The sequence below is a fragment of the Leucopleurus acutus genome (genome assembly GCF_964270905.1).
Source record: "Leucopleurus acutus genome assembly, chromosome: 20".
Taxonomy (NCBI): domain Eukaryota; kingdom Metazoa; phylum Chordata; class Mammalia; order Artiodactyla; family Delphinidae; genus Leucopleurus; species Leucopleurus acutus.
In genome coordinates, this window is record NC_139162.1 from 53,798,603 (window position 1) to 53,857,903 (window position 59,301).

The 59,301-nt window shown below is 40.7% G+C and overlaps 1 protein-coding gene and 1 long non-coding RNA gene across 2 annotated transcripts; both read left to right on the forward strand.

Moving 5' to 3' along the window:
• The first annotated feature begins 15,818 nt into the window (after positions 1 to 15,818).
• On the forward strand, positions 15,819 to 30,557 carry ZNF613 (zinc finger protein 613). The gene is made up of 6 exons (XM_082862089.1): positions 15,819 to 15,899; positions 16,365 to 16,477; positions 18,006 to 18,206; positions 20,826 to 20,952; positions 21,232 to 21,324; positions 28,147 to 30,557. The coding sequence occupies exons 3-6, from the start codon at positions 18,186 to 18,188 to the stop codon at positions 29,874 to 29,876; spliced, it is 1,971 nt and encodes a 656-aa protein (XP_082718215.1). The 5' UTR covers positions 15,819 to 15,899; positions 16,365 to 16,477; positions 18,006 to 18,185; the 3' UTR covers positions 29,877 to 30,557.
• Positions 30,558 to 31,938: 1,381 nt separating this feature from the next.
• Positions 31,939 to 38,622, forward strand: LOC309976483. The gene is made up of 4 exons (XR_014326995.1): positions 31,939 to 32,177; positions 37,489 to 37,616; positions 37,884 to 37,979; positions 38,281 to 38,622. It is a non-coding gene; the product is annotated as an uncharacterized lncRNA (long non-coding RNA).
• Positions 38,623 to 59,301: the final 20,679 nt, after the last annotated feature.

The window sequence follows — 59,301 nt, forward strand, 5'->3', positions numbered from 1 at the left end:
TTGTGGTCATCCATTTACAATGCTTGGTGTCAGTTTATTTATCTCTTGTAAAAATAAAATACAGTGTGTGTGTGTGTGTGTGAGTTGTGGAGAAAAAAAAGAAATTCAGTTTGGGTTTTTAAAAATATCTTCTATGTTTCTACTTAACTTTTAAAATTTATGGATTACAGTTATAACTCTTTTAATGTCCTTGTCTACTAATGCTAACATTTGTGTCAACTCTGATAGATTTTTCTCCTCAGTTTAGATCATAGTTTCCTGTTTTTTGTAGGCTTGGTAATCTTTATTGGATTCTAGAAATTTTGAATTTTGTGGGTTCTGGCTATGCGGTATGTAATTTGTGGAGGTATACTGGCAAAAGAATCAGTGAAACCATCAAAACTTAAATATCATTTACATGCAGAATTTAGTAACATTTGCGTTCATCAAGAATATGTGTAATTTGCACATGATGGTGATAAGAAGGAAAAATTAGCATATTTTTTCAGCTTAGTTGCCATCAAACATAGTGAACTCTAAAATGTACAAAACTGTGGATAATTACACTGTCAAAAATATGGTTTGGAGTTAAAGTTTTTCATAAGAGTATCTTCTGATGGTTCAACTACAATGACAAAAATATTCTGCAGTAGTTACTCAGATTGTATGAATTTATATATTATATGTACACTTATTTATTTTTCAGATAAACATGTTGATATCACACTGTAAAAAAAATAGCCAATGGCCAATGATTTAATCAATCATGCCTATGTAACAAAGCCTCCAAATGAATGGGATTTGGAGAGCTTCTGGTTTGGTGATCATGTGGAGGTTCAGGAAGAGTCACATTTTAGGCAGAGCATGGAAGCTCTGCACCCTTTCCCCATACTTTGTCCTATGCCTCTCTTGTATCTGGCTGTTCCTGAGTTATACCCTTTTATAATAGACCAATAATCCGGTAAGTAAAATGCTTCTGTGGGTTCTGTGAGCCTCTCTAGCAAATTATTGAATCTGTGGAGGGAGTCATCGGAACCTCCAATTTGTAGCCTGTTGGTGAGGAGCACAGGGGACAATCTGGACTTGCTATCCTCTGAAGTGGAGAGGAGGACAGCCATATAAGACTGAACCCTTAACCTATGGAATCTTATGCTATCTCTGGGTAGATAGGTCAGAATTGATTTGAATTGTAGGACAGCCAGGGTCTAAGAATTTCTTAGTGGCATAGGGAAACCCCCTCCCTCTCTGCAGCACATCAGAATTGGTAACCAGAAAAATAGCAGGTGAGACTTTTGTCCACCTTTTGTATCATTTAGGATACAAATGCACTTTTGTATCATTTAGGATCTGGTGTTTCAGAATTGTCCCTCCAGGTTACGTATTTTCTATTTCTATATATTTCTATAAATATGTTCCTATATATATGTTATAAAATTTAAGATATGTAAAATATACAAAAATTCCTTTTGTATATGTAAAATATACAAAAATTCCTTAAAGAAACCTAAATAAAATAATGTAATTGTAAAAAAAAAAAAATTAATGTTGCAGCCTCAGCCCCATTCACACCTTGATGTAGTTTATAATAGAAAAAGCAGCAGTAAAATTAAAAATGTTGTTAACTTCCAATAAATAAATATGTCAAGCCATCAACTGTATGCTGTATTTTAACTTCAGAGTTATTAATACGTGGGGAAAATTTTCCATCTTAGAATCGATGAAAGAAAGTTTCACTCAAGAGAGACTCAAAAATTTCCAGGCCCACTTACTAATACCAGCATACAGTGGGGCATGGTAGAGGAGATGAGATATTCAGTGTTAAGATTTTTTTTTTTTTTTTTGGCTGAGTTGGGTCTTTGTTGCTGCATGCAGGCTTTCTCTAGTTGGGGCGAGCGGGGGCCGTTGAGGTGCGCAGGCTTCTCATTACAGTGGTTCTCTTGTTGCGGAGCATGGGCTCTAGGCGCGCAGGCTTCAGTAGTTGTGGCACATGGGCTCAGTAGTTGTGGCTTGTGGGCTCTAGAGCTCAGGTTCAGGAGTTGTGGCACACAGGCTTAGTTGCTCCACAGCATGTGGGATCTTCCCGGCCCAGGGCTTGAACCCATGTCCCTTGCATTGGCAGGTGGATTCTTAACCACTGCACCACGAGGGAAGCCCTTAAGAGTTTTTACTAAAATAATGAACCATGTAGTTCAGTTACAATTTATGTAGCATTGTAATGATACAAAGACTCAGTGCAGATATTTTATGGTAAAGTTTTATGACATTTAAGCACATGGACTAGGAAGTCACAACTGTTAGGCTAACACACGCAATTCCCAAATACAAACAATCATTTTATAATAAAAATAGGTACAAAACACTTACATATTCTCACATGGTTCTGATATAACTTTTGCTTTGTTTTCTGACTACTGTATTTATTTACATATTTAATACTTTCTATAGTGCTGTTTATTATGTCACAGTTACAGAAAATTAATTCCCTCATAAAATGATAGCCATGAAAGCATGATTCCAAGATTCTTTAAAGCAAAGACTTTTCCCCTGAATGTCAATTCCCTGATACCAATGTAGCTGAATTTCATACCAACAACATCCCCACGATTAAAACATATGCAGAAGTTCCTATTTATTCTCTCTGGGCTACATTCAATTGACATTCATCGGGAAAGGTATTTCCTCCTGTCTGGCATTCTATGCAGTACCGCTCTCTGATAAGTAATAAGTTGTGATTCTGAAAAGAAAGCAGGTCCACATTTGCTGCAGTCTTAAGGTTTCACTCCTATGTAAACTCTGGAGTTTAAGGAGCTATTTCCTTTCAATGACAACTTCTGGATATCGTTTGGATATTTCTTCACAATTTCTCTCTATGAGTTTTCTGATGTAAAATGAGGCTGAACTTGTGGGAGAAAGTTTTCCAACACTCACTGCATCCATAAGGTTTCTCACCCGTGTGAGTTCTTTGATGTATAATAAGATGTGACCTCTGGGCAAAAGATTTCTGACATTCGCTGCATTCGTGAGGTTTTTCTCCTGTATGTGTTTTCTGATGTAAAACAAGGCTAAACTTGATAGGGAAAGTTTTCCCACATTCACTGCATCCATAAGGTTTCTCTCCTGTATGGATTCTCTTATGAATGATGAGGCTAAACTTGTGACAGAAAGCTTTCCCACATTCATGGCATTCATAAGGTTTCTCTCCTGAGTGAATTCTCTGATGAATAAGGAGATATGACTTCCGGCTGAAGGCTTTGTGGCATTCACTGCACTCATAAGGTTTCTCTCCGGTGTGAGACCTCTGATGAATAGTGAGATGTGACTTTTGGGTGAAAGCTTTCTGACACTGACTGCATTCATAGGGTTTCTCACCTGTATGAGTTCTTTGGTGTAGGATGAGACTAAATTTGATGGAGAATGTTTTTCCACATTCACTGCATCCGTAGGGCTTCTCTCCTGTGTGAGTTCTCAAGTGAGTATTGAGGAGTGACTTTACACTAAAGCCTTTTCCACAGTCACTGCAATTATATGGTTTCTCTCCTGTGTGAGTTCTCTGATGTCTAATGAGCTCAGATCTCTGGATGAAGGCTTTCCCACATTCACTGCATCCATAAGGTTTTTCCCCTGTATGTGTTTTTTGATGTAAAATGAGGCTAAACTTAAGGGGAAATGTTTTCCCACACTCACTGCAACTATAAGGTTTCTCTCCTGTGTGAGATCGCTGATGAATAATGAGCTGTGACTTATTGCTGAAGCTTTTCTGACATTCTTCACATCTGTAGGGTTTCTCTTCTGTGTGAGTTCTTTGATGTAAAGTGAGTTGTGACTTATCGCTGAAGCCTTTCTGACATACATGACACTCAAACCATTTCTCTCTTGTGTGAGTTCTCTGATGTTTATTAAGGCATGACTTATCAGTAAAGGCTTTCCCGCATTTGTTGCACTCATAGGGTTTCTCTCCTGTATGGGTTCTCTGGTGTAAAATGAGATGGGACTTCCACCTGAAGGCTTTCTGACATCTACTGCATCCAAAGGATTTCTCTCCTGTGTGTGTTCTTTGATGCTTAATGAGGTCCGACTTCTGAGAAAAGGCTTTCCCACAGTCACTGCAGTTATAGTGTTTCTTTGCTGTTTGAGTTTTCCAATATTTAATAAGCTGTGACTTATGGCTGAAAACTTTCATATGTTGATTATATTCATTGTATTTTTGTCCAGTATGAATTTTCTCATGCTTAGTGTAAAGAAATAATTTGTCATATTGAATAAATTCAACTTCATTTCTTGCATAGCCTTTATTCTGAGTAATACACTCTAGATTAGGTTTCAGATGTTTCCCAAGTATGTCAAGTGTATGAGATCTTTGTGCTAAGGGGATATCAAGGTTTAAGCTCAGAGAAGATATTTTTCCAAATACATTATCTTTGTGGTAACTCTCCATAGTTTCCAGGTTGCCATGGTTTCCTTTGTGCCAGTCTCTATGATTATCAACTTGCCATGTGTCTTCTAGAAACAGATCAATGAATCCATAATGACCATGTAATAGAAGGAGTAGAATCTCAGCAAAGGCCAAAGAGAGAAGAGGAAAGGAGACTGTGGGTATATACCTAAAGTCTGTGACATTTATAAGTGAAAGGAGATAAGAAAATGAAAAAAAAAAAAGAAGGAATAAACTACAAGAGGCATGAGAGATACACAGAATGGGAAGAAGGGAGAATTTATGAATGCTTGAGTACATAAGAAAAGAGAGCTATAACCATGGATTAGGGAGGTAGAGACAAGGAGAAGGCAGGTAAACTGAGGATAACAAGGAGAAAGATTATTTAGGAGAGCAAGTTCCAAGATGGACTAGAGAGGGATCTGATCAAAATATCTAAAATAAGGAAATGTGCTTTTTAAAACCAGGCAAAAGAGACCTAATACGGAGAGATTAGAAAGTGGAGTCATGGCGTTTTCACTGCCGAGGGCCTGGGTTCGATCTCTGGTCAGGGAACCAAGATCCCATAAGCTGCACAGTGCAGCCAAAAAGAAAAAAGAAAAAAAGTGGAGTCAATATTAATGTATATGGGAGCTCACACCAGCTGTTCTGAGTCACATTCAAAGCTTAAAAATTTCAAGATTTCTCCAGACATTTCAGAGGTACCTCCCTCTTTCTGGCCAACTAGGATTTTAATTTCCTTTTATCCCACAGGGCTATTTTTTCACTCACCTGGGTGAATCTGACTCTGGCTTTCTTCCTCTATTATCCATGTGTTTCTTGTTCCAACCGGTAGAATGCATCTGTTTTGGTAACTTGATACCCTACTCAAGGGGAATTACAGAGGACCCATGGACCCAAATACAAGCCCTCTGTAAACTGGGAAAGGTTACATTTAAGGGGCTGAACAAATTGCACCTCAGCCAAGTAAAGGACTTTTGCTTCGGAAGTGAGAGAAAAATACTGTTAGAGGCCACAGGGTACTGAAATCTATGATGTATGAAACTCAATTCTAAAAAAGTAAGGCAGTTGTAAGCTTCCACCCCTTTCATCCCTGAGAAAGAAAAGGCAATCCATTGCCTACATTACCCAGGGAACGCTCTTCTTACCCACTGATACCAAGTTGATATAATTTTCCAACATCACATCTTGATACAGGTTCTTCTGAACATGGTCCAGTAGCTGCCACTCCTCCCAGGTGAAAACCACAGCCACATCCTTGAATGATAGTGAGCCCTGTAATAGAACATTCCTATTCATCCTAAAGGGATCATCATTTGTTCATACTAGGAAGATAAATAGGAAATTCTTATTACTTTTCCCATGGTAAGCTATTTGACTTCTATGTAACTAGTTTTGCATTATACTTTGTAGGAAAACCAATTTTTTTACTTAAAATATCCTATCTTTGTGCTTCCATCCAATCATTCACTGACTCACATGTTCATCCATTCATAAAAAAAGGAGTAGAATAGAGAACATGCTTAAGTCCTTTAATCTAGGAACCCACACAACCTGTGTGTATGCACCTATATGTCAGACAATATATCAAGCATTCCTTTGTAAATAAGTCTCACTTCTACCCTGAAGGAACACACTAGCTTGCAAAGAGAGAGATGTAAGTGCACAAGAGAACAATAGATTTATACATGTCATGTAAGTATATATAAATATATACCATGTGGGCATCAATGGGGAGGAGAAAAATTGTAAAGGGTAAACTTCACAGAGGTGAATCTGGAACTAATTCTTATGAGATCAAGTCTATGTTTTACGGCGAATTGCAGAGGGAAGAGGTGGCATGGCATTCCAGAAAGAAGTAATATGAATGATAGCACAGTGAAACCATGAGCATTCAAAACACTGAAAATACGTTTCCTCCTAAGTTGTGAAATTAAATGACTGAATTTAGAGCAGGTGGTGTACTCAAAACATTTTTCACTTATTATTATTTGTTAGTTATATACTGATAATGGAGAGACTTCCAAATAAGTGGTTAAGTGTATATATGTTAAAAGAAAGTATATAAACTCTAACATTAATTATGACAATGTGTATATTTAGGTACTGTGTAGTAAAGCAGACCTGGGTTGCCCAAACCCTGTACATTCCAAAGAAAGGCCTGTACTTGATTTGCTCCTGGGAGATAACTTTGAGCCCCTGAAATATCCAGCCTGTTGAATGTTTTTATATTCCTGAGGTCTTGGGCTACACTATATCAGTGTTCTTTGTTTTTTGTGTTTTGATATATAGTTGATTTACAGTGTTGTGTCAGTTTCAGGTGTACAGCAAAGTAAGTCAGTTAAAAATATATATGTAGGGCTTCCCTTGTGGCACAGTGGTTGAGAGTCCGCCTGCCGATGCAGGGGACATGGGTTCGTGCCCCGGTCCGGGAAGATCCCACATGCCGCGGAGCAGCTGGGCCCGTGAGCCATGGCCGCTGAGCCTGCACGTCCAGAGCCTGTGCTCCGCAACGGGAGAGGCCACAACAGTGAGAGGCCCGCATACAGCAAAAAACAAAACAAAACAAAACAAAACAAAACAAAAATATATATGTATGTGTGTACATATATACATATATATATTCTTTTTTAGATCCTTTTCCATTATAGGTTATTACAAGATATTGAATATAGTTCTCTGTGGTATACAGTAGGTCCTTGTTGGTTATCTATTTTCTATATAGTAGTGTGTATATTTTAACCCCAAACTCCTAATTTATCCCTGCCCCCCCTTTTCCCCTTTGGTAACCCTAAATTTGTTTTCTATGTCTGTGAGTCTTTCTGTTTTGTAAGTAAGTTCATTTGTATCATTTTTAAAAAATTCCAAACCTGGAAGCTCCTGCCTCTGCGTATCTTTTGCCTTTGCTGATTTTAATTTGCATCTTTTCACTTTAATAATCCATAACTGTGAGTATAACTGCTTTCTTGAGTCCAGTGAGTTCTTCTAGAGAATCATTGAGCTTGAGGGTGAGCCAGGGACCTCAACTCAAATTCATATGAATTCACATTTACATATGTAACTAATGACATGGGAAGTCAGAATAATACACATAAACGTTTTCGGATTATTTATCTTGGTGGTAGAGAAAAAGGACTGATGGAGGACATAAGGGTTTAGCTCTATAAACTTCTAGACTATTTGAAACTTTGACACTGAGAATATTTTAAGCTTCACTAATATTGGATATTTTTAAAAGAAAGAGGTTAAGTATTAACTATGAACTGAGAGTTTACACTACATTTTTGGGTGTGAAGAGATCATGATGGGAATATTCTAAGACTTTGCTAGTAAAGGTAACTTGGAACTGTTTGTTAATTAATATAGACTGGGATTTCTTAACCTTGGCACTATTGACATTTAGGGGTTGGATAATTCTCTGTTATGGAGACTTTTTTTTTTTTTTTTTGTGGAGGCTTTGTGCATTGTAGGATGTTTAGCAGTGTACCTGGCCTCTATCTACTAGATCCCATTAATATCCCTCCCCAGTCATGACAATCAAAAATGTCTCCAGATATTCTCAAATGTGCCCTGGGGGGACAAAATCATCCCCAGATGGGAACCACTGATTTAAATAAAAAACTGAATTTTGAGGACTGTTAGTGGAAGACCATTTGATAATCACAGAATCCATCCATTCTTCTTGATAATCTAGGTTTCACCCCAGGCCACCAGGAGGCCATGGATTTGGGCTACTCTGTTTTGAAACCCTGAAGCACTCTGATCACTCTGATTTTGGCTTTGGCAGGACATCACTGGCTTCTCTGAGGACTGCTGAGAAATAGCCAAATGAAACTTACCACTTTATCAGTGGCTTGCACTGAAGGCACTGAGCACTATATTATCAAAATAATAACCCACCAAAGAAATTTCTTCCTACTTAAGGGACATGAACTATTTCACTTTCCTAGAAGAGATTTCTCCTTAAGGCAAAACAAATCACCAACAATTTTTTTCATTATGACCATGTGGTAAATTATAATTCCCAAAGAAGACCACAATAGTTTATCTCCCATTCCAAAAAACCTTCTGCAAACCTTCTTCCACTCCCCATCAAGAGGTGGACCCTATTCCCTTCCCCTTGAATCTAGCTGGTCTTAGTGACTTGCTCTTAACCAATAGAGTGTAACAAAATGAAAATGCTAACTTCCAAGGGTAAGGCAGAAAAGGCAGTGTAGCTTCAGTCTGTTTCTCGCAGGATACAGCATCATACTGTGAGAAGTCCAAGCTACATGGAGAGGCCATGCATAAGTGCTCTGGTCAAAAACCTCAGCTAAGCCTAGCTTTTGAGTCAAGTGATCCTGGAAAACAGACATGGGAATGAAGAAGCCTCCAGATGATTCCAGTCTCCAACTATTTGAGTCTTCCCAGCTGAAGTTCCAGACACCATGGTGTGTAAGACAAGCTGTTCAGTAAAGGATTAGCACAGAAAGGCTGCATTGTCCATATCCTGCACATGCCAAAGAAAGGTCTGGCTCTTGCCAGTTTATGGGAAGTAACCTCTAAGCCCTTGAAATATCTTTGTTTACACAGGAGTATTGGGCCACACCAAATAGTCTATTGCTATCAATGTGATATGGTGGAGGCTTTGGGCCACACTGTAGCAACTTGACTTCTGAAAGGGCTGGACACTAAGGTCAGCCATTGCCTATGTAATCAACCTCATATAAAAAGCCTAGACACTAATTAGCAATACCCAATATGTGTTGTTACAAATCATTGCTGGGAAAATAAAACAATGTCCACATGACTCCATCTGAGAGGGAATAACTGGAAGCTTCTGCCTGGTGTCTCCTGGACCTGGCCTTGTGCACCTTCCTCTTTTGCTGATTTTAATCTGTATCCTTTTGTTGTAATAATCCATAACTGTGATTATAACTGCATTGCTGAGTACTGTTGAGTTCTTCTTGTAAATCACTGAACCTGAGGATGGTCTTTGTAACCCAAAAACATAAAGCCATCACCATAGGGTCCTGTCTCACTTTCTGACCCACTGAATCCATGAGGATGATCAAAATAAACGTTTACCACTAGACTTTGGGGTGGCTTGTTAGGCAGCAATAGATAACTGGAACAGGGGATACTAGAGACAAGTTTTTGCTCAATTTTATTAAATATTTAGAGCTCACAGGCTATAATCTATGTGTTAACTTTAAACAATTTGTATAAACATATGACTTACATATTCTCATTGCGTCCTTACTGTGAAGTTGATCTTTTGTCTCAGTCCTTTTTCCTGAATTCTGACACTTATCTTTTCATGCTGATCTGGTATAGTGTAGTCTTCGTAAATATTGAATAAACATATATTTTAAATATATGTATTTAACCTCCTAAAATCCACTAGAAAGCCAAATGGAAAATAAATATACAAAAAAACCCAACTCACCTGGGACTTGGACATTTTCTGGAGCCCTTAGGAACAACCAGCAACTCTAATATCTGCTCTATTGTTGATTCTGGTTTCTTCCCTGAAGCTCCAGTACAGAGTCTCTGGTGAAGGATGTAATGTTGATCTTGGTACCTTCAGTTCCTTCCTTCATTGGAACTACATCATCCCAGGAAGCCAAGACCTGGGGGATTACAGAAATTCACTGCTGTAATAAACTATAACTGGGAGCATAATATTTTTCTGAGTTGTGTGCGTCCTTATTCGTATGTGTGTATGTATTTTAGATATACACACATATAAAAATCTAAAATTTAATTATGTTTTCTTCAGGTGGTTGGTTAATGTGATAAAGAAAAAAGTAACATGTATTATTTGATGGTTTATTTTACAACAAACATTAACTATTTTATAATAAAGAAACATCAACAACAAAGCTATCTTCATTAAATTATGTAATTGTGCTAAAATTATTCAAAACTAGATCTACATTTAGAGAAGGACCATTATATAAAGAAATTTTAAAAAAGAAGAAAAATTTAAGAGCCTAAAATCCAGAGAAATGGTATATATATACTGGAATACTGCTTGCTAAAACGTGTCTTTGGTACTTACTATGTGCTAGGTACTCTAACTATATGAGTAGTTAGTACTGAGTTTTTTTTTAAACAAATGGGAAAAGAATCACAGGTTGAGAAATGCCCAAGTTCACATAGTAAGTGGCAGAATATGGAGAAAAACCTAGGTCTGCCGAAATCCAAAGTCCCTATTCTTTTCTCTGAGTTAAACTTAACTGCAGCTGACTGCTTACCTGGAAAACCTACAAGAATCACTTTAAACACATTAGTAATAATAAGAGTTCAGTAAGGAAATGAAAAAAATTTTTTTAATCATCTACTTTTATACCTATAAAATAAAAGTAATTCAAAGTTCAAGGAAGCAACTTGCCTGGTGGTCCAGCGGTTAAGACTCCGCGCTCCCAATGCAGGGGGACCGGGTTCAATCTCTTGTCAGGGAACTAGATCCTGCATGCCGCAACTTAAAAAGATCCCGCATGCCAAAATAAAGATCCCGCACGCCGCAGCTAAGACCTGGCACAGCCAAGTAAATAAATAAATATTAAAAAAAAAAAGTTAAAGGGAAAGAGAAGCTATTTGTAACGGCAGCAAATATAGATAAGATCTAGGAATAAACTTAACGAGCAATGTCCAGATCTATATGAATATTTTAAAGTCATGTCTATCCAAATTATTGCAAAGGTTTAATATAACTTCAGTCAACATTGCAACGAGATCCACATTATAGAATACTGTGCAGCTATCAATAAGACTTTGTACCAAAAGTCAGTAATCTGGAACAATTTTATCGTATAAGGTTAACTTTCTTTTTTGAAGGTTAAGTTTCTTTAAAAAGACAAGTTATAAGCCATTTATGCAGTGTTATCACATCTTTGTAATAAAATAAGTAACAGAAAAGTTTGGAAAAGGAAACATATCAAAATTTTAACAACGTGTATTTCTGGCTATCAAGATTTTGGATGTGGGAATGTCCTCTCATGCATCAGAAGGTCCAAAAAGGGAGGATCCCAGAGAAATATGCGGTAAATTTGAAAACCAGAGGGCCAGATACCACATCTTTCGTAAAAGCATTTTACCTTAGATTTTATTTAGATCTTGGTCATTACAAAGCACCGTGGAGACAGTGAGAGGAGGAGGTGATTTAGAGCAGCAGTCCCCAACCTTTTTGGCACGAGGGACCGGTTTCCTGGAAGACAATTTTTCCATGGAAGGGGGTGTGGTTCAGGCGGTAATGTGAGCGATGGGGAGCGGCCCATGAAGCTTCGCTTGCTTGCCCGCCGCTCATCTCCTGCTGTGCGGCCCCGGGGGTTGGAGACGCTTGATTTAGGGGACAGAGGATGTTTGAAAGCAGGTTTTGAAGAAGGCACTAATGTAGTCTATGAGAAGTCAATGGGCTTTAAAACCCCCAAAGCCCTCTAAAATGCAGAGACTGCTCAAGCTGCAACTCCCGTAAATCTCTCAGTTAACAATGCCTAACTACATCATACCCAAAATATGGGCCACATGGCTACTTCATAGTTCATGACTTCTAACAGATTATCATTAGCCTATCCAGACCCAAACACCCAGATCCCCATGACTCTCAGTGACCACTGGAGACCCTCAAAGACAAGACACAAAGCTGCCCCAAGCACTAACCTCCCCACAAGGCCACCCCATTCACTGGCCTTGGGGTGATTTGGGGAAGGATACCCCAATAACCGACCCCCTCCCCTAAGTACATCACAAACACTCACTAAGCAAAGGACATCAAACACGTTGAACTGCCAACCAAGTATGTCTCAATCACTGACCTCCCTTCATGGACACTCCCATTAGTGAACCTTCCCAAAGACGTCCCAATCACTGACTTATGTACCAAGGATTCCCCAGTCACTGACCCTCCTGGGATGCTCCAATCGCTGACATCCCTCTAAGGCTGTCCTAAGAACTGATCTTCCCCCAGAAGACCTTTTCAGGCTCTGACACACCCTCAAAGACACCCCAATCCTGACTTCCTTCAAGGGATACCCGATCACTGACCAGTCATTCACCCCCAATCAACCTTTCCCCGAAAGATGCCCCAATCACAGACTTGTCCCCTAAGTGCATCCTAATCACTAGCCCACACCCTAAATCATGCCAAACACTGATTTGCCTCCAAGACAGCCCAGTGACTGACCTCTCCTATAAATGCTAACCCCAAGACATCCCAATCTTTCTGCATGCTACTCCAATACCCTGAGCATCCCCAGGGCTGCCCCATTTCCTACCATCCTACTCCCCCAATAACGGAATGCATCCCCTGCCCTACAAGGTCTTGCTCCTCCCACAGACTCCCCGTATCCCTCCCCTACCTCCGCAAAGCTCAACCTGATTCTGCTCCCAGAACGCGAAACTGAGACCCCTTAAGAGATCCTTCGTGCGCCAGCTGGGTGGGTACAAATAGGGTCAGTCCATTACTTTCTTCAGATTCACAAACCCGGCTGTTCCACCTCGCAGGTCAAGTTTATCCTCTGTAGCACCCGGATCTGCAGGCTGCCAACCATCACTCCGGGGCGTCCTTCCACCGGCCAAGAGGCCGTTTAACTTTCGCCTCTTTTAGACAAAGACACTATGACAGAGTATGGCGGCGCCCTGTTAGCTGATTTATGTGGGACCCGCCATCTTGGAAAACCAGCCGTACAACCACTTTTCCTGCCCCACAAAACCTGCCTGCGTTATGTCAATCGCTAGAGTCGCAAAGGGTAATACGCATGCTCTAGCCCATCTCCACCGGATTCAGGTCTCTTCCCGGTAAGGTGCCCCAAGCCCAAAGATGTCTGCCTCCGCTTTGCAACTGGTACCTTACGAAGCTACATAACATCAGAGCGGGCACAGTCATGCTGAAAAAGGTGCTCAAATCCGTAAGGGAAAAGGAGTCTTCCTTTAGGGAGTTGGGAGCAGGTTGAGCGACTTGCAGGAATGCTTCTGAAGAAAGGTTTAGGGTCTGGAGAAGCCAAGGTGGTAGAGGAAGGTAACATGCCTCACTGTGGGCACAGAGTAAACAAATTTAGTTGAAGGAAAAGATCTTCTTCAGCCAAAATTGGTGGTGGAAGTTTGGTGACACCTCCAGAGTGAAAGGTGAGAGGGCTGTAGAGAGGGTGGAGCTAATAGTGAGGGAGGGGTTATGTTTCTGACTGAGGTGGAAGGTGGTGAAATTTCTGGTGGAAGACCAGAAATTGTTGGTAGAAATTTCTGTGCAGGCTTTCTGTCAATTCAAATGTTTTCATATATTTTTTCTCATGAAGAAATTAATAGAATTGGAATTGTTGAGTCAAAGAGAAGGACAATTTTTAATTGGATAGATTTTTCCAGATTGTTGTCCAAACATGTTTTGTTAGTGAATACACTTTACTGGCTGCTATCCAGCTTCTTCCAAGAACTCCAACTGAAAAGTAATAGCTAGTTTTTATTAAGTGTATACACATTTTTTTTGAATAGGGGACATATTCATGCATAATAATTGCATTATCTTGCTTAACATTCTGAAAGCCATTGATGGTGGACATAAATATTACCCTCATTTTATATATGGGGAAAAGGGCTAATTCTATCAGAGTGCCTATTTTCTAACCACCTCATCAACCTTTTAATTTTGCCCAACCTAAAGGCGACTAAAAATATTATTTTATTTTTATTTTATTAATTGTTTATTTACTGGTATTATTTTTTCTGTTTTAGGTTGGTTATCTTTTTCTTAATCATATTGTGGATATTTATAACTATCAATTCAACTTCCATTCTCCCCATGTCTAAGCAACCACTAATTTACTTTCTGTCTCTATAGATTTACCTATTCTGGACATAAGTTCAGTCATGTAATATTTAGTCTCTGTAACTGGCTTCTTTCACTTAGCATAATGCTTTCAAGGTTCATCCATGTTGTAGCATGTTTCTGTACTTCATTCCTTTTTATATCTGAATAATATTCTGTTGTATGGATGCAGCACATTTTATTTTTCCCTTCATCGGTTGATGGATATTTGAGTTGTTTCCACTTTTGGCTATTATAAATAATGCTGCTGTAAACATTTGTGTACAAGTTTCTGTGTGGACATGTGCTTTTATTTCTCTTGGATATAAACCTGGAGTGAAATTGCTGGATCATATGGTAAATATGTTTACTGTTTGGGGAACTGTAAGACTGTTTTCCAAAGTAGCTGCACAAAATACCAACTAAAGGAAAACTGTTTCTTCTACCCTAGGGTACTTCTCACAACAAAAGTTTGGTGGAGTTCATCCTACCAACTCCATTTTAAATGAGGTTTCTGTTTATTAATTTGCACGTGATGATAATGGAGTTTTCATTTGGGGGTACCGTCCGTGGTGTCCTGCAGGATGCTTCAAACACCTCTCCCTACAAACAGAAACAACCCTTTTCACACAAGCATTTCCTTTTTCCCATTCTTCCAATAGAGTTATATCTTAGTTATGGTTGGATCAGATTTAGTGCTTACATTATGATGACTATGTAAATACTACATAGAGTTCAGCCACTAGTATACTATGATTACTTTTCCTTTCTTGTACAACTTTTTTTTCTCCCTGGAGTTGTCTTATTTACTCCTTACAGAATTTCTGGCCTTTTGGTTCTCAGAAAGCTCTGCACTTGTTATTGGCTCCACAGCTGGTAGAAGGGAAGCGGGGTGTCACGTGTGAAAAACTCACCCCACCCCTGGATTCCCTCTTCCCATTGGCTCATGACTACACTCCTCCCCTTCACTGGGCGGTAACCATGTTCCACCCCCAAATGTATGCTAGGTTTCTGCCAGTTGCTCTTTTTTTTTTTTTTACTTTCTTTGACGGCGTTATGCTGTCCCCGTTACCGCGAGTGCTTCTCCAGACTCTTTTCTGTCCTCAAAGTCATCTTATCACCGTCCACACTGAGCCAGAAGCGTCCTCGGGGTATTTGCCTTTCGTCTTATATGTTTTCTCCTTTTCCTTTGGCTGTTTGTTGGTTTTTGTACGGACACCTAACTTCTAAGATGGCTGTGCCCACTGTGTCGTTTCCCAATCTTCGTGCAAAGTGGGTTACTTTTCCCCCCAGCCCGCTGAGGCGGACGTATCCTACCCCGTTTCCCTTGTGTGGGCTCGAGTTTCTGAAAATCCGTGCAGTTTGCGGCGCAGGGTTTAAGTGGGGGTACTTTGGATGGCTTTTATCCGTTCCGTGCCTTCCATGGCTACTTGGACCAAAACTGCCACTTCGCTTTCTGTACGGAGAGTCCTGAAAGGTGGCGGCCCCGGGATCCGTGGCGAGATGGGCGCAGACATTATCTCCGTGCCTGCTCCGTACAAACGCTGCGTGGCCCTCGTCGGCCGCCGTAGTCCGGCGCGGAGGCTGGGCGAAGGCGCAACAGTACAGGAATTCACGGAAGTGCGGATTCTAGGAGGTAGCGGTGGGATCAGGAGAAAATCGGGACCGTGTGTGGATCTCTGCGTGGAATAGGATGAGGGAAACGAGGTGTCTGTGGGCGTCTGGGTGGGGTGGAGCCGTGGGGTCCGTAGAGGGAGAGGAAGCAAGTGGGAGTCGGTGACTGGGGTATTTATGATTGGGGTGACGGAGTCAGTCCTGAAGGATTCTGGTGTTAGTGATTACAGGCCAGTCGAAATCTAGGATTGAAAGTCCGTAATCAGAGTTTTGTGTCTGTCTGCAGTGCTCTGTGATTGAGGACTGCGGTAGGGAATGATTTTTGTCAATGAAAGCGGTGTCTGGTTTGGAGTCGGGATTTAGTAGCGGGCTAAATGACAGGAGTGGGGGGTCTCATGGTCAGCGAACCTGGGCATCTAGTCCAGGTTTCGGGATTATTCCGAGTATATGTGACCAGTGGTTGCCGTGGGTGGTCCAGGTGTGTCAGTCGTTGAGAAGTTTGTGAGACCTGAAGCTGGTCGGTGGGTGGGTGTTTTCAAACGTGACTTTCTCCGTCAGTTCCTCAAGTCCAAGGCCTCGTTTGCCAATCATCTTTGGCTTTCCACATCTTCTCTCGACCCCGTAGAAATGAAAGCGTTGTTGGAGATCGAGGATTAAGCACACGTAAAGTGGTAAGGTTTCTACTAAAGATGAGGAGTTTGCCCTTCCTGCAAGTTTACTGCGTGTGTGCATACACACACTTGTAAATATTTCCTTTCAGAATTGTTCTAGCACAAGTAAAATAACATCTCTATTACCCCAATTCTGTTCTCCAACGATAACGTTTGTTAAATTTTCCATATAGTTCCTTTTAGTCTTCGTTTTTCTATGCTTGATTTTCACAATTCCAATAAACTGCCGAAATTTTAGTATAATTTGCCTCATCATTTAATTTCCTATCATAAACATTACTAATAAATATATCATAAATTTTTTTTCTGTAAGAGTTGTTTTTTAAGAATTTCTACAGATACCAAGAGAAAAACCTGTTCCATTAATGACTGGAATCACTCAATATGTGCATTCATTTAGATAGAATTTAAATGCTTAAATATTCATTTATCACTTCTGAGAACAGGTTATGATTCTGCATTTACATAAGGGTGTGGTTCCCTGTCCCTCATCTCCACCATGATTTTTAACTTTTTTGCCATTGTGAATGGTGTCTTTCTACTTTCGATCTTTTTATTCACTTTTAATTTACTATTACACAGAAGAGTAATTACATTGAAAAGATTTGTTTCTGCTCACCCTACTGATCTCATTATTACAAGCTTTTCCACCTCCCATGATTTTATTATGAAAAATTTCAAACATATAGCAAGGTTTAAAGAACTATACACTTGAGTTCCTGCCTGCTTGCCACGTGGATTTTATCATCATGATTTTATTGAGTTTCCTTTATCGTGTATGTATCCGTATATCACTCCTCTAATCATCATCAATCCAATCCACCTTTTTACATTTTTGAGGGTATGTTTTATTGTAAGTTGCAGATATTTATACATTTCCTGTAAATATTTTAGTAAGCATATAATTAGAGTTCTACTCATAGCTTTTTTCTAATAACAGCTTTTTTTATTCATACACCGTACAATTCATCCACTTAAACATACAATTCAGTGGTTTTTTATTGTAATCACATTCCTTGAACTCGTTTTATATAATGCATGTTTTTATACTTTTACTAGATGTGTATATATCCACAAATAGTAATCTTTGTTGTATATGCTTTAATTTTTTCTCTTGGTTTTCCTTTGTTTGTTTCTTTCACATAATGACGATTAGTGAAGATGGTTCAATGACTTTAAACAGGTCCCTGAGCACACATGGTTTCCAAGGAATAGCTGTCCAGGTCCTCACCTTTTATATGTTCTCTTTCCAAAAACTGGTCTGTGATAATTCCCCTGCTGCGGGAGCATCGTGTTGTGCTGGTTCTCCTTTCCCATCTCCCCTTTCACAGTCACCCCACTTCCCCTTCACAGAAGGAAGAAATAGTACCCACACATTCACAATCTTCTATTTTATTGCTCCAGGGTGTAATAGCCTCTGGGACCCCAAATAAAGGAACAGATGGCTTTGAAATCAGGTGAGTGACAGTGGCAGTGACAACATCTGGGCCCAGAGGAAATTTATACTCAAAGTGAATTTATTTTCTAGCTCACAGGTCGTGGTTCCTGGAGCAAGATACATCACGTGATGTGAGAAGGTTTCACGACCTAGATATCATCATTTGTGGGGACATCACTGCCTGGAGACTAAGATTTCTAACCAGAAATTTAGGGCAGTTCAAGAAGAGGCTCAGGAGACATCCTAGCTTTGGCTGTTTCCCAATAACAGATGAAAATGATCAAGGACCAGGTGATTTTTGGTTTGTCTTATTCTTTCCTTCATTCTGTGATTGATTTCTGGGGGGACTTTAAAATGCAATTGAATTCAATAGAAATAACAAATTGGAAAACTAGAATTTGTGCAGAAATAAATTTAGATTTAAATTCAACATCAAGGCAAAGTAGCATCAGAAATATATTGTTTGTGGGACCTACACTAAATGACTAATGTTGGAATATCTTCTGTGATTGGACTATCCAGTGGGTTACATGCACTGTCGACTCATGTCTAATAGCTCTGACGGTCATCACAGCCAGAGACTCCTGATGATGGGATAGGCATTGACTCTGAGGAGAAAGCTGACCAGTTCCTCAGAGGATGTCACTGTATATTTCATGGCACTCAGGTCTTGGGACTTTTCAAATGGTTCGTCCTAGAGGTGATATGGCAGACAGTGTCCTTCCTTAACTACAACCTTCTCATAAATGAAAAGCTGGTTCTCCAGAGACCCCTTTGGAAATAGACCAAGAAAACTCAGCGGGCACAGTGCTTCATGGGACCATAGCAAGGTGACCCATGGACCCAACCTTGTAGTGGTCAGGGTTAGCTTGGGAGTAAAACCTAGGTGACATAAGAAAATGGAAGGGTTGCATGACTTTCCAAGGTCCCGTATGAACAGGTGATCGAACAGGTGTTTGAGTACAGATTTGGCAGGAGGGAGTTGAAAGTATCTGTGTCTGGTAAAGTTGTTGCGATCTCAGGGTTTGCTTTAGAACTTCCTGTTGTTAAACATAGAAAACAAACTTATGGTTACCAAAGAGGAAAGGGGCAAGGGGAGATAAACTAGGAATTTGGGATTAACAGATACACACTACTATATATAAAATACATGAACAATAAAGACCCGCTCTGTAGCACAGGGAACTATATTCAATATCTTATAATAACATATAATGGAAAAGAATCTGCAGAAGAATAGACATATTCAATATGTATATGTATAACTGAATCACTTTGCTGTACATCTGAGACATTGTAAATCAATGATACTTAAATTAAAAAAAAAAGAACTTCCAGCTATTGAAGGTAGTCCACTTCCCCTCCCTCTGTTCAAAGCCAAGTCCTACTGCCTCATCTTTCATTACCTTTAAAAAATTTCATAATACAAATATGCGTGAATACATTTGTAAAACTCCAGTGATGACAAAGTACATCTAGTGAAAAAGTAAGAGTCCTCTTCATACGCTTCTTTCCTAATCCCCTGGTGTTGCTTAAAAAATGTGCAGGAGTGTGTACTTCCAGTCACTGAGCTGTGTGTACATCTGTGTCTGTATGGATGTTTGCGGGTGGATCTAACTCAGCTCTTAGGTCTTTGGGTAGTGCCTTTCCATTACTGTATTTACTTTTTCATAAACTGAGCTGGGGAATGTGAGACCTCAATTTATCCTCTATATTTATTATTCTCTCTTTTATATTTTCCATCATTTTGTCCTTGTGCTGCATTTTGAGTAATTTCTTCATATCTACCTTCCTGTTTATTATCTCTTCAATGTATCTGATATGTTGTGAACCTGACTAGAAATGTAAATATAAATAATGTACCTATGTATATATGTACTTGTGTGTTTGTTGAAGGATGCTATTTATTTTCTTACTTTGAATAATGTTCTTTACTAGTCTCTCATTCCTTTAATATGTTTTAAAAAGGTGTTTTTATTCTTCCTAACATATAAAACATACTTAATATGTTGTATCTTATTATTTTTTTTTTCTGCGGTATGCGGGGCCTCTCACTGTTGTGGCCTCTCCCGTTGCGGAGCACAGGCTCTGGACACACAGGCTCAAGCGGCCATGGCTCACGGGCCCAGCCACTCCGCGGCATGTGGGATCTTCCCGGACCCGGGCACGAACCCGTGTCCCCTGCATCGGCAGACGGACTCTCAACCACTGCGCCACCAGGGAAGCCCCCCGTTGTATCTTTTAATTATAGCGTCTGGAGTTTCTTCATGGTTGATTCTGATAATGGTTAGGAAGATTCCTGGTGAATGTAGGAATATGTTTTGTTTGTCCTGATGTCATTAGAATATACTTAATACCTGGCAAATATGTACTCGCTACAAAAAAAAAAAAAAAATATATATATATATATATATATACACACAGCAAATGTTTTAAATATATATTGTATACACAGCAAATGTTTTAAATATATATTGTATATGTTTCTAGTTTAGCAAGAGGATTAATGACTACTTATCACAGAAACTTGTGATTTGCTGAATGATGGTTCACTGTATAATTACAGAATATTTTGCAATACATAAGTTAGAACATGGATAGATTTTGCTTCTATGACAATGTAGTTTTAAAAAATCAGGGGCATTCCCTGGTGGTCCAGTGGTTAGGACTTGGCACTTTCACTGCCAGGCACCTGGGTTCAACCCCTGATCAGGGAACTAAGATCCCCCAAGCCTCGCAGCACAGCCAAATTTTTTAAAAAATTAAAAAATAAAAATAAATAAAAATCAAAGCACCTCCGTATATAGATGTAGCCTAAATGGTGAAAAAGAGCAGAACAACTTCCTTCACTTGCCTTCCATTTCAGTAACGAGAGAAACACTCATATTAAACAGGACCGTGTTGTTACAGGGATCGCTGACACTGGAGGATGTGGCCGTGGACTTCACGTGGGAGGAGTGGCAGCTCCTGGCCCCTGCTCAGAAGGACCTGTACCGGGACGTGATGCTGGAGAACTATAGCAACCTGCTGTCCGTTGGTGAGAACAGCTCCCCTTGGTCCCTCAGAGTCCCCAGTCAGTGGCCTCTCTTTCTTCAGCTTCTGAAAGTTTTGCAGTGTCCATGGTGCCCTGAAGTGGTAGATGAGTCTCAGTTCCTTCTCTGGTCCCAGACTAGAGTATAACATGCCCTCTCCTGAGAGATGAGCCTTTCCTTTGCTGAGCCGCAAATTGCATAGTTCGTAAAATGTAACATTCTTCCATGTTGGCAGACCACAGCCCAATTCAAGAGTCTGTCTCTCTGTCGTTTCCCACGAACAGGGTATCAAGCCAGCAAGCCGGATGCTCTCTCCAGATTGGAACGAGGAGAACCGTGGCCAGTAGAAGATGAAATCCACAGTCGAATCTGTCCAGGTGAGTAAGAGAACCAGCATTGAGCGGCCAAGGGAGACATATTCTAATCATTCAGAGATGTCACATCTGTGTATGTCTGAGGACATGGAAGCATAGCCTCCACCGAAGAGCTCTTTTTCTTTTAGTGGTGTCGAGGAACATATCTCTTCTTGGATTTGATCCCTATTTATTTCACCTGGGTCTTGCTTTTTTTTTTCCTCTAAGTTTCTTCTTAGAATTCACAAATCTTCCCATCCTTCTTCCCCCAGCACTGTATCACTACCTGTTCCTTCTACTTGTCTTGCTATGAAATTCAACCTTCCACACCTCTCTCTAAAGAGAGATTTTGTTGTTGTTGTTGTTGTTGTTGTTGTTGTTTTGCGGTACGCGGGCCTCTCACTGTTCTGGCCTCTTCCGTTGCGGAGCACAGGCTCCGGACGCACAGGCTCAGCGGCCATGGCTCACGGGCCCAGCCGCTCCGTGGCATATGGGATCTTCCCGGACCGGGGCACGAACCCGTGTCCCCTGCATCGGCAGGCGGACTCTCAACCACTGCGCCACCAGGGAAGCCCCAAGAGAGATGTTTTGATTTCTGTGCTGTCTTTTGGCAATTGCACCTTCTTGCCCCTTTGGATAATAATTGATTTCCATTCCTAACGTTCATGCCATCTTTGATTGGAGGTTAGGATTTCAACGTATAAATTGTGGGGGGAACATAAACGTTCAGCCTCTAGTACCTTCTGTTTCTTTCTTCATATATCCTGGCTGTGCTCGAGAAACCTCAGTCCTCCTCTTGTGTTTCTTCTTTGTTCTCACACCACTGCCACACTCACGGCACTTCTGACACCAGCAATTCTCTGTGACACCAGCTAAGTGTCCTACAGTTTAACTAAATTCTGACACTGTCTGCCTGGAGAAAGCATGAGATCCCACAGGTTAAGGGCTCCATCACACAAGACTTCCCTGACCTCCACTTCAGATGCCAAACACAAGTCCAGGTTGTTACCTGTGCTTCTGACCAACTGGCTGTAGACTGGAGCTTCCCAAGATGCCCTCCTTCTCAGGTTCAATTCATTTGCTAGAGTGGCACACAGAACTCAGAGAAACATTTTACTTACTAGATCACCAGTTTGTTATGAAAGGATTTAAGTCAGGAACACCCAGGTGGAAGAGATGCACAGGGTACGGGGAAAGAGCGTGGAGCTTCCATGGCCTCTCTGGGTGTGATGCTCTCCCAACACCTCCTTCTGTTCAGCCACCTGTAGGCTCTCTGAACCCCATAATTTTTAAAGGAGACCTTATCACCCTGGGCATGACTGATCATTAACTTCATTTCCAGCCCTTCCAGCAAATACAGCCATGTGTGTGGGGCTACGTTGTGCTCTTGACAGCTAGGAATTTAGCTTAGGCCTCCTCATCTTACATCCTTTAGGAAAGGGAATGTCTCTGGTAAGATACCTTAAAGCAGCTATATCAGCGATGTGGGTAGGTCCCTTGGGTGAATTGCATTCCATGAAGACAAAATAGCAAGGTCAGAAGCCTGAGGCAGGAGCATGTTTTAGGAATCTGGAGGAAGCCTGTATGAGTACAGTGGAGTGAGCGAGAGGGACAGTGGATGGAGAAAATACGGAGATGACGGCAGTAAGGCAGTAGGTGGAGTTTGGAGTAGACAGGTCATGTAGGACCTTTCAGGGCCACTTCAAGGACTTGATTTTTTTGTTTGTTTTTTAAAGATTTTTTTGATGTGGATCATTTTAGAGTCGTTATTGAATTTGTTACAATATCGCTCCTGTTTTATGTTTTGGTTTTTTGGCCGCGAGGCATCTGTGATGTTAGCTCACCGACCAGGGATTGAACCCACACGTCCTGCATTGGAAGGCGAAGTCTTAAAGCACTGGACTGCCAGAGAAGTTCATGATTTTTTTTTAATTAATTAATTTTTTTGGCTGCACCGTGCAGCTTGCAAGATCTCAGTTCCCCAACCAGGGATTGAACCTGGGCCACAGCAGTGAGAGCCCCGAATCCTAACCAGCAGGCCACCAGGGAACTCCCAAGGACTTCATTTTTTAAAAACAATCAGATGAGAAAACAGTAGGGCATAATATAATTTATATTTTAAATGATCACTTTGTGGGACTTCCCTGGTGGTCCAGTGGTTAAGACTCCATACTTCCACTGCAGGGGGTGCATGTTCGATCCTTGGTCGGGGAACTAAGATCCCACATGCTGCGTGGTGCGGCCAAAAAAAAAAAAAAGATCACTTCGATATGGGAAAAGAATCTGAAAGAGAATATATATATATAACTGAATTACTTTGCTGTACACCTGAAACTAACACAACATTGTAAATCAACTATACCTGCAATATAAAATAAAAAATTTAAAAAATAAAATAAAATGATCACTTTGACTACTTTGTAGAAGGGAAGTTGAAGCCTGAAATCCAGTCAGTGTAGCCCATTGCTGTAGTATAAGACAGAATGCTTGTCTTCAACCTGGGTAGAGGGGGTGAGGGTTAGTGTGCTTGGAAATATATTTATAAAGGAGAGAAGGCGTTTCCTATTGAAGTAGATAATGGGTTGAAAGAAAAATACAACTGAAGGATGACGCTAAGGTTCTTGGCATGAGTCTGGGGAAGAGTGGAGTCGCCATTTCTGAGATGAAGAAGGTGTATGGAGAAGGAGATGTGGGTTGAGAAATCAGGAGTTTTGTTTTGGACATTGTAATTTAGACATGTTTGTTCACATCACCTTGGATGCAAATGCTCTGTTGCATTTGGATCTACCCAAGGAATTCAGGGAGAGTTTAGTACTAGAGTTAGAAATGTAGACAGATTGAGATCTCCTATGGGATGAGTACAGATTAAGAAGAGACTTGGATTAAAAAGAAAATTGTGGGCACTATACTCAATGTTTTGTAATAACCTATAAGGGAAAATAATCTGAAAAAGAATATATATATAAAAATAAGGAGGATTCATATAGGTAAATATATTTATCTAAGTAAATTTATATAAATATAACTAAATATGTAACTAAATATATTTACAGAAATGAACTTATATAAATATATTTATAGAAATTATATAAATATGTAAATAAATATATAGAAATAAATTTATATAAATATATTTATAGAAGTAAATTTATATAAATATATAAATAAATATATTTATAGAAATCCTATACTAAGGATTTATATATATATATATATAAAACTGAATCCCTTTGCTGTACACCTGAAACTAGCACAATGTTGGAAATCAACTATACTGCAATACAAAAATAATAAAAAATTAAAATTGAAAAATAAAAACAGATAGTAGAATTGAAAAAACTTGCTATATGTATGCAAATATCAAATCATTATGTTGTACACCTGAAACTAATATAATGTCATATGTCAATTATACCTTGATTTGAAAAAAAAGAAAGGAAGAAAGATTCTTTTGAGTAGAGATTACATACGTGCAAGGTAGAATTAAAAAAAAAAAAAAAAAGAAGAGCCTTGGACCACTAGCAGTCCGGAAGATGAGGATTTGTGAAATGCATGGTTTCCTAATACATGTACTAGGACCTCTTATTTTCAGAGTGTGTATTTTTGGTAGATTTGGGGTGGACGGCCTGGACTAGTCTATACATAATGTTGTAAGCAGGCCCTCTTGAACCTACTTGGTGAACCACAGCCTTAATGTGTGCTAGAGGAGATTAGTGAGAAATAAATCAGTACATTCTAGGAATAAGATTTTAGTAACAAACAGAGGATAAATCTGCAGGTAATATGTGGAAGTTCCAATTTTGAATGCAGCATCTTTGCTATAGTTCAGGGTTATGTGAACTAAATTGTCTAAATGAACAGTAAAGATGGGGACTACTTTAGAAATGTAGGGGAAACAGAGCTTACAGTGACATAGAATGATAGCGTGATATATAGGAGGCATATCTGGGATTTGAGTAAAGATGAGGAAGGGCAAGTAATGAAGGTGTGAATTTGGAAATGTGCAAGGCCTTGAGGAACTTGGTCAAAAGATTGGCCTGAAGTCACTTGAAGGCCAGTTTTAGAAGGTATTTGTAGAGGAACGAGTAGAGTGTGGACATGGATAAATGGAGTAAAAGTTGGTAATGTAACTTTTATTTCCAGGCTGTTCTGGACTTTGTTAGTATAGTTGACCCTTGAACAGCATGAGTTTGAACTGCATGGGTCCACTTACATGCGGATTTTTTTCAGTGACTACATACTGTAGTATTACACAATCCAAGGTTGGTTGAATCCTCAGATGCACAACCTTGGATACAGGGGGCCGACTATAAAGTTATACCTGGATTTTTGACCACATGGAGGGTCTGTACCCCTATCCCCCGCCTTGTTCAACCGTCACCTGTAATTGAGGTATAGTGGTGGCATTGTGAATTTGATCTGTGTTATCCTTGGATACGTAGTCTTTCTTTTGAACTGGGTGGCAGCAGTGTGAGCTATAGTTAAGTACATCCAGTAGTTCTAAGACAAATGGCAGGCAAAACTGTCAAGAGTCTTGGTCCAGGATCAGAAGTGTGATCCTTTAGGACCCCTTAAATGGTAGAAACCAAGATGGGTATGCAGACTTTTGAAAGAAAATGCTATTAATGGCAGGATGTGGGTTTAGGGATCACTACAATGAAATGGGAACAATTTAAATGTTCCATATATACAAGTACAAAGGGTGAATGAAAAAGATGCCAGTTCCCTAGTATGATATTGTAATATAAGATATATATGTACTTGGTCTTTGGCCTGGTTTCTGGCATAGAGCTCCTAAAAGTCTTGTAGTTTCCTGAGTATAGGATCACTTATTTCCTTTATTAGTATTGGTATAGTCAATGTTTGGTGCTCCTCCATGGGCTTTTTAAAACCCAAAGTCTTAATGTTATAATAATTGTAAACTTGGTCACACGCCTTCATCTATTGATACTTTCAGTCTACACATTTTCCATCCTGTCCTCTATCCTTATATATATAATATTTATATACAAATGATTCCCACATTGTTATCTCCTTTCCCACATGGTTAAGACCTTTCTCAGGATCTTCATAGCCAATTGAATTCTTCATGTCTGTTTTGGATATCCAAAACCCACCTGGAGGTTGATATGCTTTGAAATGCACACTTGATTTCCCCACATTGTGAACCTCAATAATAGTCCCCATCTCATTAAAAACCACTACTCACCTATCCAGTGGCCTAGGTCACATAATTAGGAATAATACTTGATTCCTTGCATTTAAGGATTTATGCATTTATGAATGTGTCCCACAGCATTTGGAAAAAAATATCCCTCTGTCTTCTGTGGTCTAGTGCTCATAATAACTTGATTTTATTTTGCTATCAGCATAATTTATAAGGTTACAATTACAAAACAGCCAAATCTCTATTTGTTCATTTTGAATGCTCTAACCTCGTTTATGCCCTGTTTTTACCTTTTATTTTCTTTGTTTACATTATTGTATTTTACCCTTGTCCAAGTGATAACAAACATATATTGGAGTTTCTTTTTTTTTTTTAGTTGAAGTATAGTTGATTTATACTGTTGTGTTAATTTCTGCTGTACAGCAAAGTGAATCAGATATATATATATATATATATATATATATATACACACACACAAACGTTCTTTTTCATATTGTTTTCCATTATGGTTTATAACAGCATATTGAATATACTTCCCTGTGCTATACAATAGGACCTTGTTGTTTATCCATCCTATATATAATAGTTTGCATCAGCTAATGCCAAACTCCCAATCCATCCCTCCGCCACTCACCTCCCTTTTGGCAACCACAAGTCTGTTCTCTATGTCTGTGAGTCTGTTTCTGTTTCATAGATAAGTTCATTTGTGTCATATTTTAGATTCCACATATAAGTTATATCATATGGTATTTGTCTTTCTCTTTCTGACTTACTTCACTTAGTATGATAATCTCTGGGTCCGTCCACGTTGCTGCAAATAGCATTATTTCATTCTTTTTTATGGCTGAGTAGTATTCCATTGTATACATGTACCACATCTTGTTTATTCATTCATCTGTCAATGGACATTTAGGTTGTTTCCATGTCTTGGCTATTCTGAGCAGTGCTGCTATGAACACAGGGTGCATATATCTTTTTGAATTATAGTTTTGTCTGGATATATGCCTGGGAGTGGGATTGCTGGATCACATGGCAACTCTATTTTAAGGAGCCTCCATACTGTTTTCCAGGGTGGCTGCACCAATTTACATTCCCACAAATGGTGTAGGAGCATTCCCTTTTCTACTTGGAGTTTCTTTAGATATATTTTTTTAATGCTTTTCTATTTTTTTAATTAATTTATTTTATTTATTTATTTCTGGCTGCACTGGGTCTTTGTTGCTTCACACAGGCTTTCACTAGTTGTGATGAGCAGGGGATACTCTTCATTGGGGTGCGCGGGCTTCTCCTTGCAGTGGCTTCTCTTGTTGCGGAGCATGGGCTCTAGAGCGCAGGCTCAGTAGTTGTGGCACATGGGTTCAGTAGTTGTGGCTCACGGGCTCTAGAGCACAGGCTCAGTAGTTGTGGCTCGCGGGCTCTAGTGTGCAGGATCAGTAGTTGTGGCACACGGGCTTAGTTGCTCCGCGGCATGTGGGATCTTCCCGGACCAGTGCTCGAACCTGTGTCCCCTGCATTGGCAGGCAGATTCTTAACCACTGCGCCACCAGGGAAGCCTTGGAGTTTCTTTAAACTGAAGTCATAGTGTTGTCCATAAAGGGCCAGCCTACACAAAGGCGTTTGTTAAGTAGTTTCACTCTGTACCAAGCTATGGGAAGATTCATTCTTCTCTTCTTTCCTAGAAATGAGGAAAGATGACTGTCTTCTGCAGGAGGACTTGCAAAATCAAAGATGTCCAAAAAGAATGGAACAATGTCACGAACATAATGCACTTGGAAACATTGTTCATCAGAGCAAAAGTAACTTTCCTTTAAGGCAAAATCATGATATGTTGGACTTTCATGGGAAAACACTGAAATCAAATTTAAGTTTAGTCAACCAGAACAGAAGCTATGGAGTAAAGAACCCTCTTGGAGATGGGGAATCCTTCCTCCATGCAAAGCATGAGCAATTTCATAGTGAAATGAAATTTACTGAATGTGGAAGTTCTATGAACACAAATTCACAGTTCATTAAGCATCTAGGAACTCAGAAGATAAATAAACCCCACTTATGCACTGAATGTGGGAAAGCTTTCATCAAGAAGTCCCGCCTCATCGATCATCAGAGAGTGCACACAGGAGAAAAACCTCATGGATGCAGTATATGTGGGAAAGCCTTCTCCAGAAAGTCCAGGCTCACTGAACACCAGAAAACCCATATAGGAGAGAAACGGTATACATGCACTGAATGTGACAAAGCCTTCCCCAAGAAATCACGGCTGCTTATTCATCAGAAAACTCATACAGGAGAAAAACCCTACGTATGCGAGGAATGTGGAAAAGGCTTCATCAAGAAGTCTCGGCTCATTAATCATCAGAGAGTTCATACAGGAGAGAAACCTCATGGGTGCAGTCTATGTGACAAAGCATTCTCCAGGAAGTCCCGGCTCATTGAACATCAGAGAACTCATACGGGAGAAAAACCATATGAATGCACTGAATGTGACAAAGCCTTCCGCTGGAAATCACAGCTTAATGCACACCAGAAAACTCATACAGGAGAGAAATCATATATATGCAGTGATTGTGGAAAAGGCTTCATTCAGAAGGGCAATCTCATTGTACATCAGCGAACTCACACTGGAGAGAAACCCTATATGTGCAATGAATGTGGAAAAGGCTTCATCCAGAAGGGCAATCTCCTCATACATCAACGAACTCACACTGGAGAGAAACCCTATGTATGCACTGAATGTGGGAAAGGCTTCAGCCAGAAAACATGCCTCATCTCACATCAGAGATTTCACACTGGAAAGACTCCCTTTGTATGTACCGAATGTGGAAAATCGTGTTCACACAAGTCTGGCCTCATTAACCATCAGAGAATTCACACAGGAGAGAAACCCTACGCATGCAGTGACTGTGGGAAAGCCTTCAGGGATAAGTCGTGCCTCAATAGACATCGGAGAACTCATACAGGAGAGAGACCCTATGGATGCACTGACTGTGGGAAAGCCTTCTCCCACTTGTCATGCCTCGTGTACCACAAAGGGATGCTGCATGCAAGAGAGAAACGTGGAGATTCAGTCAAGTTGGAAAATTCTTTCTCAGAGAGTCCCAGCTCCTCACGTTTGAGTGATATTGTACAGGGGAAAAACCCTGTTAATGTGGTGAGCGTGCACACACCTTCTGTGGCAGCTGAGACTCCATTCCACAGTGATGGGTTCCTAGCAGATAGGAATGTAGTAGCCCTTGTGGGACAGCCAGGTGCCACAGGTGCAGTGTCAGCAGATAATAGCCTTTGCACAGAAGAAAAACATAATGAATGCAGTGAGTGTGGTAGCACCTTCAGTGATCAATTATGTCATATTTTACATCACAGAAAACACATAGAAATAAACTGTGATACAGTGAAGGTGGAAAACCCTTGAATAAAACCTTCTAGATCATCCTGTGGCTGGCGAGTGTATACTGAGACAAACAGTATAAACACAGAGACTGGGAAAGCCTTTTGTGGAAAGATAGACCCTATCAGGGCTTCATAAGTCACATACTGTCAGTGAGGACATGGTAGAAATGTAATGACCATGGAAAAATCCTTCCCCAGAAATAAGACTTCAATTGGTAACAGAGAGTTTACACAGGAGAGAAATTGTTGGACCTCTGAAGGCAGTAACTGTGGCAGGGTTGTCAGTGGTACATTCTGCCTCATTGGTTGGCAGGGGAAATCATATAGAAATAAAATTCTGAGCACACCAACTATGAAATGTCTTTGGCAAAATATCAGAAAATTCATGAAGCAAATAAGCCCTGTGAAAGTGAATCTTTTAGAGATTTCTCTCACAATCCTAACATAATCATATATAAGATTATATACATAGTGTACATTTTAGGACAGTATACCTTGAATCAAATGCCTAATTGATATATCAGTAACGCTTTAAATCAAAGGAGGGTGACTGTGTTGCACATAATTGATTAAAGTTATAATGCAGTTCACCCCCCTCATTTGGGGGACATGGGTCTTCTTTTCCCACCCAGGATCATTATATGGTTAACTCTTGGAGTTTTTCAGTTCTAAATTTATTCAGTTTGTTATTTCAGTCTACCAAAAGTCCTTCAGAAGGAAACTGAATACATTTAATCTGATAATGTAATATAACATGTTTGGATATGCTTAACTTTATAAATCTCACCTGGAGGAACAAAGCTCAAAATTCGTGAATAACCTATTAGCCAAGCTCTTGCCCTAGAAGATAGTTCCCATCCTGTACACACACCACTCAGAAAAACTTTAACAACTGTTTCCTTGACCTGGTCCTGTCCTAGGACCTATAGATGATGTCAGTGATGAACTTAACAGAAAGTCCTTGCCGCCTTTGAGCTGGAAATTTTTTTAAAGCTAGGTTTCATGTCTATAGCAATTTTACCCTCTGGCAAAGATAATCAAAGGATGTGTACACCTACATTTGTTGAAAAGGACATATAGTATAAGGAAAAAAGTATCCTGATAATTTCCTGTTTAAGGGACATATCAGAGGGGGAAAGGGAAAGGATTTACTTAATTTTACATAGAAAAAGGTATGGATACTTTTTAAAAATTTTCACATCCACCTAGATTATAAATTCCTTGACAGTATATAGATAATTGTATATTCCCCAGCACATAGCAAAATAGGAAATGAATTATACGTAGATTTGAAAAATGAATGAAGGCGAATGAATGACCTCATGGACTAACCAATCAAATTTATTTTTGTCACTGAAGGAAAGGAGCTACTGGCAAGCAATTCTCAGGCTCAGTATTATTCCAAGAAACATTTGTTTCTTGAATAGAGGCTCCTGTCAGACTATAAAAAGGGCAGACCAAAGAAGGACTAGGATCCACGGAATAAGCCCAATTAATGGAAGAAAATAACGTCACTAAAAATGGAGGACTGGAGAGTTCCCTGGCGGTCCCAGTGTTTAGGAATTGGCAGTTTCAACTGTGGTGGCCCAGGTTAGACCCCTGGTCGGGGAACTAAGTCCCACAAGCCATGCGGCATGGCCAAAAAATAAAATTAATTAAAATGGAGGTTGGTACATGAGACAGGTGATGGTGAGATCCCTTTGACTGTTTTGGAGAACAAACCTTACATTTGTCCACAGGCTTATCACCTTTTAGAGTTGCCGCCATTTCAAAGTTCTAAGCTCCTCCGTAGCTCAACGAATTGAGACGTGATTTAGCCTCATCATTCATTCTCTCCTGGGACTGGGGCCCTTGTCCTCTATTTCTATTCCTAGGGTTCTTTCCCTTGATCCAATAATGATGTATACAGCTTAAAAACAGTTCTGCTTACAAGGAAAAAAAAAAAAGTGGAAATTTGCCATGGAGTGGCTGTCCCATAATTGAATTTCCAAACTCTGGGTGTGTGAGTAACTCACTACAACAAATATGTTTCTGAGCATTGGCACTGTTGTAGACACAGGGTATGCTGGTGAACAAAACATGCAAAGTAGTGGCCTTTTCACAGGATGGATTCAGGACAGATGCTCCTCAGTAAAGCATCAGAAATGGATTCTTCCTCAACTCGGAGTGCAGCTCCCTTCCACTTCTTGTGAATTGCACGTCCTATCATGGCAGTCACGGCGTCTTTCCCAGTGAAATCGTCCGTCTGGTTTCCCGAATGGGCTGCCCAAGCCTGCCCTGAGGACCAGGTGCTGAACTCACCTTTCAGAGGTTGGCATTCCAGGTAAATGAAAACGTTAATGGGATAGGGAATTCCTGGTCGCCCTCTTTAAGAAAGCCATACCAGCGTCTATCCTCTACTCCTCTACCCCTCGCATTCATAAAAACTATAGCTAACAGTTATTAAGTGTGCTGTTTGCCAAACAGTCACCGTATCATTTATTTAGCACTCTCCAATGCTCCATCTTTGTGTATTTTAGGCAAACATTTGTATACGTTTGAAGGCTAATTCCTTTCTCCTTAGTACGGGTAACCACCTACTGTACGCAGTTGTACGTGTCTGTCAAATGAGAGTTCCAACATCAGGGTTTGGAGTCTTAGTGGGTTGCTCTACCTTGTGTGTCTCAGTGATGGAGAACTGGCGTCGGTGGTGGTTGTGTTAGTTGGCTGGGGCTGTCATAATAAAGTACCACAGACATTTTTTTTCCCACAGTTCTGGAGGCTGGAAGTCTGAGATCACAGTGTCAGCAGGGTTGATTTCTTCCAAGGTCTCTCCTCGGCTTGTAGATGGCCATCTTCTCCCCATGTCTTCACATTATACCAGTTATATTGGATTAGGACCCACTGTAATAACTTCACTTAAACTTAATTACCTCTTTGAAGACCTTATCTTCAAATACAGTCACATTCTGAGGTACTGGAGGTTATGACTTTAACATATGGATTTGGGGGGAACACAGTTAAGCCTGTAACAGTGGTATTTGTCAGTGAATGCTATTCAAGTTTATATTGGGCTAACTGATGGATCTGTCTCGTCGTCAGTAAATGGTAGTGTCTTTTCCAGGTTTGACAGTTAACAAAGGGTCATATGGTCAGTATCTGGGGAGGTCCATGTGTGTCTGTGTTGAGAAGCTGGAGATTTGGAGGCCCAGGATCCCTGGGCCACTGGGACAGACAATGAATGTTACTTTATCTTCAGTCCTTCAAGTGAGTCCCTCTTTAGGGAAATACATATATACATACACAGACACTATACACACAAACACATGTATTTTCTGTAAAAGTAGTTGCTCCCTTGGGGACAAAGATAAGAAATAGCCACTATAGGCAAGAGGAGAGATTCCGTTTATGGAAAGTGCTTTAGGCTGAAAAATGAAGTAGAAGCTCTTCAGCTGTTCCTTCCTCAGTGGAGGACCATGGATGCTCGTTGGAAGAGTTGACTTTTGAAGGAATATACCCTGGATGCCTCTAAGAAGCTTGATTCACTCATTTCTGCCCCTGAGTAGCACTGCATTTGGGCTGTGCACATTTTCCTTTAATGGTGTTGCAAAGAGTCAGATATGAAGGTCCTGGGGCCTCAACCTCAAGTCCTGATATTTGAGATACAGGATGGGAGGTGAGGGGCCCTGTGAGCTTGGAAGATGCAGGAAAGTCACAGAAGCTCATCATCAGAGAATAATTTGTGGCCATGTTTGGTGGAAGATGAGATCAAGATGATCCAGGAAGTTGGTGACTTACCCCAGAAATCTTTCACCCAGGCTCCAGGGTTTGGGCTGTAGAAAGCTGTGGAAGTGCTAGCCTCAGATCTGCTGCTCTTGGGGCAATCATGGAGCCTGAGGTTTGTGTGTTTCTATCTTTAAAAAATTTTTTTTAATTGTATATTTGATGAACAGTATTATGTAAGTTTCAAATGTGCAGCATAGTGATTCACAATTTTTAAAGGTCAACTCCATTTATTGTTATTATAAAATATTAGCTCTATTCCCTGTATTATACAATATATCCTTGTAGCTTATTTATTTTATACGTAGTAGTCTGTACCTCTTAATCTCCTACCCCTATCTTGCCCCTCCCCACTTCCCTCTCCCCACTGGTAACCACTAGTTTAGTCTCTGTATCTGTGAATCTGCTGCTTTTTTGTTATATTCTCTAGTTTTATTTCTTAGATTCCACATATAGGTGATATACAGTATTTGTCTTTCTCTGACTTATTTCACTTAGCATAATACCCTCAAAGTCCATCCATGTTTTTGCAAATGGCAAAATTTCATTCTTTTTTATGGCTGAGTAGTATTCTATCATATATATATATATACACCAGATCTTCTTTATCCATTCATCTGTTGATGGACACTTAGTTTCCTTCCATATCTTGGCTATTATAAATAATGCTGCTGTGAACATAGGGGTACATGTATCCTTTTGAATTAGTGAGTTCATTTTTTAGATGTATATCCAGGAATGAAATTGCTGTGTCATATGGTAGTTCTATTATTAGTTTCTTTTTTTTTAATTGAAGTATAGTTGATTTACAATGTTGTGTTAGTTTCAGATGTACAGCAAAGTGATTCAGTTCCGTATAGGAACTTTTCCATTATAGGTTATTACAAGATATTGAATATAGTTCCCTGTGCTATACAGTACGTCCTTGTTGTTTTTCTGTTTTATATGTAGTAGTGTGTATCTGTTAATCCCAAACTCCTAATTTATTCCTTCCTCTCTCCCTGCTGTTTTTAGTTTTTTGAGAAATCTCCATACTGTTTTCCACAGTGGCTGAACCAGTTTGTGTGTGTTTCTATCTTTGTGGAAGAAAGTGGTTTCATGTACCACAGTGTTTTAAGGGATGATTTCAGAAGTTCAGGTTTTGTGTCTGTGACTACGTGGCCATCCTCCAAGGGAGCTCTGGGTAGTAAACTCCTTTAAGGAAGTAACAAGGAGAGGTAAGTTTTATTCTGAGGGTATCTGGTAAAAGAATACAACCATTGTTAAGGTCATGTGCTTGGAGAAAGGCAGACCTGGGTGCAGATTGTAGTTCTAACACATAGAGTATGTTCCTGAGCGAGATATTTAATCCCAAAGCCTTAATGAGAAATATATATATTTGGTCACTGCCTCTGGTTCCTGACACAGAGCTCATGAAACCCTTGTAATTTCCTGAGTGATGGGGGTGATAGGAGCATCTGACACAGAGCTGTTAAATCCCTTGAAATTTCCTGGGTGATAAGAGTGTCTTTTGTTCTAATAAAGTGACCCTGGGTAGGCTCCTGAACGGGGCTGGTCACCAGAAAGGCCAAATCATGATTAGAAGCGTGGAACTCTCCACCCCATCCCTTATACTATGGGGAAGGGAGCAGGACTAGAGATTGAGTTAATAATCAATTATTCATTTAAATTATATATATACATATATATATATGTGTGTACATATATATGTAGTCATTTATCTTTAACATGTATCCATGAGTCAAGTGGGTCATTTTTTTAAAGGTAAAGGCAGTATATTTTTAATAATATATTTAATTATATATATATATATATGTTTATCAAACGAGGAAGTTCCCTTTTGTTTGGGGGTTCCCCAAGACCCCCCTCAGGTTTGATAATTTGCTAGAAGAACTCAGAACTCAGAAACCTTGTTATCCTCCAGGTTACATTTATTATAGAAAGGATAGAGACTAAAATCAGCAAGGGAAAAAGGAAAAGCCACACCCACAATGTGATTTAAGGTGGAGGCTGTGGATCCCATGGTGTCAGTGGACCTCTGCAGGGACTGGAGACTGAAGTCAAGCACGTGGGTGTCCTACCAGGCTGATGTGACCCAGTCCCAGTTAAGCCTCTGGACATCGGGGCTCAGGGAGCTCCCCTGGTTGGTGGTCCTCCCTGCCTGCTGTCACATATTTATGCCAAGAAAGTAATGCTCACTACTATACATAAAATAAATAATGCAACAAGGGCCTATGGTAAAGCACAGGGAACTATACTCAATATTTTGTAATAACCTATAAGGGCAAAGAATCTGAAAAAAGAATATATATATAAATATATGTATATGAATGTATAACTGAATCACTTTGCTGTATACCTGAAACTATGACAACATTGTAAATCAACTATACTTCAATTAAAAAATCAGTAAAGGGAAAAAAAAAAAGTCACACTGCCCATGACTCCATTGTGGGAGGGCAGCTGGAAGTTCCATGTTTGCAATTTCCCTGGGCTCTGCCCTTCAAGTCTCTTCCCTTGGCTGATGTTAATCTGTATCCTTTAACTGTAATGAACCCTCACTTTCAGCAGAACAGCTTTCAGTGAGTTCTGAGCCCCTCTTGCAAATTATTGTGGTCTTATGGACTATTGCCCCTAACTGCAGTAGCTCTGTGCTGCCTTTTGGGTAATTTCTAGCTCACTAATTATCCCTTCAAGGCCTATACATAAGCTTTTAACTCGTGTGGACACATGCCACAGGCGTATGTTTCTTTACTTTTTTTCTCAAATCTGACCAATTTTCTCTTTATAGTTTCCTGTTCTTTTTTTTTTTTTTCCAAGGATATTGACTTTATTATTGGGACTTCCCTGGCGGTCCAGTGGTTAAGACTTCGCCTTCCAATGCAGGGGTACAAGTTCAATCCCTGGTCAGGGAACTAAGATCCCACATGCCTAGGGGCCGAAAAACCAAAACATAAAAGAACAGAAGCAATATTATAACAAGTTCAAGGAAGACTTTAAAAATGGTTCACATAAAAAAAAAAAGATTTTAACTTTATTATTAACTGTTGTATCTCTGGGCCAAGAATAGTGCTTGGCACACAGTGGATGCTCCATAAATCCTTTTGAATGAACATGCAGTCAATATTTCTATGGAGTTTAGAGGTTTCTTATTTAATTCTTATTTTTCAAGGGAAGGATCATTTTAATCTCTATTTTATAAATGAAGAAAATGAGGTTTAAAAGCATTCGTGTGTGTAGGGTTTAAGGTCCCCTATAGTTTCCTGTTCTGTAGACTTTTTTTTTTTTTGGCTGTGCTGTGCAACTTGCAGGATCTTAGTTCCCCAACCAAGGATAGAACCTGGACCCTCTGCAGTGAGAACGCAGCGTTCTAACCACTGGACCGCCAGGGAATTCCCTAAAATACTTTATTCTTTATAACATTTTAAACACATTTATTAAACATGTCATCTCTTGTAATTCTGGCATCTCTTGTCTCTACATGGTGAATTCTGATCCACCAAGTCAGGGAAGACCCTTGATGAATGTAATAATATGTTTTATTAATCTTGATATCACCCATATGTGTATAGTGTTTGGCAAATAAGTACATATATGTAGAGTTATGTATATATAGTTCTTGGTTAGCAAGAGGATATAATGGCTACACATTATACAAATTTCTCATTTGTTGAATAAATAGAATTATGAATGTATAATTGCAGAATATCCCAATAGTGTTTTCCTTCTACTACAAGGTGTTTTTTTAAAAAACTACTTGTATTAATGCAGCCTATTTGGTGAAAATAACAGAATAACTTCCTTTACATGCCTTCTTCCTTACATCAATAGAAGGGAAACACTTTATATTAAACAGGACCGTGTTGTGACAGGAATCCCCGACATATGACGACATGGCTATGAAGTTCACGTGGGAGGAGTGGCAGCTCCTGGACCCCAATCAGAAGGACCCGTACCTAGATGTGATGCTGGAGAACCATAGCAACCTGGTGTCTTGTGGGTGAGGACGTGTCCCCTGTGTCCCTCAGAGAATCTTCAGTCAGTGGCCATTTTTCTCAGCTGTTTAATGCTTCAGTATCTACAATGCTCTCAAGGAGTAGATTCTCAGATCCTTCTCTGCTCCAGACAAGTGTATAATGTTCCCTCTTCTGAGAGAAAAGCCGCTCCTTTGCAGATGTGAAAACTTCCTTCAAAGGTAGCTTTCTCCCATCTTGACATTCCAGCCCAATTTGATGTGTCTAAGTCTTCTGTCATTTCCCGTGGACAGAGTGTCAAGCCTGCAGACCAGATGCATCCTCCAAGTGGGAATGAGGGGAAGAACCGTGGCCAATAGAAGATGAAAACCGTAGTTGAACCTGTTCAGGTGTGTAGCTGATAACCAACAAGGTGGGTGGCCAGGGAAGTCATATTCTAGTCAGTAAGAGAAAGTCCCATGGCTGTGAGAGTGTTTGAGGATGTCTAAACAACTACACCTTGTATCTATCTTCCCATATGAGAGCTTTTTCTTCACAGATGTTTAAAGGTAAATAGACCCCCATTTCTTCCTCTGAGATCTGATCCCAGTGGTCCCTGTTTATTTTACATACATCTTGATTTTCTTTGTTGTTTAGCTACTTTTTTTCTTAGGTTTCTTACATCTTCTCCTTTTTTGTCCTCTGTCACAGCATCTCTGCCTATTTCTTCCACCTGCCTTGCTACAAGATTCTACCTTCCTACTCTTACTCCAAAGACCTTTGAAGGGACCTCCCTGGTGGCGCAGTGGTTAAGAATCCTCCTGCCAGTGCAGGGGACACGGGTTCGAGCCCTGGTCCAGGAAGATCCCACATGCCACAAAGCAACTAAGCCCATGTGCCACAACTGCTGAGCCCACGGCCACAACTACTGAAGCCCGTGCACCTAGAGCCCGTGCTCAGCAACAAGAGAAGGCACCACAATGAAAGGCCTGTGCACCGCAATGAAGAGTAGCCCCTGCTCGCCGCAGCTAGAGAAAGCCTGCACACAGCAATGAAGACCCACTGCAGCCAAAAATAAATAAATTTATTTTTTTAAAAAAAGAAAAGTGATCTTTGAATTCAGCAGTCTTCTAACTAGTGCATCTTCCTGCTTCGTTGGGAAATAGTGATTTCCCTTCCTGACATTTAACCCCACGTTAAATGCTGTACCCACGTCATAACCTGATCTCTGTGTGTTTATATGGTTTCTTAGCTTCTTGCTATAGATTAAATGTTGGGGTCCCCCCTAATCCTGTGTTGAAACCCTAACCACAAGGTGATGGTATTAGGAGGTGGGATCTTTGAGACGTGATTAGGTCATAAGGACCCAGAGAGAGCTCTTGTCCCTTATCCCATGTGAGGTGGGGGCTAGAAGGCTCTGTCTATGAGGAAGCAGGCCCTCACCAGGCATCAAATCTACTAGCGTCTTGATCATGGACTTCTTAGCCTCTGGAACCATGAGAAGTAAATTTCTGTCCTTTATAAGCCACCCAGTCTATGGTATTTTGTTATAGCAGCTCAAATGGACTAAGACTTCTCTTTGCCCAAGTCTGGAATTCTCCAGAGGTTCTGTTTTCTTTATTCCCTCTCCCACGATTTGAACTCATCAGGAAGCCGTGTCTCACTCTATCATATATCCTCATTTCCTCCACCTCTCTCCATCACCTTTGCTCCTTCAGACCACTTCTCATAGTTTGTAGTTTCTTCCTTTTTTTCTTTGCTTGATTGTTTTTTAAATTAATTTATTTATGGAAGTATAGTTAATTTACAGTGTTGTGTTACTTTCAAGTGTTCAGCAAAGTGATTCAGTTTCATATATATATATATATATATATATATATATATATATATATATTTCTTTTTCAGGTTCTTTTCCATTATAGGTTATTTCAAGATGCTGAGTATAATTCTCTGTGCTGTACGGTAGGTCCTTGTTGTTTATTTTATATATAGTAGTGTGTATATGTTAACCTGAAACTTCTAATTTATCCCTCCCCTGGCTTTTCCCTTTGGTAACCATAAGTTTGTTTTCTATGTCTGAGTCTATTTGTGTTTTGTAAATAAGTTCATTTGTATCATTTTTTAAGATTCCTCATATAAGTGATATGATATCTGTCTCTGACTTGCTTCACTTAATATGATAATCTATAGGTCCATCCATTTATTATTTATTTATTTATTATTATTTCATTTTTGCTAACCAGGATGTCAACACAGTTGAGAAGAAAGAATATGTTCGTGTGTCCCCAACACCAGCACTATGGCCAGTACATAATAGGCATTTAACAAGGATTTACTGAATGAAAGAAAGCAGCCCCTGTAATTTTTTATTTTAAAATATTTATTTATTTGGCTGTGCCGGGTCTTAGTTGTGGCACATGGGATCTTCATTGCCAAGTGTGCAATCTTTTAGTTGCAGCATGCGAGCTCTTAGTTTCGGCATACAGGATGTAGTTCCCTGACCAGGGATCCAACCTTGGCCCCCTGCATGGGGAGCGCAGTGTCTTAATTACTGGACCAACAGGGAAGTCCCAGCCCTTGTAATTTTGGATCAGGTTTTCCTACCACCTCTATTTTCTCTTCTAACAGTGACTTTCTTGTTTTTTTTTTAGTACCTTTGCACATTTTGCAAGGCAGTATTTAGAAAGCAGCCAGATCTATATTTATTCGTTGTGAATTACCTCACCTTGTTTGTACACTTTCTGCTTTTGCGACTTGATTTTTGTGTATTGTGGTGTTCCCAATGTCTAAGAAACAAGGAACATTTTTTTTATTTTATTGAAGTATAGTTGATTTACAATGTTGTGTTAATTTCTGCTGTACAGCAAAGTGATTCAGTTATACATATATATGCATTCTTTTTCATATTCTTTTACATTATGGCTTATCACAGTATTATAAGGAACATTATTAAAGATTCTTTTGTACTGAGATCATGCAACCAACACTAAAGATTTGATCCACACCTAAGCATTCACGTTCTCATCTTTTCTACAAGTCAAGCAAGTTGATGATCAACTGCAGGAACACTTGCATAACCAATGATGCCTAAAGTGGATGGAACAATGCCACGAACATCATGCCTTTGAAAATACTGTTCATCCAGCCCAAAAGCATTTTCCTTTAAGACAAAATCATGGAAATTCTGCAAATTTAAATGAAGTAAAATCAGAACAGAAGCTATGAAATAAAGAACCCTGTGGGGTGTAACAGAGATGGGAAATCCTCTCTTTATAAAGGATGAGCAAATTCATACTAAAACTGCCTGAAATTGGAAAACTCAGCAGCACTAAGGCTCTGTTCATTAAGCATCAGAGAGATCGCAGAGTTGAGAAATCCCATGTATGCAGTGAATATGGGAAATCCTTCATCAGGAAGTCTCGGCTCATTAAACATCATATAATTCACCTGGGAGAGAGACCCCCATGGATGCAGCATACATGGGAAAGCACATACCACAAAGTCCAGGCTCACCGAACACCAGAAAATCCATACAGGAGAGAAACCTTATGTATATGCTAAATGTGGCCAAGCCTTCCTCATTGAATCACGTATCATTTTACCTCAGAAAAGTCAGACTGGAGAGAAACCCTCTATATGTAGATTGTGGAAATGGTTTCATCCCGAAGGTCAGTTTCATTGTACATTGGAACAAAGTATAGGAGATGAAAAGTGGTAAGATCCCCTTGGGATGTACTCGAGAAGAAACCTTGTATTTATTTGTTCACAGGCCTCTCACCTTTGAGAGTTACCATCACTTCAAAGATTCCATCCCCCCCCAAAAAAAAAAAGATTCCATCCCCTCTGTGACCTGTTCAATTAGACATGTGATTTTCCTTATCTTTTTCATTCCTTCTTACTTTTATGAGCGGAGCTCTTATCCCCTCTTCTTATCCAGAGTCTTTCCCTTGATCTATTAAACATATCCTGCTAAAAAATCTTGAGTCCTGCTTAAAGAACAAGAAATGGAAATTTGCTATGCAGTAGCTGTCCTACATTTCCATCACAAACCCTGGATTATCGGGTAAATTTACTCCAACATAATATTTTTAAACACCTAAACTTGGCCATCTAATATTTATTCAATCCTGTAATGTAGTCATTAGATAATTGAGAACAGGAAAATTTCATGATTGATTTGCATTTTACAAGGATCGCCTTGCCTGTTCTATGAAGATGAGATCATATGGGTCAAGGATATAAGCAGGGACAATTCTAGTATCTCAGGTGAGAGATTGGACCAGCATGGTAATGACGGTCCAGTGAGAGAAAATGAAACTGACTTCCTGCTTTGACCTTTCATTATATGACTTTTATCAGGTGCTTTCTGAGACTTACAAGGTCCTATGGAGTTGAACGTAATTGAAGAAAGTAGGTGAACTTTGCATCTGTGCCACAGCCTGTGTTCTCAAGATCTGTTTCCCCAGGGTGAATGAGCGTTCTAGCTCAGGGCTGGGGTGAGAGGAGGAAGAGAATATGAGCTGGAGCAGGGCTAGAAATGGGTAGCAGGCCTGTAAATGGCTGGCAAAAACTTCTTGGTGACCTGATGAAGACGCATAGGACTGTGGGAAAACCAGTTCTTTGAGGTCATTTTATTTTTTGCACACAAATGTTCGTAGAAGTTCCACTGGCAGTATCCAAAAAACTGGAAACAATGCAAAGGTCCACCAACTGGTGAATGATTAAATTCTGGAATATCCAACAATGAATACTAAAGCAACAAAAAAGGAACGAACTATTGATACTTTTAAAATGATGAATTTCAGGACTTCCCTGGTGGCACAGTGGATAAGACTCCGCCCTCCCAATACAAGGGGCCCGCGTTCCATCCCTGGTCAGGGAACTAGATCCCACATGCATGTCACAACTAAGAGTTCGCATGCCACAACTAAGGAGCCCGCCTGCCGCAACTAAGGAACCTGTGAGCCACAATCAAATAAATAAATATATTTTTTAAAAATGATGAATTTCAAAACAGTCGTGCTATGTGAAAGAAGCCAGCACAGACACTACTAATTTTATGAAAAGAAGGCAGACTAATCTGTAGTGACAGAAGGCGGCCCAGTGCTGCCCAGGATGGGCTGGCTAAGGAGCACGGTTGGGAAGAGGCTCACAACGTCCACCGTTTCCGCTCACTTTGTGATCGCTGCATCCCCCGTACTGTCACTTTTCCAAACCTTGGTCTTCCCCAAACACTTCCATCTGCCAGTTCCACGCCGAGCTCCGCAGACAGCATTTGCCCCGCAGTACGGACACCGAATCTCCTCTAAGAGGGCGGCGTCCACGGTGCTCCTGCCCAACGGCTCAAACCCGAAACGGCTACAGCGCGCCGCCAGGGTTTTTTTCGCCAAGCATGCTTAAGTTTTCATACGGCCTCCAAATCTTTTCGCAATTAAACCAGTTATCGAGGTGTCCAGAAGCAATTTTAACTTCCCACGCAGCCGAGACGTCACAGCCGCTCAGAATGTACTGCGCCCTTTCGGTCTTGATGGGCTCCGGCCTTTGAAAAATTTGCGCCGTTCACCGTCCACAAGCGGGCCCTGTCCATTCAAATGAATTTACCCCCACGTCATGTTTGCTTTGTATGAGCTCGAGCCTCTTAAAATCTCCGCATTTTCCTTTAAGGGGCTGAGGTACCAGGAAATAGGAATAGGAGAGTTTTCAGCCTTGGTCTCTCAGCGGCCGCCACGCCTTCTGTACGTCAGGTGCGCAAAGATGGCGACCCCAGGACGCCGAGTCTGTGGTGGCGGCGCGGACGTATTACCTCATAAGGAAAAGCCGGAAACCCCCAATCCGTTCACCATAGAAACGCGGTAGAAACGCCGCTGACCCTTGTCGGTTGGTCTCGGGAGAGGGGGCTGGGCGAGGGGACCAGAAGTAAAAGGAGTTTGGGGAATAAAGTTAGGCCCTGAAGAGGTCGCTGCAGGTTCAGGAGAGAACCAGGTGGGTATGTGGGTCTGGCTGTAGAAAAGGCGGGGATGGGGGCGGTCTGTCGGCCTTTAGGTGGGCTGTGGCTCCTTTGAGTCTGGGAAGGTGGCGCAAGGGTGGATGGTGGTTTGGTTTTGTTTTTGAAGGGAGCATGGAGGAGTCAGTACAATGTGTCTTTGGGGTCAATCATGGGGGGCTCTGGTCATCAGCGATTAAAGGTCTGAACAGATCAACTACCGAGAGTCCTGAGGTCAGGGTTTAAGGTCTTCGGGGGTGATTGACAACTGGTGGCGTGGGGTTCGTCAATGAATGCGGAGACTTGTTCGGGTTCTCGGATAATTTGGAGCTCAAAGGTCGAGGAACCGTTAATGGAGGTCAGTGTACGTGTGTATCTGACCTGGTTTGGTATTAATCCGGTGGGGTAATGGTCACTGTCTTTCGTGCAGGGATGTGTGACAGCAGAAGGCTCGGAGGCTCAGGAGCCCTGGTAGGTGCGTGTGTTGAGCCCAGACTTTGGCTGCTGGGACAGACTTGGTGAACGTTAGTTAACGTTCCCTGAAAGCTTCAGGTCCAAGTCCCTGCCCCACCACAAATTTTCTAATCCCTTTTGGCTCCCTACAGCACCCCTTCCTTTTGAACCCAAAGAAATGAAAGTTTGGGGGAAGAACAATTCAGCATATTTCAATTTAGTAATCTTTTAATTTAAGTTTTGTTTTTATCACTCCTCCTGCAGGTTGACTGCATATTTCTTTTCAGGTTCTATATGTGAATATTTAAAGGCTGCTCCTTTCCCAGTATTTATATTTTTGAATTGTTTTTTAAATTTGTATTTATGGCTTATATTCCTTTTCTCTCTCTTCTTTTTTTGATGTGTTCATTGTCCCTCATATTAAAATGTGTATGTAAACAGGGGATATGAAGACTTTTTTTTTTTTTTTTTGAGGTACGCGGGTCTCTCACTGTTGTGGCCTCTCCCGCTGCGGAGCACAGGCTCCGGACGCGCAGGCTCAGCGGCCATGGCTCACGGGCCCAGCCGCTCCGCGGCATGTGGGATCTTCCCGGACCGGGGCACGAGCCCGTGTCCCCTGCATCGGCAGGCAGACTCTCAACCACTGCGCCACCAGGGAAGTCCATATATGAAGACTTTTAAAGAGGCTTGAGGGCATCAAAGTTTAAAGGAACAATTTACAGTTTCTCACTGCCTAGATGGCCTCATTTCTATAATTGTCTGAAAATTACCTGCCACTGAAATATAGTACTGTGCTTATTCTCCTTTGCCACTTTCCCTTTCAAATTCATGCTACTTCCATATATTCAGGGAGTTAGGTTTCATTGGCCCACAGTGTGAAATTATCTGGGGAATCAAATGAAGAGACAGAAATATTGGGGACCACGTGTTAATGTGAGTGCACAGGAAGAAGGAATACAATTCCCGAAGTAATTTTGCTTTTCAACCCACAGGTGCTAACAAGAGACAAGATATGAATGAAGAAAGAGGAGTTTCCAGGACCTAGATATTGTTATTTCTAGGGATACTTTGGCGACGGTTATATCTAACTAGAAATTTTGGTATATCCAGAAGAGACAAAGACAGAGCCTCTGCATTGCCAGCTATTTTCAGAGAACAGAAGAAAATGATCCAGACCCAGGTGACTCATGTCTTGTTTTATTCTCTCCTTTATTCCTGAATGGATTTGTAGAGGCCTGTAAAAAAAAAAAAATCAGTTCAGTATCTAGAGAGAAATAAATGTTGTAGATAAACTCCAACGCCATGGCAAAGTAGGATCAAGAACATAGTGTTTATATGATTCCTAGTAAATGACTAGTGTTGGAACATAATGTGTAACTGTTACTGGCTCTGTGTGTGCGCCATGCCTATTTGTAAATGCATGTGGGTTCATGTACATATCTGTGTACATAAATACGTCTGTTATGTTTTGTGCATCAGTGGAATTATACTCTAAAGAACATCCCTTTGGCCTGAGATAGTATAATTTAAGCATCTAATAGAATAATGACTGCAACTGTTTTGTGAATATTAGCTGTATAAAATTCCATTCGTCTATAATTGTACTCAAAGAAATGAGTCAAACTATGCAAAGCATTTAGATGAGTGTCTGTTACCAAAAGTCAGGTCTGGCTGCTTGCTGCTTGAAAGCCAATAACTCGAGAGGCATGGTTGGTGGAAAGGAAAGTTTGTTTTATTCCAGAGGCTGGCAACTGGGGGAACAGTGTGTACTCGTGTCCAGAGGCCAACTCCCCACTGCCAGTCAGTAGGCCAGAGCTTTTAAAGGGGAGTTTCAGGGCTGTATAGGCAGAGGGAGGGGGCTACATGCAGAAACAGCATAGTCAACTCTGGCCGCCATGTTGAAATCGGTCATGCCATGGTCTGATCAGCGTCATCTTGATTGTGGTGAGTACAGTTCATCTTTAGTTCCACGGTTGGTTTGTTCCCATTCCTTGAAGCCAGTTCTCGGAACTTTGGCAGCTTATGTCATGGCTACGGTCTGGTCGTCATGTAGTTAACTTCTTCCAACTGGTGAGGGTTTCAGTATCTACAAAACAGTTCAAAGGATATGGCTTAGAATATTATCTATAGCCCTGGAAGAGGAACTAAAGGTCATTGACTTTGTTTAATGACTAAGCTATTATTATTTGGTCTTGTTGGACTGTTTTCCTTTGTGTCTGCATTTTCTCACTTCTCTGATTAAATTTATTCTTTAAAGTTTTTCTGCAGACAAAAGTCAGGCTGAGGACATGGTGGTGTGTGGTGTGTGTGTGTGTGTGTGTGTCTATCTGTCCTGGGGAGGCCCCCTAGGGTCCTGCTCCTTTTCATGCCTGCTACATAGTAAGTGATGTGTGAGATCGTCCATGCCTTAAATCTTTGCCAGTACTTAATAATAGGACATTATCAAATTGTATAATTTCATCAATCTGGATGGTCCCATGTTTATTCTTTTACCTTATTTTGCATTTACCTCATCATAGGTAAGGTTGAAATCCATGTTGTATATTTATTGGCCAGTTGGACTCTTTTTCTCTTGTGATATGCCTGTCCTTATCATTTTTACATTAACAAAATGATTTTTTTTCTTACTGATTAATAGGAGTCATGCCTATCCACTACATATTGATTCTTTCTTTTGTTTATAAAAAATATTTTCCCAGCTTGTCACTTTTCTTTCAGCTTTATCCACGGTAACTTTTTCAATGCAGACATTTTAATTTTTCCTCTTATAAAGTTTGCTACTTATTTTCTTTTATGGTTTTTGGTTTGTGACATGAACATAATTCATATTTGGCTCTATTCCTTTCACAGATTCTTTTGTTTTATGGCTAGGACTCTAAACAAGAGACAAACTATTTTTGAGTGTGAAATTAGGTAGGAACCTAAGGTTTTGTTTTTCCAAATGGATCTACATCTCACGTGAAAAAATTCAGAAGGTGGTAAGATCAGCAGTGTTAAGAATTTGCCGCCTCTTTTAAAAAAGAAAAAGAAAAGAATTTCCTCAACCAAGTAACTCTCTTCTCTATGAAATAATCTCTGCAAGAACACAGGGGTAGGTTATCCCATCAGATTTCCCCTCATCTGGCAGCTCGGTTGACAAGCAGGTCTCATTTCATTCCCTGGTGGCATTTGGGCCTCGGCTGCATGGCCACAGGATCAGGACATTGAAGACATTCCACACTGCTGAACTGTAGTTATCCAGAACACTTCTAACACCAAATGTAGGGGTATTTTCCTCACACCTCCTAATTCTGTGACTCTCCAGACACCAACTGGGTATCCTACAATTCAACTCAATCCTGCCACTAACTACCTGGAGTTAACGTCAGATCCCACAAGGTAAGAGCTCAGTCCCACAAGACTGCCCCCACTTTAGGTGCCTGTCAAGAGTCCCAGGCTGTTACCTAAGCTTCTGATGACTAGCTCTAAATCCGGGGGTACCCATAACCCCCTGCTGAGGTTTGGTAATTCACTAGAATGACTCACAGAACTCAGGAAAGCTCTTTACGTACATTCACTGGTTTATTCTAAAGGCTACAACTCAGGAATAGCCAGATGGAAGAGATGCATAGCACGAGGTATGGGGGAAGGGGCACGGAAGTTCCTCCCTGGGAGCACAACCCTGCCAGCACCTCTATGTGTTCACCAACCCGGAAGCTCTCTGAACCTGATGTTTTAGGGGTTTTTATGGTGGTTTTCTGATGTAGGCACAAATTGATTAAATCACTGGCTATTAGGGACTGAACTCAACCCCCAATGCCAGTTCCCTCCCTGGAGGCTGGGGGTCTTTCTGGGGACCAGGCACCAGTCATCTCATGAGCACACAAAAGATACTCTTATCACCCTAGAGAGCCCACGGTTTTTTGGAACTGTGTTCCAGGAACCAGGGGCAAAGACCAAATACATATTCATCACAACATTTTTCTGGCTTCTGTTGTTTTCATTTCGTCAATTTTGTCTTTCTTTTGATGGTAATGAGTCTTTTCTTTTCTTTTTCTTTCTTTTTTTAATCCTTTCCTCATCACTTCTTTTTTTAAAATTTATTTATTTTATTTATTTTTGGTTGCATCAGGTCTTTGTTGCTGCGCACGGGCTTTCTCTAGTTGCGGCGAGTGGGGGCTACTCTTCATTGCGGCACGCGGGCTTCTCATTGCAGTGGCTTCTCTTGTTGTGGAGCACAGGCTCTAGGCGTGCAGGCTTCAGTAGGTGTAGCACGTGGGCTCAGTAATTGTGGCTCGTGGGCTCTAGCGTGCAGGATCAGTAGTTGTGGCACACGGGCTTAGTTGCTCCACGGCATGTGGGATCTTCCTGGACCAGGGTTTGAACCCGTGTCCCCTGCATTGGCAGGCGGATTCTTAACCACTGTGCCACCAGGGAAGCCCGAGTCTTTTCTTTCTAGGTGGTTTCCGAATCTGACTTTTGCAAGTGATGTTCTATAGTTTCAGTCTCACTCATCTAGAAGCAGATTTCCTGCTTGGCTTTGCTGGCTGGCTAAGTCTGAGTTACAGGATGTTTAATCAGTTCTAAAATTTTCTTAATTCCTGAGATCTTCATATCGCTTCTCTGTTTCTCTATAATCTCTTTCAAAAACTACGTAGAGGCCTATGTTAGACCTCAGTGTATTCTCCATATTTGGTAAACCCTCCTTTATATTTTCTGTCTCTTTCTGCATCTGCTTCATCTTTAGTTATTTTTTCAAATGCATATTCCAGTTCACTCGTTATATTTTCAGTGTATCTAATATGATGTTAGCCTTTTGTGAAATAATAAGAAATATACACATTGGTCTCTGCCCCTAGTTCCTGACATAGAGCTCCTAAAACCCTTATAAATAGGGGTGCTCTGAGAATCTTCTGGTCTTTGACCCCAATTCCTAGCACAGAGTCCCTAAAATCCTTGTAATTTCCTAAATAATAAGAGTACTACGAGCTCCCATACAACTTCACTTATATGTGGGATCTAAAATTTGACACAAGTGAACTTCTCTACAAAACAGAATCACAGACATAGAGAACAGACTTATGGTTTCCAAGGGGGACTGGGAGTGATGGAGGGATGGAGTAGGAGTGTGGGATTAGCAGATGAAAACTATTCTATTTAGAATGGATAAACAACAAGGTCCTACTGTGTAGCACAGGGAACTATATTCAGTATCCTGTGATAAACCATAATGGAAAAGAATATGCAAAAGAATATATATATTACTGAATCACTTTGCTGTACAGCAGAAATTAACATGACATTGTAAATCAACTATATTTCAATAAATTTTTTTTAAAAAGAGTACTAAGAGCATATTTTGTTGTAAAATTTGGTCTTTGATCCTGGTTTCTGATACAGAGTTCCTAAATCCCTTGGAATTTCCTGGGTGATAGAAGTGCCTTTCTTTCTAATGAGGCAACACTTGAGGGGCTCCTGAATGGGACCTGTTTACCAGAAAGACCAAGCCATGATCAGAAGCTTGGAACCGTCCATCTCATTCCCCATTATCCACAGAAGAGGGAGGGGCTAGAAATAGAGTTAATGATCAATCATGCCTACGTGATGAAGCCTCCATAAAAATCCCAAAGGTATGGGGTTTAGAGAGCTTCTGGGCTGGCGAACACATGGAGGTGCTGGAGGGGCACCAGGAGAGGGCACGGAAGCTCCAAGCTCCTTTCCACATACCTTGCCTTGAGCAGCTCTTGCATCTGGATGAAATCTGTATCCTTTATCATATGCTTTTATGATAAACTGGTGAACAGTAAGTAAACTCTTTTCCCGAGCTCTCTGGGCTGCTCCAGCAAGTTAATCAAACCCGAGGAGCATTGGAGGTTCACTGGAACCTCCAATCTATAGCTGGTTAGTCAGGAGCACAGGTGGCATCCTGGACTTGCATTTGGCATCTGGAGTGGGGTGGTGGTGAGGTCTCGTGGAACTGGGCTCTTACCCTGTGGCATGTGATGCTCTCTTCAGGTCGATCATGTCAGAATTAAATTGTAGGACGCACAGCTGGTGTCAGACAATTGCTTAGTGATGTGTTTAAAGAAACACATCGGAATTGGTGTCAAAATCATAGAAATATGAGCAGGACAGCTTCCTTTATGTTCCTTATGAGTCAGTCAAAGAGAAACACTCGCATTAAAAAGGACTCTGTTATTACAGGAAACCCTGTCATTCAAGGATGTGGCCGTGGACTTCACGTGGGAGGAGTGGCAGCTCCTGGCCCCTCCTCAGAAGGACCTGTACCGGGACGTGATGCTGGAGAACTATAGCAACCTGCTGTCCGTGGGTGAGGACGGCTCCCCTGGGTCCCTCAGTGGGTCTCCAGTCAGTGGCCTTTCCTTCCTCAGCTGCTTACACTTGGAAGTCACTGCAGTGCCCTAATGGCAGATTCTCAATCCCTCCTCTGGCTCCTGATAAAAGGGTGTATACAATGTGCCATGAGTTGTTTTTACTACCAACACAGCTGACACCAAATGTGTGGGGTTTTTTCTATCCCCAAAACCAATTCTCCTACTCTCCAGGTATGGACTGGATGTCCCGAAACTCAATCCTTTTCTGACACTAACCACCCAGAGTCAGCCTCAGATCCCACAGGCTTACGGACTCAGTCCCGCAGGACTGCCCTCACTTCAGACACTAGTCGAACGGATTGGGTACCCAGGGTACCCACACTTCTGTCCGACTTGATCTTAAATCGGGCATTCCCACTCTCCATCCCTCAGGTTTGGTAATTTGCTAGAACGGCTCACAGAACTCAGGAAAGCACTTTACTTATCATTACCAGTTTATTATAAAGCATAATAGCCAAATGGAAGAGATGCCCAGGGTGAGGTATGGGGGAAGGAGTGTGGGCCTTCCATGCCCGCTCCAAGCGTGTCACCTTTGATGTGATCACCAACCCGGGAGCTCCCCCAACCTGTTTTTTTAGGAGTTTTTGTGGCGATTTCATTGTGTAAGCGTGATTTCTTAATTCATTTGCCATGGGTGATTAACTCAATCTCTAGCCCCTTCCCTCCCCATGGAGGGGTTAGGGAGTTAGAGCTGAAATTTCCAACCTTCTACTCATGCCTTGGTCTTTCTGGCAGCCAGCCTCCACCCTGAAGCTCTCTAGGGACCCCCAGCCACCAGTCATCTCATTAGCACACAGAAGACACCCATCACTCTGGACACCAAAGGTGCTAGAAGTTCTTGTGTCAGGAACTGGAACTTAAACCAAATGCTGTAACAGAAGAGGTTCCTGCCAGCCCGTCACATAGGAAATTACAAGGGCTTTATTTTATTTTTATTATTTATTTATTTTAAAATTTTATTTATTTTTGTTTGTGCTGGGTCTTTGTTGCTGCATGCGAGCTTTTCTCTAGTTGCGGCAAGCGGGGGCTACTCTTCGTTGCGGTGCCTGGGTTTCTCATTGCGGTGGCTTCTCTTGTTTTGGAGCACGGGCTCTAGGCACGCAGGCTTAGTAGTTGCACGTGGGCTCTAGGGCACATGGGCTTCAGTAGTTGTGGCTTGCAGGCTCAGTGGTTGTGGTTCATGGGCTCTAGAGGGCAGGCTCAGTAGTTGTGGCACGTGGGCTTAGTTGCTCAACAGCATGTGAGATCTTCCAGGACCAGGGCTCGAACCTGTGTCCCCTGCATTGGCAGGTGGATTCTTAACCACTGTGCCACCAGGGAAGTCCCTATTTTTATTTTTTGGTTGTGCCACGTGCCATATCAGTTCCCTGACCAGGGATCAAACCCACGCCCCCTGCAGTGGAAGTACAGAGTCTTAACCACTGGACCACCAGGGAAGTCCCCACAAGGGCTTTAGAAACTCTGTGCCAGGAACTGGGCGCGGAGACCAAATATATATTATTATATCACAATATCCCATGAGTCTCTCCTGAGTGAAAAACCTCCGCTTGGCAGATGTGAAAAACGGTCCCTCAAGTGTAACATTCTCCCGTCCCCACAGACCCCAGCCCAGTTCAGTGAGTCTCAGTCTTCTATCGTTTCCCATGAACAGGGTATCGGGTCAGCAAACCAGATGCAATGTCCAAGTTGGAACGAGGGGAAGAACCGTGGACAATAGAAGATGAAATCCACAGTCAAACCTGTCCAGGTGAGTGAGAATCAGCTGGGTAACTGCAGACATCATAGTCAGTCAGTGCGAGAAGCCTGGGAGGGCGTCTGAGGATACTGTGCCTCCATGTATCTCTTTCCGCATAAAAGAACTTTTAGGTCTTGAGAGGTAAGTATACCCCTTTTTCTCTTCTGAGATCTGTTCCTTGCTGATTTTATTTTACATCTTGATTTTTGTTTGCTTGCCTCGTTTTCGTCTTCCTTGGATTCTGTAACCCTCTCCTTTGACCCCTGTCACAAATCCCTTCCACCTCCCTGGCTATGAAATTCCAGGCCTCGCTCCAAGGAGAGATCTTTGAATTCATCACTGTTTTCTGACTACCGCACGCTCCTGCCCCACTGAGAAAGACAGACTTCCCTTCCTGACATCCAACTGCACCTTGTATTTTGCGCCCTCACAGTAACCTAGTCTATGACTGTGCATCAAGCCGGCTCCTTAGTTTCTCCACCGCACTGCCCCCCACCACCATTCTGAGGTTCTTCAAAGGTATTGCTTTCCATTTTCTCAAAATTTTCCTTCAGTCTCATGAATTAAGCTCTATCTGTTTTCTGGCTGAGACTCCAAATTGCTATCTCCCTTACTATTGTCTATATTGTCTATACTTTGAATTCTAGATGTTCAACATCTTTTACTGGCCTAAGATTTCTGAGTTCCTGTATGAGGCATAGGAATCATCTTCTCTCCACAAAAAAAGCCCTTTCCACCATCCTATTTTAATGTTAGATTCTCTTTTAATATTGCACATCTTACCCTGTCCATGCTGGTATTATCTTGAATGTTATTCTCTGCCTATGGAGTTCTCATCTTAGAGGTCTCTGCTGTTGACTGTTTTAACTAGAAAAGACTGTTTTACATCTACATCAGTTCTGCCTAAGTAGCAGCTTATGTCTCCTTCAGTTTACTTCCTTCATACATTTGCTATTTCTGATTTTCCTTTGGCTCGTCTTAGGTGTTAGCACTGTATTCATTTCCCTAAATCACTTGTTTTTCCCATTATATTCTTGTTTTTTTTAACAGCTTTACTGAGATAATTCACATATGCTACAATTTGCCAACTTAAAGCATACAATTCGTTGTTTTGTAGTATATTAAGAGAGTTATGTAACCATTACCAACAGCAACTTTGGAAGATTTTCATCACTTTATAAAAGTTTCCTCCTAAGCCTTCAGCCCTAGGCGAGCACTAATCTACTTTCTATCTCTGTAGATTTGCCTGTTCTGGATATTTAATATAAATAGAGTCATAAACTATGTGGTCTATTGTGAAAGACTTCTTTAATTTATCATAATGTTTTTGAAATTCTTCCATAGAAGTTCTAACATGTATCTGTAATTCATTCCTTTTTATTGCCAAATAATATTCCATTGTATGGATATACCACATTTTATTTACTCATTTATCTATTGATGGACATTTGGGTGGTGTCCACTTTTTGGCTTTTTTGAATTATGCTGCTATGAACATTCATGCACAACTTTTTTGTGAACATATGTTTTCATTTTTCTTTGGTATATATCTAGGAGTGGAATTCTTGGGTCATATGGACTCTTGGAAGGGTCCAAATGTGGTGCTTCCAGACCCATGGTCGGCATTATGTCCTCCCAGCCATGATGTGTGATAATACACAGAGTATTGCCAACCAAAGGCTCAGCCTTTGGTATCCAGAGTTTTCATTGGGATTCAATCACACATTTCCCACATGGAAATATGTCTTTCCCCCCTGCAGAAGTCAGGCTAATACCCATAGTCTCCATTTCCTCCAAAGGTTGTAACTGATATGGTGTGGCCCAAAGCCCATGTCATAAATCACATGGTTAGAGTATCTGGTGCCCAAAGCCACCAGGCAAACAAAGACACTCCTATCAGGCAGGACATTCCAGGGGCCTAGAGATCACCTCCCAGTAGCCAAGGGCAAGGGCCAGACCTCTCTTTGAGTGAGGTTCAGTCTTCACTGAAGGTAACTGTACAAATGAACAATAAAGGGATTCCTTTAGAAAAACAGAGGAAATAGAGCTTATAGTAATACAGTCAGAGTGGGAATGACAGCATGATATGTACAAAGTTTATCTACATTTTGAATTAGGAAGATGATGCCATGAGTTAGGAATGAAGGCATGAAATAAGAAATGTGCAAGCCCATGGGATTGACTATCAAAAGAGTGGCCTGAAGTCAGGCAAATGAAAGCCAGTGTTAGAAGGTCTCTTCAGGAGGAGGAGTGGAGTGGAAATATGAATCCATGGAATATTCACGGTGATGTACACTTTTCTTGCCAGGATGACTGTTTGGATTTGCTATGTGAGTAATTGAGGTAGCATAGTGGAGGGTTGGTAGGTTTTGTATTTTTATAGCTCTAGGCTGTCTTACCTTTTACCTGGGTGGCAGTAGGATAGCAATAATAAGGAACAGTCAGATGTTCTTAAGAAAAACCCTGAAGGTAAAGCTGACACAACCTGGTCTTAAAGGAGGAAGTTGGTCCTTTAGTACAACCTGTTGCCAATCTAGATGCAAATGTAGAGTTACTGAAGTAGATGCTGCTGGTGGCAAGTGAAGAGTTTATTAGGGACGTTGACATGGGAAAAATTTGGATACGACCTCTCTACTGAATGCAGAAAGTGATTGAAAAAGGCGACAGTTTCCATATTCCATTAGCTTCCAAAGATGACTACATGGTACACGGCCAGTTACGAAATTTCCTAACAGTCATTGTTGCCCTGTTTCACTATGAATGGAACATAGGATAACGTGACACAGATAGACTAAAGGTTAGAGTTTTGATTATACAAGTTATCCACTAATATGTTTGATGTTTTTGGAAAGTTAGTTTGATGGTGGTCTACAGAAGCAAATTTAGGAACAGGATTACAATGCAAGAGATTATTTCAGTTTACAGTCCTTTACAGTTACTTGCCAGGTTACAAATACGTTTATTCTATACACCTTAGTATGCATATTTCCCTGATTTCTGTAGTCAGATTTTGGATCCTCTAAGTGGGCTTAAAGAATCCCCAAACTCCTGAGTGTTGGAATGTCTTAAGACGTTGGTTCTGTACCATCATCATCTTTCATTCTACATGTCCTCCCAACACATCCAGTCCTCTTTTCTTGAATAGTATGCACATATTATTTCCACATTGTTTCCTCCACTTATACTTCCACTTGGCTTCTTGATTTCTGTACCACACATCTAATATCATCTCAAAGTTTAGGTTCCACAATGCACACTTTTTTTTCCTACATGTGGATTTCAGTAATCTTCCTCATCACAACTGGAGATGCTTTTACCAAACCATTGGCTCAAGCCATACAGTTAGCAGAGTAATCCTGGGTTCCTCACTTTCAAAGACCACTCTCTGCACTGACCCCATCAGTTAACCTTGCTTTTTCTTTCTTTCTTTTTTTTTTTAACATTTAAAAAAATTTTCTGGCTGTGTGCCATGCAGGATCTTAGTTCCCCTACCAGGGATGGAATCCACACCACCTGCAGTGGAAGCACTGGAAGTCTGGAGTCTTAACCACTGGACCGCCGGGGAAGCCCCAACCTTGCCTTTTCTTTATGCAAGTATTCAAAATATCCTCATTTCCTCTGCTTGCCACCATCTCCTTTGCTCCTTCAAACCACATTTAGCAATCTCCAACTCCCTACTTTTTTTCTTTTCTTCTTTTTCATTTGGGTTTCCCTAACAGGAATTATGAGAAGTGAAAGTAAGTAAGGCATATTTTATATATCCCAAACACCAACACAGTGCCTTTGTTCACTCCAAATAGTTTTGGAGTGAACAAATGCAAGCCTCATCATTTTGGATCGGTTGTCTCTTGCACCTCTGTGGTCTTGTGTCTTTTCAAGTTCTGTTCCTTCATACCCTCTCATTTGCTGCTAATCGTGACTTGCTTGGCAGTTCCCTGGTGGTCCAGTGGTTAAGACTCCATGCTTTCACTGCTGTGGGCCTGGGTTCAATCCCTACTTAGGGAGCCAAGATCCTGCAAGCCGCACAGTGAGGCCAAAAAAAAAAAAAAAAAAGACTTGCATGTATTTTACTACCTCTGCATGTTTTGCAATTTCCTATTTAGAGAGCAGCCAAGTCTACATAGATTGTCAACTGCCTAACCTTATTGGTACATTAACTGTTTTTTTTCCTTTTGGTTCGTTTATATTACTGTGTTTTTACCATGTGTAAGAAATAAAGAACATCTATACATGGTGTTTCTTTTATACTGTTATCATAGGGTTGCCACTAAAGTGCCATTTTTTTAAAAAACCAAGGAATTTTTAAAACAATTTTATTCCAAACAATAATAAAAAGGGCTCATTGTTCTCCTCTTTCCTAGAAACTGGCAACGTTGGTAATCGTCTTCAGGATGACTGGGAAAATCAAAGAATGCTGAAAGGTATAGAACAATACCAGGAACATAATGCATTTGGAAATCCTGTTCCTCAAAGCAAAAGTCATTTCTCTTTCAGGCAAAATCATGATATGTTTGAGTTCTATATAAAAACTTTGAAATCACATTTAAGTTTAGTCAGCCAGGGCCAAAGCTATGAAATTAAGAACTCTGCTAAATGTAATGGAGATGGGAAATCATTTCTGCATGGTAAGCCTGAAGAATTTCATTCTTCAGTTCAATGCCCTGTAAGTGCAAAATCCATCAGTAGTAAGTCCCAAGTCATTAAGCACCAAGGAACTCACAATGCAGAGAAAGCCCACATATGCAGTGAATGTGGGAAAGCCTTTGTTAAGAAGTCTCAGCTCACTGACCATCAGAGAGTTCATACAGGGGAGAAACCTTATGGATGCAGTATGTGTGCAAAAGTATTCTCCCGAAAGTCCAGGCTCAATGAACATCAGAGAATTCACAAGAGAGAGAAATCCTTTATATGCGGTGATTGTGGAAAAGTCTTCACCATGAAGAGCCGTCTGATCGAACACCAGCGAACTCACACTGGAGAGAAACCTTACATATGCAGTGACTGTGGAAAAGGCTTCCCAGGGAAGCGTAACCTCATTGTACATCAGCGAAATCATACTGGAGAGAAATGCTACATATGTAATGAATGCGGAAAAGGCTTCACTGGGAAGAGCATGCTTACTATACACCAGCGAACTCATACAGGAGAGAAACCCTACATCTGCAGTGAATGTGGGAAAGGCTTTACCACAAAGCACTATGTCATCATACACCAACGAAACCATACAGGAGAGAAACCCTACATATGCAATGAATGTGGGAAAGGTTTCACCATGAAGAGTCGTCTGATTGAACATCAGCGAACTCATACAGGAGAAAAGCCGTATGTGTGCAATGAATGTGGAAAAGGCTTTCCCAGGAAGAATAATCTGATTGTACATCAGAGAAATCATACAGTAGAGAAATCCTACGTATGTGGTGAATGTGGAAAAGGCTTCACCGTGAAGAGCATGCTCATCATACATCAGCGAACTCACACTGGAGAGAAACCCTACATCTGCAGTGAATGTGGGAAAGGCTTCCCATTGAAGAGTCGGCTTGTTGTGCATCAGCGAACGCATACGGGTGAGAAACCTTATAGATGCAGCGAATGTGGGAAAGGCTTCATCGTGAATAGCGGACTGATGTTACATCAGCGAACTCACACTGGAGAGAAGCCCTATATATGCAATAAATGTGGAAAAGGGTTTGCCTTTAAGAGCAATCTTGTGGTACATCAGCGAACTCATACTGGAGAGAAACCCTTTACATGCAATGAGTGTGGAAAAGGCTTCACGATGAAACGCTATCTCATCATACACCAGCAAATTCATATGGGAGAGAAGTCCCATATATGCTGTGAATGTGGAAAAGGTTTTGTCATGGAAACAGAGCTCATTTTACATCAGCAAATTCATACTGGAGAGAAACCTTATGCCTGCAATGAATGTGGCAGAGGCTTCACTGTGAAAAGTCGTCTAGTCGTTCATCAGCGAACTCATACAGGAGAGAAACCTTTTGTATGCAGCGAATGTGGAAAAGCCTTCTCCTCAAAGAGGAATCTCATTGTACATCAGAGAACTCATAATGGAAACAAATCTTAACAAAGCAATGAATATAGTCACACCTACAGGAAGAAAATATGCCTTGTCCAACATCAGAGGGTTTCACGCAGGATAAACTACCTTTATATGTACTGACTGTGGAAAATCCTATTCATAATTGGTATTGGTCTCATTACCCACCAGAAAATTTACACAGGAGACAAATTGTATGTATGCAATTAATGTGAGAAAGCCTTCAACACAAATTCAGCACCCGTTGTACATCAGAGAACTCATAAAAGAGAGAGACTCTGTGGATTCAGCAATTGGGCTAACCTTTCTCTCATTTGTCAAGCCTTGTTAATACACACGAGAAACGTATAGGTCAAGGTACATAATCCTTTGCAGTGACTCTGAACTCATTATATATAAGTGAACTTGTTCAGGGTACAAACCATGATAGTTCAGTGAACTCATTAAACAGCAGTGTGCTCTACTTGACTGTGGTCAGTGTAGATTAGCCTTTTGCTAGATTTCACCCTTGGAAAACTATGGAATTTGCATAGGAGTAAAATTTAATGAATGCAGAGAATGTGCTAGTGCCTTCAGTGATAAGTTACCTCACACTATATGTCTAAATTAACATGTAGGAAAAAGCTCTGATACATACAATGCAGAAAAGGCTTCAGGAAACATTTCTAGGTAGTTATATGTCTGAAAAGTATATACTAAGATAAATCTTATGAATGGAGAGACTAGGAAAGCCTTCTGTGGGAATAAAAACCCTATCTCATCAGTGATCATAACAGATCACCAGTGAGCTCATTCATAGTAGCAATATGATGATCGTAGAAATAAAACCTCAATAGTTGCCTCATATGCATGCTGGAGAAAAATTTTCAGATGACAATGAACATGGCAGGATTTCGGTGATACATTCTGCCTCATCGCTTCTCATGAATTCATACAGAAATAGAATAGTTTATGAACCCACTAAATGTGGAGTAACTTTAGCAAAATATCAGAGAACACTGAAGGAAAAAAGCCTCATGAAAATGACGTATATTTGAGTTTTCTCTCAGAAATCTAAACTTATTGTACACCTGATGTCCATTTTGGGACACAATACCTTGAACCATATTATCAATAATTCCATAATTTTAAA

Excerpts from the sequence above, each read along its gene's own strand:
- ZNF613 (XM_082862089.1), top strand. The coding sequence starts at position 18,186 with ATGAAAATGATCAAGGACCAG. Across the intron at positions 18,207-20,825 it reads TGAAAATGATCAAGGACCAG|GGATCGCTGACACTGGAGGA; the intron begins GTGATTTTTGGT and ends GTGTTGTTACAG. Across the intron at positions 21,325-28,146 it reads CCACAGTCGAATCTGTCCAG|AAATGAGGAAAGATGACTGT; the intron begins GTGAGTAAGAGA and ends CTTCTTTCCTAG.